The sequence below is a fragment of the Palaemon carinicauda genome, chromosome 43 (assembly GCF_036898095.1).
Source record: "Palaemon carinicauda isolate YSFRI2023 chromosome 43, ASM3689809v2, whole genome shotgun sequence".
Lineage (NCBI taxonomy): Eukaryota > Metazoa > Arthropoda > Malacostraca > Decapoda > Palaemonidae > Palaemon > Palaemon carinicauda.
Window position 1 is genome coordinate 54,101,394 of NC_090767.1, and position 72,089 is coordinate 54,173,482.

General features: G+C 43.4%; 1 long non-coding RNA gene across 1 annotated transcript; it reads left to right on the plus strand.

Moving 5' to 3' along the window:
- The first annotated feature begins 29,569 nt into the window (after positions 1-29,569).
- On the plus strand, positions 29,570-36,352 carry LOC137633429 (uncharacterized). Its single transcript, XR_011042211.1, has 2 exons — positions 29,570-29,631; positions 36,062-36,352. It is a non-coding gene; the product is annotated as an uncharacterized lncRNA (long non-coding RNA).
- The last annotated feature ends 35,737 nt before the right edge of the window (positions 36,353-72,089 follow it).

A 72,089-nucleotide genomic window follows, 5' to 3' on the forward strand; every position in this document is an offset into this window, starting at 1 on the left:
TCTGGTTTAGTATGCGGCCTACCTGGCTTGTTAGGTTAGGTTAGGCCACATATTAAAACAGCTAAAATTGCATAGGCCGTATTTGAAAGGTAGGCCACATACTAAACCGGCACCCTTAAATCAAAGGCTTTTTAGACCTGATGGAAGAAATGGAGGCTAACGTTACTCTGGAACCAGACACCCTTAACTTTATCAGTACAATTACCTTAACAAGAAAATAATTGGTGTTCCAGGTGTAATTTGATTGCTCCTGATGTTGACATTTGTCCGAGACTGCATTTCTCAACTTTAGATGTTTGGAATACAAAAAATTAAATATGAAACACCATATTTCCAAAGTAAAACAAAGAAAAGAGATACGACCTAAATGAAGGATACCACCTAAGGTAGCTGCTTTGTGTCGATTACGGTGGGTCGTGGCTCTGGGTCTGGTTCAACAGCTGGAGTTGGAGCAGAAGATGTTTTATCAAGGAGTAGAACCGTCGCTGGATCTTCCTGCCAAAGTCTTTCTATCAGGGTCTCAGCCATTTGTTTCACGGTGAGGTACACATCATTCAGCGATGGTTTGGGAGTGGCAGCAGAAGGGTTGGTGTCCATGGCTGCTGTATTAGCGCTTTGTGCAGGAGCACTGGTCAGTGGTGCGGCAGCAAGGGAAGGTGTGGAACCAGCAGGTGGGTCTTTAGCTTTCTTCTTCTTAGTTGCTGGTGCTCGTACAGGCACAGGGGATTAGGCCTGTATAGGAGTTCTTGTTACACCAGGAGATGCAGCAGTGGTCTTTGAAGTGTTGCTCTTTGAAGAGGTGGTTTGGGCAGTTGGACGAGGTTTACACTTGATGTTTGAAAGGTCATAGGATCCGTGCTTTACAAAGTGGCTGCGTACTTTTTCTAATGCAAACTCGCAGTCTCTGCAGTTGCATTGACTTGGTGATTGGAGAAAAATTCATCCTGGACAGTTTTGCTCTTGATTCCTACAACAAATAGAGTGAATATGTTGTCTGTGCCTTTCATAATCCCTGCAGAATTGACATCTGCAGTTCTCTAAATACTTCTTGCAGTGTCTGTTCTCATTGTATAAGTGAGTCTATGCCCAGACACCTATATAGAAGACAGACAAGGTAGGCACAGACGTGAGACTGGTGTCCCCTGTGCCGGGTAAGCTGGGAGGGGTAACTTGGTGCCCAATGTGCATTGCTACGGGCCAAAGCAAGAGCCCGTGTCCAGCACAAGGCTGGGCAATCTAACAAGCAAGCAAGTCCAATGTACCGGCAGGCACAGACGGAAGACTGGTATTCCATGTGCTTGGTAAGCTGGTAGGGGTAACTTGGTGTCCCCTGTGCCGGGTAAGCAGGTACTAGCACTGGCAGAGAGAGATCCTCTCAGTCTGGGAACTGAACAGAGATTGCCTTGCCGTATGCAAGGCACAGGCTCTTGCTTTTAAAACTCTTCGAAGCTTGCTTGTTAGATTCTCCAGAGAGAGAGAGAGAGAGAGAGAGAGAGAGAGAGAGAGAGAGAGAGAGAGAGAGAGAGAGAGAGAGAGAGTCTGCAATTAGACCAACTTGTGTGAAATGCTTCTAATTCTCAGTTCTTTATCATCCACAAAATTTTCTTGGTGCGAAGATTCTCCCTGATCACACATAGTTTTAAGTAAAAACAATCCTATTATATAAGTATATTTAATTTGATATAAAAATATATAAAATATACTAGCTATAATATGCATTTAAAATTAAATTCAATAAAAAATGCAAAATATATTGCATTCCTATTTCTTTTTCTAGTATTTAGATATAGAAAATTGATTAGTCCCCAATGCGTTGCGGACAATATATTTGGTTTCTTTTTTGTTGCATGTTACTATTTTTGAGGAGTACAGATTTAAGATCTGCTCCTTATTATATTTATCAAATATTCCGGAAGCCGACCCTCTGTAAAGCAGGTTTTCTTGAAAGAGATTGCTGCCTCAGTGGCATTAAAATTGAAATTAACTTTTTCTATTGTCCTTATCTTTATCTCTTCACTGTTACAATCCACCAGCAATTGGGAAAGGGCATATCATCAGGAAGGTTAAATTGAATTGAATATGGGATTTAGGCATTAAGCCAAGCACTGGGGCATCAAAGGCCATTCAGCGCTATATAACGAAAATCATTCAATCATATCTGTACACTCACACCATTTAGTATCATTTTAACCTTTAATACAAATCGTAACACTTTCATACAATAAAATCTAGATGTGAAATAAATAGGGATTAAAAGGGTAAAATAAATAAATTAATTAATAAAATCAATTATAGCTCGTAATATAACCCAATACTTTGTATAAATTTTCTCAAGTTCAGGGTATTACAGTTTTCCCCCAGTATATCTCCTAACGGTTTGTCCTGGAGTAAATGTGTCCTCCTCTGGAGATTAAAAACAGGACAATCGACTAAAATATGTTTAACATCCATTGTCACTTGACAGGTATTACAAAGAGGGGCCTGTCTCCCTTCCCCACTCTTCATTAAATAATTGTGCGTTGCATGTGTATGGCCAATACGCAGCCTAGTTAAAATAATGGTATCCCTTCTACTTGTAGAATTACAAGATGACCATTTATCCACCAATGGGTGGATTTGTTTCAATTTTGTATTGGTGGTCAGTTCAGACCATCGAGCTTGCCACTTATTTTTACAGTAAAGATGAATCTCACTTTTAAGATCTTTGTAAGGAATACTCAAGGGGGATGGATTACTTAGCCCTGAAGCTTCCTTTGCTGCCTTATCTACTTGTTCATTCCCATCCACCCCAACATGGGCAGGGACCCAACAGAAGTGAACACTGATACTCTTCCTAGACTGCAGAAGTACTAACCAGTCCTGCACCTCTTGTACTAGATGATGGCCTGGCATAATTTGTTTTAATGAGAGTTAAACACTATTGGAATCCGTAAAAATTGTATAAAAACTATTTTGGTTGCCATTTTTAGAAATGTGTTGGACTGCGAGAATTATTGCGTACAGCTCAGCAGTAAATATTGAACAAGAGGATGGGAGTTTCCTTCTAATAACAATATCCTCCACCACAGCTGCACTTCCAACTCCTGCAGCCGATTTGGAGCCATCTGTAAAAACATGTTTCCCATGATGTTGAGCAGCATGATTTAAAAACTCGCTTTTCATTACCCTACTAGGTAAGGTATTTTTCCCTCCTACAGTAAAACATACTTAAACAGGTGGATTACACCGAGGAGGAGACTTGGGATATCCTGCCTCTGCTATCTGTGCTGTTAACAAGCCTACTTCTCTAGCATCATTTTTCAGCTGTACTTCCAAAGGCTTGGGCACTCTAGATCTGTTAGGAGCCCGATCTAAAGGCGCCCTAACATATTTACAGTTAGGATTGTTTCTCACAGCAAGGGACCTAGCTAAAAACCTCAAACTCAACTCCTCTCTGCAAATGGAAAGGGGAGGTATGCCAGAATCAACATAGAGACTGTCAATGGGAGATGTTCTGTAAGCACCTGTGCAGATGCGAAGCCCAGCATTGTGAACAATATCAAGTTTTCCAAGTAAAGTCTTTGTAGCTGACCCATATATTTGGCATGCATAGTCTAACTTGCTCAGACACAAAGATGTATAAATTCTAAGCAAAGTTGTTCTATCAGCACCCCAATCAAAATGCGATATCACTTTCAGAATGTTCAGTGACTTCTTAACCCTGATAGATAGGTCATTTATATGGGGACCAAATGTCATTTTCTTGTCGAAAATGACTCCAAGAAACTTGACACTATCCTCATATGGCAAAATACAATCATTTAAGAAAAGGGTGGGGATCTCTTCCCTTTTACGAGTACGAGTAAAGCGAATGGCTTTGGTCTTCTGAGGAGAAAACATGAATCCGCGAGAACTTGCCCATGCGGAAGCAGCATTTATTGCAATTTGAAGATTTTGGCATGCTTGTAGTGCAGATGATCCACTACAATAAATTGCAAAGTCATCGACAAATAGTGATCCTTGTATGCCAGGAGGTATGTGACTAATGAGACTATTAATAGCAACAGCAAACAAGGTCACACTCAATACGCTGCCTTGGGGGACACCTTCTTCTTGCATGTAGGATGAAGATAGTTCTGACCCTACTCTCACTTTAATGGAGCGGTTTGATAAAAATTCTTCAATAAAAGAGAACATATGTCCTCCTATACCCCACGAGGCCAATTGCTTTAAAATACCACCCCTCCAGGTGGTGTCATATGCCTTTTCGAGGTCAAAAAAGACACCCACCACCTGGTTTTGGTTAGAAAAAGCATTTGAAATTTCCCTTGATAACATCAGCAAAGGGTCTAGAGTACTTCGGTTCTTCCTAAAACCAAACTGTCTGTTAGATAAAAGATTTTTTGATTCTAGATACCACACAAGTCTGTTGTTGATCATTCTCTCAAATAGTTTGCATATGCAACTGGTCAAGGATATGGGCCTATAACTAGATGGCAGTTCTGGGTCTTTACCAGACTTGTGGCCTGGAATTACAATTGAAGTTAGCCAGGAATCAGGAGATGTATGGGAAGCCCATAGACCATTAAAGGTTTCTAATAAAAATTCCTTGGTATCCACTGGAAGATGTGATATCATTTCATACCGGATGCCATCCTCACCTGGGGCAGTTAAAGAAGAGCTGGAGATAGCATTTTGCATCTCCTCCATACTAAAAGGCAGGTTAAAAGCTTCAGTATTTGAAGAAGCAGGAGGAACAACCGATGTTGATGCTCTAATTTGTTGAAATGCTGGGGAATAGTTGTCAGCACTTGATACATGAGCAAAGTGCTTAGCAAGAACCTCTGCTACATCTTTGGGGTCAGATATATATCTATTATTTTCCCTTAATATTGGTAGAGGCTTAGGGACGAATTTACCTTGAAGTTTTCTAATCTTGTCCCATATTTCCTTTGAAGGAGTTTTGGTATTAATATTAGATATATATTTCTTCCAAGATGCTCTTTGCTTTTTTAAAAATTCTTTTTTGTTTGGCACAGGCTCTGAGATATGCTATTCTATCTGCTAAATAGTTTGTCCTCAAGTATCTTCTGAAGCAAGTTCGGGTCACTTTTCTTGCGTTGGCACATTCTTTACTCCACCAAGGAACTACAGAGCGATGAGGTAAATCGCATGTTTTAGGTATAAACTTGCTAGCATTATCATCAATAATATTTTCAAGATGTTGATAGGCATGCACTGGAGATGTAAATTCATCATATTCTTTATCAGTGTGTGAGCAGTTTTCATAAGCTGCCCAGTCTGCCTCATCTATCTTCCATTTTGGTGGACACTGAGAAGGAAGATTATGGACATAATTTAACATTATTGGCCAATGGTCACTGCCATGTAGGTGTTCATTTACTGACCAAAGGTAGTCCAATCGAATGGATGAGGAACAGATTGACAAATCAATGGCTGATGTAGAGTTGTGGACTACATCATACCTAGTTGGAGAACCATCATTCATTAGTATTACATCATTGTTGTCGATTAATTCTTCAACAAGATTACCCCATCTATCGCACACATTTCCACCCCATAAAGTATGCTTTGCATTAAAATCACCCATTAAAATAAAAGGGGCAGGAAGCTGATTGATCAAGTCTTGGAGGTCAGAAAGTCTAAGCCTTCTTGGATTACCAGCATGATCTAAGAGGAAAAGTTCTAAGGATGGTTCAATATATAGCGAGCATAAAGTAATTTTTTTCCCGATATGAGTTCTAACTGCACATGCCTGTAGTGGTGTATTGAGTGGGATAGTTTCAAATTTTACAGATTTGTGAATAATAAAACCTGTACCACCTTGAGCTCTTGCAGCTTGCAAAGGAGGGGATCTACAAAAATGATAATTGAGTCCGGGATTAAATGGTTTGTCACTGATCTTGGTTTCCTGTAGGCAAATTACCTTCGTGTCTGAGTCCCTGGTTAAAGTTTTTATTTGCTCAATGCTAGTACTTAGACCTCTGCAATTCCACTGGATGATAGACATTATCTTTTGTTATTATTTTTCTTTGTCTCATTTGTCTTTTGGGACTTTTCAGATGAAGCCATGTAAGGCCTGGAGATGGAAGGCTTTACTAGGCCACATCTCTTCTTTTCTTTCTTTCTAGGATCTTTATAAGAGTCAACCTTAGGATCATGAGCAGTAGGGCACTTACCTGACTTAGATGAAGGTGAGGATGATGGGGACCTTTTCCTCTTTGGAAGATCTTGTTTTCCAATCTCCATCAAATCAGGTAGAGATTCTGCCTGACACAATACATTTAAGGTGGTGGAAGCCACATTGGCTTCCTTGGAGGATTGTGCTAGAACTTCAACAGTTCGAGCACTTAACCCAGAAGGCTGGGCTACTATCTCTAGGGGAGATGCTCCTATCGGTGACAATACTTTTGGTGTGTTGGACACCATATTGACCTCTTTGGAGGTTTGTGCTCTGGATTTTATAGCCTGAGCACTTGACCCAGATGGCTGGGCTACTACCACTAAGGGAGATGCACCTGACGGGCCAGGTGCTGCCACTGGTCCCCCTGTGGTAGTAAGGGGTAGTGGATTATAATCTTTTGTTGGCATCTTAACCGCGCGAGCAAAATTAAGTTGCCGATTGAGTAAATGCTTTGCATAACCTACACTTATATGTTCAGCATTTGCTTTCAAGATTGCAGCTTCTTCTTTCTTGTATTCTCTACATCTTTTATCATTTGATTTATGATGATCTTTACAGTTTGCACAGGTTGTATCTCTGTTGCATTGGCCATGTTCTAACAAAGAACAGTTAATACAGATCTTCGTATTATTGCAGTACCGGGAAGGGTGACCGTACTTGAAACAATTAAAGCACTGTAAAGGCCTAGGTTTATATTCTCGAACACGTACTCTTTCATTCTCAATAATTATATGATCTGGTATAACAGGGGTTTCAAATGTTAAAACTACCATGCTTGTTTGAGGGATCTTTCTTACTTTCCAAACATTAGCAGGGCACATGTCCAGAATTTCTGGTTCTGAGAATTCATATAGATCTTTATCAAAAACTACTCCTTTACCATAGCTGAAGCTCATATGTGGTTTAATATCCTTAATAGGATCAATTTCTGCAATCTTCATGCCACAAAGCATGTGAGCTTAAGTATCTGATTTTGCATTAATCAAAACAAATTGCTTACCGTATCTACTAATATCCTTACTTTTAATTAAACCAACTTTTGTTTTTTATAAATTTACTAATCTTATAATAGTTATAATTATCTATCTTTCCAGATGCAATTATCTATGTTGGGGGCTTGGGGGTTCTTACTTCTGGAAGTCTATGCTCTATTTCTTTTTCCATCCATTCTTCTGGTTTATATACCTCTAGGTGTCTTGGTGCTTTATCACATAGAGCCCCAGAAATCAAACAATTGTTAATTTTTATGCTCTCTAAATTTTTATTTGCTTCTAAAGCAATCTCAAAACTTGAAAATGATACCCAAGCTTCCCAAAAGCCTTTACTACCATTAAGCTCCATTAAAATTTCTTTGATTGCTCCAAATCTACAGAAGGCTTCATGAATTATGTCATAGCTACAACCAATTGGTATGTTTTTTAAGTGGAGAATTTTTAGATTTTTTGTTGGATCTGGTAATGAGCCAGAACCAGAGAGTAAAGTATTACTGTTATTACAAGCATCATTTTCCACCAGTGCCGATAAATTGTCTTTAACAACACTGGTCAGAGAAGTATTGTTGGAGGAATCCTTTTTATTGCCGAGGTGGTCAACAAAGCTTTCCCTATTTAAACAAGCAGAAGTCGTCAACGGTGTCTGGGGTTCGCCATTTGATCCAGGGGTACGGGGAATATTAAGTTTACTCATTAATTATTTTTTCAGGGGGAGGGAAGGGGTCATAATAACAATGAAAAAAAAACAATGGAAAAAAATATAGTTTAAGGGAGAGAAAAAATTAAGACTGTCTGAAATTCCAAAGAAGACACCGTTAGCCTTTCCTGGAATTAATTTCTCCACCAATGACACCTGTGAAAGCTGCTTACCAAATGTCCACTCCCTACCCTACCACAAAGGGATGGTACCACTATGATTAGAGTGGCTCAAGTGTATGCCAAACCCGCTTGATGGGACTGAGAGCATTCCAAGAATACAATCATCCCCACTCTAATCATAGTGGCAGGCAAACCGGACAGAATGCCGAGAGTCCTATCTCTATAAAATCGCCAACCCATGGAATCCGAAGGCCAAATTTCCTAAGAGATAGTTCCGCGTGCCAGTATGGGAATACTGACACTCCTAGGTGTCCAAACATTTTCGGGCAGTTGGCAAGACCACCACAGCTCCCACAATTGATTTTGAAATAAAAACCGATCATGGATACAATGTCCCCTCTAAAAAACCTGGACAGTGAAATGGGTAAGAGAGTTTTGACAGCAAGGTTGGAGACAGCTGATAATTATGAATGAGGAATAAGCAATAAGAAGTAATAGAAAAAAAATGAGAGAAATTTAGAGTCAAACTGAGGAAAAGAAATTCCCCAGTTCAAGAGCCCTCTTGCCCGTCACAAGCCTTCAGCACGGGAATGATATGCCGTGCTGAAGCCCAATGACTTCCTCAAGGCATTCTCTCGTTAAGAGGGGAGAGAGAGAGAGAGAGAGAGAGAGAGAGAGAGAGAGAGAGAGAGAGAGAGAGAGAGAGAGAGTCAGAGTCTGCAATTAGACGGACTTATGTGAAATGCTTCTAATTCTCGGTTCTTTATCATCCACAACATTTTTTTGGTGCAAAGATTTTCCATGGTTGCAAATCAACCTTTTAAGTAAAAACAGCAATATTATATATGTATATTTAATTCAAAATAAAGATATATAAAAAATACTAGCTACTATATGCATTTAAAATCAAATTCAACGAGAAGTACGAAATTTATTGCATTCTTGTTTCTCCGTCTAGTATTTAAATATATCAAAGTAATTAGGTCTTCTCAATGGGACTATTGTTTGAAATAATCAGTTACACTTCTTTTTGAGGAGTACAGGTTCTTTCCTGCTCCTTATCATCTACATACATCATCATATATCTCAATGATCTTCCCTGCAATGGTTCATGACAGTAGTCACCTCATCTACAAATTAGTTACAAAGATTATAAACTGTTCATCTGATCAAATTGTACTGTTCATACTGCAAAGACAATTTATTTGTATTATTTATACCACAAAGACATTTCTTTAACCAGAACTTATTTACTAACCTAAATTTCTCCCTCAGATGTTTTGTCAATAAATATTGTTAATGAAAAGAGATTATAAAGTATTTAATAACACCGGCCGAAGTCAACGGCAGGAGCTTGCTTTCGGATGAATGCTCCATTATCTTGCAACTTTTCACATTATCTTAAAATCTTTTTGTGATAAATTACACAATGCATACGAAAAACATATTATAAACTTTCTTTGAATACCAGAATCTACTAAAATTATGGAATTAATAAGACTCGCTATCGATGAGAGCTTGCAAGGAGGTAATAGGAACAGCCTACTGTCAAATACTGAGGTGGGGACGGATGGGTATTGCTGTTGTAACTCGGCGGTGAAATAAGGAATTCGTTTACTTGTGATTTTTATGCAGAATATGGAACATCCCCCCCCCCAAAGTGCTATTAATAGAACTTAAACCTTTACGGAATTAATAGCAAACCCTCCTATCTCCCATTCATCAGGATTTACCTCTTCATGCCACATTCTACAAAATAATCTCGTAAGTAATCTAGGAGTCACTTCCTTTTCGGCCAGTATCATCTCAGCATTTATTTCATCATATCCAGGGGCTTCCGGTAGGCCTAGGTAGGGGTACAGGGCCGTTAGGTTAGGTGGGTGTATTAGGTTCGGGAGTGACCTGAAAATCACTGTGGCCTTAAGGGGAGGGGGTCGCAGGGGGGCTGGAGGGCCCCCCCCCCCACCCGTAGGGCTAGATAGGGCTACAGGGCCCCTAGGTTAGGTTAGGTGGGTGTATTAGGTTGGGTAGTGCTCTGAAAATCACAGCGGGAACCCAACACTGCATTCCAACTTTGCCGCACAAAGTAAGAATTCTAACATCGCGCAACCCGATTCGGAATCGGCGCAGATTCCAACATAGCGCGGAACACTGATACGACATCTAATCTAATAACAGATTGATCAAACATTCTTCCAACTAGTCAAGTTACACAAAGCAATAATTACACTGATGAAAGTAATGCAATGTCTGATATAATATCAGGTTGATCGAGCATTCTATGACATTGGACATAGACATGTTAAGCATGAGATGAAATATCATGGTCTTCATGCCATTTGGGCATTTTGACAGTCCTGGATGGCTGGCCCATGGCGAGACCAATTGGTGGGATGGAATTTGCTAGTCGGGGTGGAACGGCTGGCGTTGAAGGTCTGACACGACTTGGTGTTGCTGGTGGGGCCAGTGGAGTTTGGTCTGTCGGCTTTGTGTATATAAGCTGGCGAGTGTGGTTAGCCGGCTTTACAGGTGTGACTGGGGGAAGTTGATCGATTGATGTTGGGTAATGTCGGTCAGCCGGCAGGTCCGGCGGTGTTGGTATGTATCTGTTAGTCTCCTTCGGCTTTGTCGGGGCCGCGCTTGCTAGTGGTTGAAGGGGTATGCCACAGGTTATATTTTGTGGCTCTGTTGGGGTCGTAACCGGTGTGAATTTTCTCAGCAATTTTTGGTTGCGCAGCGATACTCGGCCCAAGCCATCAACCTTTACCACATACTGGTCCTAATGCCTTACCTTGACGACTGTCTCGGTCCTGTCCCATTTGGTGGGATGTGGGCCAGTTTGATTTTGGATGCGAACATGGTCACCAACCCGTAGGGGTGGCAGACGGCGAGTGTGTTGTGACCAAGTGTCCGTCATGCAAACATGGCGCTTATGTAGTGCTTCATCCCTGGATGTCTGGGTTTCGCGCCATGTGGTTTGGGGGTTGTACTTCCCAGGAAGGATAGGGATGAGATTGCGGATCAGGTGACCGAAGACGCACATGGCTGGGGAGATTCTGGTGACTGGGTCTGGAGTGTTCCTGTATTGGAGGACTGCTTCCTGAACGGCATCTATGTCCAGGTCTCCATTTGTCCCCGTGTTGTTAGTAATCAGGCGCTTCATAGTTTTCACTCCGATTTCCGCTATGCAATTGCTGTGTGGAAATACAACTGACGACAGTCGGTGGTGGATACCCCAGTCTCTCAGGAACCTGCGTGTTTCGGTTACCGTGAATTCTGGCCCACCATCGCTGGCAAATTCCTCAGGAATTCCGTACGTGACGAATGCACGGCGCAGGTTTTTGATTAGTCCTTTGGCACCACTGATAGACTTTGATATAAGTGGCCAGTTCGAGTATCGGTGCACAATTACCAGGTAGTGGGCGGTCTTGTGAGTGAAGTAGTCGGCACACATCGACTGGAATGGTTAAACAGGCAAGACGGGTGGGGTAGGGGGGGTGGATGGTTGGGAGGGGGCCATGCAGTGGCAATCCTCACAGTTATCTCTAGTCGCCTGTATGTCTGCGGTAATGCCTGGCCAGTACACTGATGCCTCTGCACGAGCATGTCATCTTTTGACGTTGGGAGCCCATGTTCAATGAGCTCTGTGAGCGCGTAAAGGGCGGGATTATTTGCTGTAGATTCCCGTACACAGTCCCAGGTGACTGTGGGAAGGGAATCTAGGGCTGTGAGGTATGCGGACTCTTCAATCGTGCATGTGTCACAGTCCCTCAAGCGTATGCCGGCAAGGATATCGTGATGGACCAACCGTACGAGTGGTCGCAGACTGATGCATTGTCGTCGGGGAGATACAGTTTTTCTGGGTTGGTGTCGTCTCTTGGATGACGTGAAATGTTGTCGCTGCTTTGTTGCGCATCCCTGGCACGTATACGATGCGGAAGCGGTAGCGCAGTGTCTTCTCCTTTAGGTTGCGCAGGCGGGGATTCGGGATGTCATCCAGGGATCGGTTCCCAACACCTTTAATAGTGGCTTGTGATCAACCACAATGACCAGGTTTGAGCAGCCGAGGACAAAGTAGCGTGATTTGTCAAGGGCATCGACTACCACCATGGCTTACCCCTCTATCGCGGCATACCTTGATTCGGCTGGGTGCGTGAAGCGACTCCCGACTAGGGTCACATTTTAACCGTCGCGGCAGCAGAATGGCTTGTCTGTTTTGCATTGGCAATATTTTTGAAACAGCCAGAACCCGATGCCCTCTTTAGACCAATTGGTGGCAAGGCGTGTCGGCTTGGTTTTGTCGAAGATGCGCACCCCGTAGGTAATTTTGTCTACAATGGCCTATTTAGATGCTTGGAATGCGCTTTCAAGATCGTCGGTCCATGTAAATGCCTTGTCGGGTTACAGTAGCTCGCGGAATGGGAGCATGCGCTCAGCCATACTAAAAGCATAAGACACTTGGTTTACTAGGCCAAACCCCGATTGAGCATTGGTAGTGTTCTTCGGGCATGGGAAGTCTGATATTGCCTGCAGGTATTTTGCGCAAGGGCGCACACTGTCAATTGAGATGGTGAAGCCGGCGAATTCTACCTCGCGACAACCACAAACAAAAATTTGTCGGGATTGAGGGTGATGCCGTTTCTCTCGCAGACGTCGAGCCAGGTGGCTGCCTGGTAGAAGCTTTCCTCATTAATGTCGGCCCACAGTAATGTGTTGTCAACGCATTTCATGTCACGGACGTCGGATACTCTCTTATCATATCGCCTTGAGTAGCCATCGCCAGACACGGCATAGCCTTGTGGGGCGACACAGTATCGATATCGGCCCCAGGGTGTGATAAAGGTGGTCATGTGGCGGACATCCTTGTGCAGTGGTACACTGTGGTATCCATTCCAGGCATCTAACACTGTTTTTAGTTTCCCCGGTGGGACACAACAGGCCTGATGAAAGGGCGATTGGGTGTGGTGTGTTTTGCGAGTGGTATGAGCATTGAGAGCCTGAAGGTCTACCGTCCTTCTAGGCTTGTCCGTCTTCTTGGCGCAGACTACTATTCTGTGGCACCATGTCACCGGCTCTCCTACTGGCACTTGCTTGATAACTCCAATTTTGACGTCTTGGTCCAGACCTGCTTTCACGGTTTCTTGCCAGTGTAACGCTACTGGAATGGGGGTGTGATGGGCGACGGGCTTAGCATCTGAGTCGACCATCAAGCGCATCGGTGGGCCCTCCATCATGGGGAGGGGCTGGTGGACGCACCTGTTGAATGTGCTGGAGGCATAAAGTTCTTTCAGGTATTGTTGAATGGCTTTCCTGTTACCTTCTGTGGCTGGCATGGGGATAGACGTAAGTTTAGGTGGGGCCGCCGTGCGCTGAGGACAAATGCATTGAGATGTCACGCCTTTGTCACATGTATCATTTACCGGTGTACAATTGTCTGTGGTTGCTGCACTGCACGACATCTCGCCCAGTGTGGGGAAGTCCTTGGAGATTATGCCAAGACTGACGCAGGTGCTGCGTGACAAGAACACTCTGACGGTCAAATCCGTGACATACACTGTTTGCCGAGATTTGGTTTACGGATTTGCGGTGTGTGTTCCGCAGAATCGGACGATGGCTGCCCATAAGATACGGATATCTTGTTCATTAGCCGCCTTCATTCCCATCAAACCCGGGAGCAGGTCTGTGGTCGTCAGGCCGATCAGCTCGATAAAGTTAACCCAGACAAGACAACTTTGGCAACCAGTGTCGGCCATGGCAGGGAGTGTTGCAGGTCTTGCACGCTTGACCGGTCTGAATCCCAGGGCGAGGTAATCCCCTGCATGGATGCCGAGTCGGAGGTTTATGAACGGCTGCGGTTGGGAGTTCCGCCTGAGCCATCTGTCGCACGTTGTCATACAGTTGTTGATCTAGTGTTAGCAACTGTTCACCGTCGATGGCTCGGATGTCTGACATGGCACACACTCTACAAATGCCATCGTCTGTTCGTCGCATGCATCTGTGTGAGGGGATTCGGCCGCCGATTTACTCCGGCACATTCGCTCTATGTGGTTATCACGATTACATTTGCGGCACTTTCTACTTTAAGCCGGGCACTAGGTCTTCCTGATTTGCCAGGGCGCATTCTTGCCATGGCCCTTTTCACCACAGTGCCCGCAAACAGCTTGTGTGCCACCATGACTTGCATCCCTCTGACGTGCATCACCCCTGTTTACCGCGTTTTAGCGCTTCATGAGGCGATAGGAGCTGGTGACAGCCTCCGCGCCATGACTGTGGGTGTCCAGCAATCAGGACACAGACTGCTTACCAGACTCTTTCGCTTCACTGAACCTAATCGTTTCCTCCAGCAATATCTCCTGCCACTGGTCGCTAAGTAGATCCAGCTGGATGTCCTGGTCGGCGATACCTCATGCCTGCACGTCTTTGATCATGTTGTCCGCGAAGTTTACGCTTAGTCCACATATGCACCTCCTGACGTATTTGTAGGCGTTTGCTCGGGCTTTCACACGGGCGTGAAATGCCCGTATCGGTTCCTCGCGGCCCTGTCGCATGTTTGAGAGAGCCGCGCGCGACACCACTGTGTTCTCCCCATGCACCGCAAGGGCTTTTATCACACTGAGCACCGCCTCCTCCGATTCGCCTACCAGGCTCCTCCCCGCGGCGCTGGTGATGTCCTTGCGTAGGCTCTCCTCACAATATTCAAGAAGCTGTGCCACAACATCGTCGTCTTCGAGCCCGGTTCCCTTACGGTATTCGCCCCAGTGAGTTAGGAAATAGTCCCACTCCCTGCTCGTGCCGGCCGCTGATATCGTTGGGCGCTTGAGTTTTTCAACCTTGGTGCTTGGCGGGTGGTATTGAGCTGCTGGGCCCTGGGCATGAGTCATCGTGTGTGCGTTCAGGAGCACTGCGGTAATGATGGACTCTGTGGATGTCTCAGTTCGATAGGTGCATCCAGGCACTGGGCAACCAATGCTTTGTGCGGCCATTTTGCTGCTTGTCACTGTGAGTTACTGACAGAGTGAATCACTTTAATCACTGTAAACTATATGAGTAATTTTTGCTGGATTCACGTTCTCCACAGGTTTGCGGGTTTGTTCATATTCTCGTGTAGGGACACACAATCAGGTAAATCTAGTATCAGACTCAACTTTAATACACAGCAAAACTGTTCTAGACAATTTCCAGTTGCATTAGATTAAAGTCCTTTCACTTTTGTTATGGCCACGTTTTGTTTACCCTCACTCAGCTCGTCGCATCACTTACAATAATGTCTTTTAACAATGACTTCCCCTCGGATCGTTTGTACATAAATAGGAACGATTTCCATTTGTATCTGGCATATAAACAATGTACAAACGAGCTACAAGCGAGGGGTGTGCTCTACAAAGCTCCCAGTGTCACACAAAGGTGACGTTCGTAAGTCATGGTTCTCTATATTCTTTTTTAAAAAATCTAATAGTTCTTGCTTTGCCGTGTACTTGCTTCGCTCACGAAAAGATGAAAACACCAAGCTTCGTATGTACCGCCATGCTGAGCTACGCACGCCCCCCTAATTGGTTCTTATTTCTTTGCAATTATTCAACATATTTTTGTAAATCTAAAAATCACAGACACTAAAATTCAATAAAAACAATTTAATGACTTTCTAATCGGGCTGTCAAAAGTGTTTCTATTCCCTGTAAGATAACCAAGAACGACACTTAGGCACTTTAATTATTGTATTATGTCATTGTGCTATTAGAAACTTTTAAGCTACCTTGGTGAAACACAAGGACTGCAGCGAAGCGCTTGAAGTGATAACAAAGGAAGGGGGAAGTATAACCTACCTACATAAGTTTCCATACGTACAGGTACGTGATCTGTTAATGGTCAGTGTAACAGTACGGCATCTGTATAAAGTAAACTTGAAGGGTAAACTCCTTTAGAACAATTATTTGCTATGTGAAAACAGAATGTAATACGGCAATTACAGAATATAAACAGAAATGACGAATAATTAGTAAGATATAATGAAGGAAAATATAAATATTTTAATGGGAATACATTAAAATGCTGTAATAATGGAGGAAACGACTTTAAACTTGATAAAATGAGAAATACACGCGTGGTATTCTGAGCGTCAAGTCTAGTCGTATACTTGAATGTCGTGATTAAAAAGAAATTTATACACTAGGGTATTGCAACAACAGGTACATACATATGGTCTCAGAACGGTCAAATACTTGAATGTCGCTGGTGAAAAAGAGGAGGGCTTATAAGAAAACAAGTAATCCGATTGGTCAAAACATAGGAGGGGGGAGGGGGTTATGAAAAATATATCAGTAGTATACGATATAGATAATTTGTGCAGTTTTTTCATGGCTTTATTATACGTCCTAGAAAATAATCTTTAGAAAAGAATAGGTTTGTTTTACTATTATACTGTTTTCCCAAAACCGGGGTTCCACTTGAGGTCCCCCTTATCAATGGATATATATATATATATATATATATATATATATATATATATATATATATATGGTGAAAATAAGTATCATTTTCTATTGGAAAAAGCATTTTTAGTAGTTAAGCTTTTCCCGTCCGTAACTATAATAAAACCGACATAATTAAGCAGTTACACGGAACTTCTATGTTGAATAATTGGACTCAATTTTATGTGAAAATGTTGTCATTAAAACTTTTGAAGAACAAATTCTTTTTTATCTATTTACGTATATTTTTTCAAGTAAGGAAAATCAAATTAATGTATACTATTGAAATGTCTCGAAGAAATGAACTGGACATGGTCATAACCGAATGGAGGTGCAGAGATTTAAAGTATTGTGGATTTTTGAGAAGAAAGAGCCTGTGTTTGGCCAAACCTCAATATTTAATCAATTTTTAAAATAATAAAGAAAAATCACTCATCAATTATTTAAAAATTTTAATGTTTTGTAGATATTTTACATAGAGATTTTGTCTTTGATAAAGACTCCCCAGTAAACACGATCGAGTATTCCATGGAAATGTGGATGTTCACTCTAACAGATATCTAACTTTGGATGGTATGACCTCTGGACAGTGTAGTCTAGTCGTCTCTACCTTGTAAAATCTTAATATACTACTTTTATGATAAACTCAGATCACCTACTTCAAGTATCTACCTCTACACATCTCCAATAGTTCACCAATTGTGATATTCTTATATCACTTATTTCAATAATCTGCCTTTATACCTCTAAAACCATATTAAGTATATACGTGTATATTTACCTGTGAAATTGTGGTTCGAACAAATGAATCGGACATTGTCATAACCCAGTGGAGGTTCAGAGAAGTTAAGCACTTGTGGATATCTAAGAAGATTCTGTGTTTGGCCAAAAAGTTGTTATTGAATCATATTTTTAAAATAATACCAAAGATAAATCACTCATCATTTATATAAAAATTGCACTATTTTGAAGACTATTTACATAGAAATTGTGTCTCTGATGAAAACTCACCAGTCAACGTGATGAGATAATTAAACGGCAGTGTCTCTATACTCGGAAAACACAGAAAAGAAACGATTTATGAAAGGTATGGGATTTGGACAATCTTGTCCAGAAGGGCCTACCTAATAATTCCTTACTATATAGGTTATTTGCCATGGCCTCTCGAGATCTCTTCCTTTAAGTGTGTCACTATACTCCTTCCTTACAGTTCATCAAATCTGATATTCTTAAATCTCTTTATTCAAGGGTTAAATGCAAAGACAATTTATTTGTATTGTTTATACCACAAAGACATTAATCAAAACTTACTTACTAACCTAAATTTCTCCCGCAGACATGTTTTGTCAATAAATAATGTTAATGAAGAGAGATGATAAAGTATTTAATAACCGGCTTAAGTCAAAAGCAGGAGCTTGTTTTCGGATGAACGCTCCATAATCTTGCAACTTTTCACGTATCTTAAAATCTTATTGTGATAAATTACACAATGCATATGAAAAACATTATAAACTTTCTTTAAATACCAGAATCTACTAAAATTGTGAGATTAGTTCACCAAACATTCAATATGGTTCCACAAGGCACTAGAAGAGTTGGAAGACCCAGGCCTACATGGCTGAGGACTATGAAGTGTGAAGTAGGAGATGAAGAATGATGAAATATTGATTTAAAAGCTCAAGATTAAGACGACTGGCGAAATCTAACCGAGGCCCTTTGCGTCAATTGGCATAGGAGGAGATGATGATGATGATGATGATGATTCTCTCTCTCTCTCTCTCTCTCTCTCTCTCTCTCTCTCTCTCTCTCTCTCTCTCTCTCTCTCTCTCTCTCTCTCTCTCTCTCTCATATATATATATATATATATATATATATATATATATATATATATATATATATATATATATATATATATATCATATACATACATACATATATTATAAAATAAACTTATAAAAAGAATCGATAGAACTTCCTTTCTTACACTACCTTGAATTCTCACTTCTGTCTCTTGATGCAGAAGAAGATTTTTGTATCAGAATAACATAAGTCATTAAATGACCTTCACTTAACCTAGCTTAAATGAGGTCAGGTCAGTAGAAACATTACTTAATATGAACATATTATTATTATTAATTTATTATTACAAGCTAAGCTACAACCCTAGTTAGAAAAGCAGGATGGTATAAGCCCAAGGGCTTCCAAAGGGAAACATAACCCAACGAGAAAAGAAAATAAGGAAATGCATAGTCTACAAGAGAAGTAATGAATACTGTAATTAAATAAAAATTAAAGTAATATTTAAAGGAGAGTAACATTAAAATAGATCTTTCATGAATAAATTATAAACAGACTTCGTGTTATCGTGTCAAAATATTTCAATATTTTCACATGCAAAAAATGGAAATGAAAACTGAAATTTATTTTCAACAAAATATCTACAATGCTTAATTAGGATATCTTCTTTATTTAGGTGACTTCACAAGAACTACATTGATGTTAAAAAAGTAAAGAACCAAGAATATTTAGAAACACCTAAATTAATTGGTAAATGAAAATTTTGAAGATTCCAATTCAATGAATCATAGAGTTTTCATTTATCCATTTTGTTCATGTTCAAAACCGACACCGTTACTGGTGAGAAAAACAGGCATGTTTATTCAGATTCTTTTTAGTGCGAGGGAAGAGCGAAGATACAAGCATAATACATACACAAAATGAACTATGCATGATCGTGTGACACACGGTTGGTACATGGTTCCCCCCTTAAAAAGAGACAAACTGTACATGTTAAATAGGGCGCCCTGATCTAGAGAGGCAAACTGTAGGTGGGTCATCTGGCAGGAGAAAAGCAGGTTTTAGACGATCAATGGAGACCCAGTCTTCTTTGCCACTAATGTTAAGTAGGAATGCTTTCGGACTGTGTCGGATCACAAGGAAAGGGCCCGTGTAAGGGGGCGTTAGCGTTGGCTTGCTAGTGTCGTTGCGCAGAAAGAAGTGCGTTGCAGAGTGCAAGTCAGTCGGTATGTGATGCTTCGCTGGGGGCTTGTAAGTCTGGCGGCATGGAGTAAAATTTCCCACGACGTGACGTATGCGCTGGAGATCGTCGGAGGAGGTTGTAGAAGGAAAAAATTCGGCAGGGACGACCAACGGGTCGCCATACACCACTTCAGCTGCTGAGACGTCGAGGGCGTCTTTAGGAGTGGTCCTTAGTCAACAGGAGGACCCAGGGAAGCTGAGTAAACTAGTTAGAATCCTTACAGCGGGACATCAAAGCTGCTTTGAAGGTGCGATGAAAACGTTCAACCATTCCATTGGCAGCAGGGTTGTAGGCCGTTGTCTGATGTAGGGTGATGCATACACAATCACAAACACACGCACGCAAATACACAATCACACACACACGCACGTACATTCACAATCATACGCGCATATACAATCACACACACACACGCATACACAATCACACACACACACGCATACACAATCACACACACACACGCATACACAATCACACACACACACGCATACACAATCACACATACAAGCGCATACACAATCACACACACATGCAAATACACAATCACATACACAATCACACACACAAGCACATACACAATCACACACACGCATATATACAATCACACACAGGCACGTGCATACACAATCACACACACAAACATACACAATCACACACACACGCGCATACACAGTACAGCACAGTCTCTCACAGGGGGAGAAAAACATTACAAACAAAACAATGCTACCCTTAGCTATGGGTTTCTCCGAATTGTCTGTGTTTCGTAATTTAATTTCTTAAAGTAATCATGAAAACACAGAAAGAGGGGAAAAACAGCACCACCCTTCAAGCTGACAAGCAGTAACGTAGTAGAGCACTCTCACACAACACTCAGTTTCTGGTACAGCACTGATGTCTCTCCCATAGGGAGAAAAAAGCTAAAAATGAAACAATGCTATTCATCTCTATTGGTGTGTTGGACTTGTCGATGTTTCTAAATTCTATTCCTAGAAGTATTAATAAAACACAAAGAGAGGGAAGAAACAGCGACACCATTGAAACTGACAAGCACTGGCGTAGAGCATTCCGACACCATTAGGTTTTTGGTACAGCACTGTCCCTTCCACTGGGAGAAAAAAGCCACAAATGAAACAATGCTATTCATTTCCACTGGTCTCTTGAACTCGTAGATGGTTGCGGATTCTATTCCTTAAAGAGAAAGAAGGAAGAAATACCGGGACCCTTCAAACCGACAAGCAGTGGCATGGAAGAATTGCACATCAGAATCTGATAAATCACTGTCTCTCACAGGGGGTGAAAAAACACCACAAATGAAACAATGCTACTCCTACCGATTGTTCTCTCCGAATTGTCTGTGTTTCAGAATTCTATTCCTTGAAGTTTTAATGATATAAAAAAAGAAGGGGAGAAACAGCGGCCCCCTTCAAACTGACATGCATTGGCGTAGAGCACTCGCACACCAATTTGTTTCTGATACAGCACAGTCTCTCAATGGGGGGAGAAAAATATGACAAATCCATAGATAATATTTTTCGTAACGATACAAACCTTCGCTATATATTTAAGGGTATTACTTTCTGCGTAGCTGAAATGACAAGCCATTAAAATTTAGCGAGGGTAAACTAACCATACCGCTAGTTAGCAGGGGTAGCTTGCTACCGCTCCCACTCACACAACGGTGATTTAGCTCACTTTGCTTGGAGGCAGTACTTCAATGGGGATAGGGCTGGCGGCCAAGTTTGTATGAATAGCCAAGGTTTGTATCGTTACGAAAAATACAAATTATCTACGAATGTCATTTTTTCCGTAATTGGAATACAAACCTACGCTATTTATTTAGGGTTGACTAACCTATTAGGAAGGGTAGACGTCCCTGCCAATCTGGCTTTTTGGGTTTTACCCGGGGGCTCCTTATCTGAGTATGTTAGTACTAAAAAATAAGGGGTCAATGCGCCTCGCTAAAACCTTGCTACGAAAGGTCAGCGGCCTACACAAGCTGTGTGTTGAGATATATAGAAGTGTGACTGTCCAGGTAAAGTTTTCAAAGTCTTTAGTAGGAAAAACTGTTGTAACCAAGACTTTCCCGATACCACCTTGCCAGGGTATGGAGACGCAACACCATTAGTTTAATACTAGGTACACAAGGGAGCTTGGTTTACCTGCAGTGGTTTGAGGTCAGCTTGTGCAGAGAACCCAGAATGCTGCTTTCCCCAAGAGTGGGAAGGATGAAGAAAAAGAATAAGAGCCAGTCAAATCTTTTCATTCACGCAGAATAAAACTGAGTAACAGTGCCCTCAACCTTCTGCTGCTGCTTATCCAATAAGGAACTTGAGGTATTATACCAGCCATTGTGCAGCTACCACAAGACCGATAGAAAATGTATCGAATCTCCTGTGGGTCACATCTTGCAGGTAGTGGGATGTAGTTTGTAGTTTGCACACCCCCAGCCTGAAGAACCTGTGTCACTGAGAAGTTTCTATTGAATGCCAAGGAAGTACCTATGCCCCTGACATCATGAACTCTGGGGGCGATGTCAGGGAGGAGGGTCTGGATTCAGTGCATGATCTATGACCTTGCAAATCCATGCTGAGATTGTGTTCTTGGCGACCCTCCTCTTGGTCCTTCCTGTGCTGACGAAGAGTGCAGGCACACGAGGATGGGCTGCAGCTGTTCTCAAACTCCTCAGTGGGCAGAGTAAGAGAGAGTTAGGGTCATCTGTTATAGAACGAAGACTCGAAATCCGGAAGGAGTCGAATCGAGGATCCGCTACTCCCAGGGTTCTGAGTCTTAGCAATAAACTATGGGACGAAGCTGAACGTTACATCTCCCCCATCCCATTGAATGGGTGATGTCGTATGAGAGACCATGAAGTTCACAGACTCGTTTGGCCAAAGCCAAAGATAGCAGGAACACCGTCTTCCAAGTTAGGTGGCGATCTGTTGCCTGGCGTAATGGTTCATAGGGAGAGACCTCAGAACTCGAACCACATTCCTTGGAGGAGGTCTCACTTCAGACTGAGGACAGATAAGTTCATAACTCCGTATGAGTAAGGAAAGCTCTAGCGATGAAGAAATGTCCATTCAATTCTGACTAAAGGCGAGGCTTAAGGCCGAGTGATAGCCTTTTACCACCGAGACTGACAGACGCGTTTCTTCCCGCAAATATAAGAGGAACTCCACTATTGCTGGAAAAGTGGCATCGAGAGGGGAGATACCTCTTCCACGACACCAACCACAGAAGACCTTCTACTTTGCCTGGTAAACCGGTGCTGGAGACTTTCGCAGGTGTCCAGATATCCTCTCGCAACTTATTGCAAAAATCCTCTCGAGAGGAGATGCTGGATAGTCTCCAGGCATGAAGGAATATGTTGGCATGTGGCTGAGTAGATTGTGTCGTGGAGGGAGTTCTTTTGGAGACTCCGTCAGGAGTGGTAGAAGGTCCAGACCCCATTCCGCGTAATGCCATAGCGGAGCTATGAGGGTTATTGAAAGGTTGACCGATGTTCTGGTTTTGTTGAGTACCCTCCTCATCAGACAGAACGGGGGAAAGGCGTAAACGTCAACGTTGTCCCACAGTTGCTGGAATGCATCTTGCCAGAGAACCTTGGGGTCTTGGACTGAGGAACAGTATAAAGGGAGCCTGATATTCAGGGCTGTTGCGAAGAGGTCACTATTGGAGAACCCCACAAAGTCAGGACTTTTTTGGCTACTAGAAGCGTGCCAATAGTGGTATCGAGTGGGTCTCGGCCCATCTCAGTATCTCTACTGCTAGATGGCATAGGGGCTGTGAAAAAGTACCTCCTTGCTTGTTGATGTAAGCCACTACTGTGGTGGTATCGCTCATTACTACCACTGAGTGGCCCGCCAGGAACTGTTGAAGGGCCAGAAAGACGGCCTTCATCTCTAGGAGATTTATGTGGAGATACAGTTCTGACTCTGACCAGAGGACTGAGGTCATGTGGTGCAGCACGTGAGCCACCCACACTTTTTTCTGAAGCGTCTGAGAACAGCATCAAATCCGGGGGGAGGACGAGAAGATCCTCTCCCTTTCGTAGATTCTCATATGCCACCCACAACTCGAGGTCCATCTGTTCTGCTGATCCCATGGGGATCCAGATGTCCGGGGAATCAAGAGTCTGATTCCACCGGGATTTGAGTCGCCACTGGAGAGATCTCATCCTTAGGCAACCGTTGGGAACTAGACGGGTCAGTGATGAAAGGTGACCGAGGAGACATAACCACGTCTGGGCTGGAAGTTCTTCTCGTCTGAGAAAGTGTCTTGCGACCTTCCTCAGCCTTGCTATTCTGTCGTCTGAAGGAAGACTTTGTGGAGATTGGTGCCTATTATCATGCCTAGGTATACCAGTCTCTGCGTAGGAAGCAGGGAGGACTTCGAGATTTACCATGATCCCCAGATCTTGGCAAAGCCTCAATAGTTTGTCTCCATGTTGAAGAAAGGTTGACACCAAGTCTGCTAGGATTAGCCAGTTGTCCAGATAATGAAGGAGACGGATACCAATCCTGTGTGCCCAAGATGACACTAGGGAAAACACTCTGGTGAAAACCCTAGGTGCTGTGGAAAGACCGAAGCACAGCACCTTGAACTAATATTTCCTGTTGTCTAGGTTGAGTCTCATAACTTCCTTGAAGATGGATGGACTGGGATCTGGAAGTACGCATCATTTAGGCCCAGTTTGCACAATAATTCCCGTGGTCTTACAGCTAGTTTAACCGTGTCTGCAGTCTCCATGCTGAATGGGGTAATTTGACAAACAGGTTCAGAGCTGAGAGGTCGATGACTGTCTTCAGCCTCCAGACGCCTTTTTTACAAGAAAGGGTCGACTGAAGAAGCCTGGGGACCCTTCGAGGACCTCCTGCAGAGCACCCTTCTTCAACAGGGTCTGGACTTCTGCCCAAAAGGTCAGCCCCTTTGCTGATCCCATAGCAAAGGAGTCTATAGACACTGGATTCCTGGTCAGGGGAGGGAGAGATGTTATGAACCGGACGCGATATCCTAGATGAATTACAGATTGTCCAGGGTTCGGCCCCAAGTTGCTTCCACCTGTCTGAGCAACTTTGTAGGCATACCCCTAGAGGTGGACAAGCAGGGGGAGTGCCTATCCTAGCGTTTGCGGCCTCAGCTGCTCCCTTTAGGATATTTTCCTCCCTTGGAGGACTAAGTGCCTTTCCTGTCCTTGCCAGGAAAGAGCTTCTTAGACACTGTGGTCTTCGCTGCTGTCTTATTCGTCGTGGTCTTGGCTGGACGGGACTGCTGAGGACCTGGTGGTTTATAGGGCTTGGAAGTCAAAAGCCCTATGGAGGAGGGAGTCCTGATGGGACTTCCTCCATCTCTCTGCAGCATGTTCCACGTCCTTAGATTCCAATAGATGGGCTCTCTCTAGAGAGGAATATCTGAGCCTAATGATCTCGGCATTAGGGACTTGTAGATGGAACCTCTCAGACACCGCGTCCCAACGTTTCAAGATGGTATTCGTCCACAAGTTCGAAACTTGGTGGGCGAGAAACTCGATCGTGCGAGTGCCTGAGCGCAGAAATGTCTTCCTTGTTGTCTTGGCATGTTCCTTGCAGAAATCCTCTGTCCGTACCAGGATTCCCAAGGTCCCTAACCAGTCATCGAGCCATGAAGTAGCTTGCATGGTGTACTTCGTGGCCTTCTCCTGGTTAAGGCTCTCGGTTGCCGGGAAAAATACCTGTCGATTGGAGTCTCTCTCTAGAGTGATTCTCTTGGTAAGCTCTTTCAATAAGTGGTGGAGATGAAGAGCTGGACGAGGCTCCTCCAGAATCTCGAAATACCTCCTCTGTTGGACACGAGGAGGTGGGAGAAGCTTATTGGTAGAGTCAGAATGATGGAAGGAGGCATATTTGGCGAGCTATAGGGCGATCTTAGCCTTGGCACCCTCCAGCCCTTGAGACCAGGGCAAGGCTGAACTGGTCTTTGAGGGCTTTTGGGTGCCAAAGACACGGTCTAAGATAGTGTCCTTGGCCTCCCATGGGGGTATCTCTGGGACAGTAAACCCATTGAAAACCGTTAAGAGAGTCAGAACCTGCCAGAATGCACGTTCTCACTCTTTCTGCTCTCCTTCCGATGTTGGACTTGCAGCAAAGTCTCCTTCTTCCATCCCCAAGAGCTATTCCCAGGGTAGCTACCTCTCTGGTGTCCACGAAAGGGACCTGAGGGTTCGTAGCTAGGGTTGTATGCGGGTGAGGGCATCCAAACGGGGTTGGGTTGTGTACCTGGGGGAGCAGTGAGGTAGACCAAATCTAGGATCCGACACCCCTGGATTCTGAGTCTTGACAACAAACTCATGGACGAAGCTGAACGTTACCTTCCGCAGGTATCCAGACATCCTACTCGCAACTTGTTGCGAAAATCCTCTCTAAGTGATGAGATAATGGATAGTCTCCAGGCTTGAAGTTGTAGCAAAGCTTTGGTTTTGTGGTAGATGATGTGTGGTTGTTTGAGTAGACCATGTTATGGAGGGAGTTTTCTTGGAGGCTCTATCAGGAGTTGCAGAAGGTCCAGGATCCATTCCGCATGATGCCGTAGCGGAGCTATGAGGGTCATTGAGAGGTTGACCGATGTTCTGGCCTAGTTGAGTACCCTTCTCATCAAACATAACAGGGGAAAGGCGTAAATAATGATGTTGTCCCACTGTTGTTGGAATGAATCTTTCCCGAGAGCCTTGGGGTTCGGCCCGTTGCGAATAGATCCATAGTAAGAGAACCACAGCCACTGAGTGGCCCACAGGAACTGATGGAACTGTTGAAGGGCCAGAAAGAAGGCCTTCATCTACAAGAGATTTATGTGGAGGTACTTTTCAGACTCTGGCCATAGGGCTGAGGTTGTGTGGTGCAGCATATGGGGCCCCAGCCTTCTTTTAATGAGTCTGAAAACAGCATCAAGTGCAGGGGGACGAAGAGAAGATCTACGCCCCTCCACAGGTTCTCGTCTGCCACCCACCAATCGAGGTCCGTCCGTTCCACTGGTCCCATGGGGATCAGAATGTATGAGGAATCAAAAGCCTGATTCCAATTGGACTTAGGTCACCACTGGAGGGATCAAATCCTGAGGCGGCCGTTGGGATCTAGACGGGCCAACGATGATAGGTGTCCAAAGAAACATACCCACTTCTGGGCTGTGAGCTCTTCTCGACTGAGGAAAAGGGTCTTGTGACCTTTCTCAGCCTCATTATCCTGTCGTCTGATGGGACGGCTTTGTGGAGATTGGTGTCTAAAATCACTCCTAGGTATAACAGTCTTAGAATGGGAAGCAGGGTGGACTTCTCGAAGATCACCATGATCCCCAGATCTAAGCAAAGCCTCAGAAGTTTGTCTCGGTGCTGAAGAAGGGTTGCCACCGAGTTTGCTAGGATCGGCCAGTCGTCCAGATAATGAAGGAGACTGATGCCACTCCTGTGAGCCAAGTATGACACTAGGGTGAACACACTGGTGAAGACTTGGGATGCTGTGGAAAGACCGAAGCACAGTACCTTGAACTGGTATTTCCAGTTGTCTAGGCTGAATCTTAGATATTTCCTTGAAGACGGATGGATTTGGATCTGGAATTATGCGTCCTTTAGGTCCAGTGCGCACATGAAGTCCTGTGGTCTTATCACTTGTCTGCCCATGTCTACCATCTCCATGCTAAACCAAGTCTGTTTGACAAAATTGTTAAGAGCCGAAAGGTCAATGATTAGTTTCCAGCCTCCAGACATCTTTTTCGCTAGAAAGAAACGACTGAAGAAGCCTGAAGAGTCATCGAGGACCTCCTGGAGAGCGCCCTTCTGCAACATGGTCTGGACTTCTGCCTGAAGGGCTAGCCCCTTTGCTGATCCCATTGCAAAGGAGGGGAGAGGAGAAGATGAAATGAACGGGATACGATACCCTGAACGAATCATGCAGACTGTCCAGGGATTGGCCCCGAGTTGCTTCCACCTGTCCCAGAAACTTTGCAGGCCTATCCCTCCTGGTGCACAAGCAGAGGGATCGCCTAGCCTAACATTTGTAGCCACGGCCGCTCCTTCTAGGACGTTTTCTTCCCCTGGAGGACTTTCTTGTTCTTGGATGGAAAGGACTTCTTAGACGCATCTTTTTTTTTGCTGCCAATTTGCTCATCGAGGCTTTGGACTGTTTGGGCTGTGGAGGAGCTGGTGGTCTGTAGGGGTGGGATGTTAGGGCCCTATGGAGGAGTGTCCTGGTGTAACTTCCTCCACCTCTCTGCAGCCCTTGAGAACGGAGTTCCTGAGCTTTGCAATCTAGGCATCAGGGAATTTGTAATGGAACGTCTCGGTTACCGATTTCCTGCACTTGAGAATGGTGTTGGCCCACAAGTTCGATACTTGGTGGGCCAGGAACTCAATCGTCCTGGTACCCGAGAGGAGAAAGGTTTCCATCTTTTTCCTGGTACCTTCCGTGGAGAAGTCCTCAGTCCGTACCAAGATTCACAATGATCCTAACCATAGATCCAGCCACGAAGTAGCTTGCATGGCATACTTCGCGACATTTTCTTGGTTGTTTGCGCATAGGAAGCTGAACGTGAGGCCGAGAGGGAGAGAATGCACTTTCACTCTCGCAGTGCCGACGGTGGTGTGTTGGTGGAAGGTAGTTATTTCTTATTCAATTCACATGTGATGTGCTAGGAAACCATATTCTTAAATTTAATAACAAGAGTAGAGTTATACTATTATTCCATTTACAGGCAATCAATTTCATTCGGTTCTTTTACAACTTTTTTCAATTCTCTTCCAAGAACCATAAAAACTTTTCTAAGCACTAAGAATTCAGAAAGACTAAATGCACTTGCAGTGCCTTCAATGGAGAAAAATTTTGTCAGTTGTCATACAGAGATCAAGGTAAAAATAATTGATCTTTTTGTGCGAATAAAAACAATAAAAGATTTAATTTTTAAATGAAAGGTTCAAGTCTGAACAGTAACAATTTTAGTTATAGTAAGTAAAGAAAAATTTTATTTTTTTCTTTTAGGATTTTATCAAGTTTCTCAATAAATATGATATTTTGATTATAAAATAAATTTTTGAATATACTTACCCGGTGAATATATAATAGCTGACGTCTCCGACGGCTCAACAGAATTCAAAAACTCGCGAGCGTTCGCCATGAAGGTAGCGGGTGTGCCCACCAGCGCCAACTATCGGCCAGATACCGCATATACATATGTAATGATTAGAATAGTAATATTACATGTTTAAAACAAATGACGTAATATGTCATGTTGGTTGGAAGAGCTGGCCGTGAGATTTGCTATGGTCAACTCAAATTGTGTACAGGATGTAAGATGCTGAGTTGTCATTCTTTCTTAGTGTCAACACATTAACTCTTCGTGTGAAAGTTTGTGACGTCACCGGATGCAGGTGTCTTCCGATTCCGTCACTTATCCAAATTAAAGCAAGTGTACGATTTTTGGGATATCAGTAATTTGTTCAGTTCTTGTCTAAACTTCACCAGAATTGGTCATGTGGACCAACACAGCTTCCTCCAGTGATGGAGATGTTTAACTCTGTTGTTTATATACAATAAAACTTAAAAAACCACCAAGATGTGTTCAATAAACCATCTAAATACATCTGAAAACAACTCATACTCAAATGTGTGCTTAAGACAGTAGCACACCAATAAATGGTGGCAGCGCTTAAACTCAAAGACAGCGGTTATACTCTAAGAATTAGAGAAATATCTTCAAGACTTCAAAAATAAATAGCTGTAAAACCAGAGATATATCTTCAAGACTTCAACATAAAAGCTGTAATACCTGATAAAGATCTTCAAGAACTCAGAACTATCTACAAATATCTACAATTTTGACTGAGTCCAACGAAAATGCTAACACCAACATATGTTAGTATACAAATAGAATCTTCAATCAACATCCTAGGAAACCCAAGGACTGGCATTCAACTATTGCAAAACATATCCAGGAAGACCTACATTCTACAAGAAACTAGAACGAGACATCGCTAACAAAACATCAAGAGAGAGAGAGAGAGAGACGACTCGACTACATATAAAGCTAAGTACAAAGATTTTGTATTCATTTCAGTTTGTGCAGTGAAGTGTAGTTGTCACAAGTCGTTAGTCAAATATTACTGGGGTGAGTGAATTCCTAAACTTTGTTATAAGAAACTCCGAATTCTCATTTAGAATTTTTCTTTCTTTGTGCTAATTCCTTTTTCTTTCATAAACTCTTGGGGGGAAATGTATTGGGATTAGTAACATTGTTGGGGGAATTTTATTATACATATGCGTTTACGCAGTGGGCGTCTGTACTCATATAGATATTTTGATAGGATTGAAAGGGGTCAAAGAGATAGAAAAAAAAAGAATACAGCAGTCATGGCTCCTCCTGTCAGCCCTACCCCTGGACCTAGTGGTGTAGGCCAGGCTAATCCTCCTCCAATTGTGACGCTTGTAAATGCCAGGTCAGCAATCCTTCCTTTTCAAGGCCGTGTCAACGGGTTCTTGCCACAAAATGTGGAGTCATGGATTTCATCCGTTGATGCCCATTTAAATGCCAAACAAATCGTAGATCCTTTTGTACAATTACAAGAAGCTAAAAGTTTTATAGATTTTTCTAAGGGGGATGCGAGTGCGTATTTAAGAGGTGTTTCATTTCAGGAAGCAGTTACTTGGGATGATTTCAAAGTTAGGTTACGCGCGATCTATGGGGGTGAAGAAGCTTTGGATGTGGTGTTAACGTTACGAAATACACTTAATCAAGCCACTATGAATCGGCTTAATGTTGTTGAGAGAGCAGCTCTCATAGCTGATAGGCTTAACGAATATCAGGACATTTTAGGTAATTCCACTTGGGTTACTAACGATAATATCTCCGTGAAAGATTTTTTACGATTAATGTATTTAACTTGCATGACACTTATGTTGCCTGAAGCTTTAGTGCGGTGCTTTGATAAGAAGTTAATGCCTGCAAGTACGGAATTGGATGTCTATAAACAGATAAAGAAGCACATGTCCAAGTGTCCAGATCTCGATCCCGTGTTAACTCAAGTTTTTGCTAAGAATGAAACAAAACCACAAACAGTGAACGTAATTAATAATCCAGTAGCGGGAGTGACGTGTTACAACTGCAAACGTCAAGGTCACATAAGCGCAGACTGTAGAACGAAATTTTGTTCAGTTCACAACACAGGATCACATTCTTATAGTCAATGTTACGCGCGTAAGACACAACAATATCCTAGAAATACACAGTCAATTCCACAGTCAGTTCCATATGGAAATAAAAAGAAAAATCCTCATTTTAACAATAAGAAGAAACAACAAAATGTCAATGCAGTTCAGAGTCCGAAACAAACAAACACTTCTTCAAATATCGCTGAGCCTGGGCCGTCAAACCAGACCTCGCAAAGTCAGCCTAATTTTCAGAATGTGCAGAACAAAGCAAATACCACATAGTTAACTCTAGAGGGGAAGAGAGTGATGTTGGGTCAAGGTCATTTATGTCAACATCAATAGTATTGAATAATCAATTTAATGTTTTATCAGATAAATGTGAGACAATAGATTTTCCTATGAAACACACGGCCGAATTAAGTAAAACAGTGCATGCTCCCGTAGATTTGCAACGAATTCATACAATAATAAGCCAAAATGAGTTACGGCCAACCTTATATGCTGTAAATTTAGAACACAAATCCTTTACGTTATTTTTTGACTCTGGTAGTCCACGTAATATTATGGATTTGAAGACGCATCATTTGTTGTTTTCGAACTTTCCGATTGAAAAATCAGGAATCAGACTTTCAGGTATAGGAAATAATGAATTAAACGTCATAGGCATAACTCATATTCAGTTCAGAGTCGGTAATCGCACGTTTGCCGATACATTTGTTGTTGTGAAAAACATTAATATGTATCCAGCTGTAATTATAGGATACCCATCTATGGGAAATCAAAACATTATCTTAGCTCCTGCAAAGCACGGCGTGTATATCAAAGGGAAATTCTATAAGTCTTCTAATACTTTAAAGTCTGTTTTGGATAATAAGGAGACGACAAATGTAACCGTAACGTACGTTGAAGAACCAATAACTTGTCTCACTAATAAAGAAATAATACACGCGACCCAGCAGAATTCTCGTTCACCCGTAATATCATCTTGCACGCAATATATCGAACCAAACATACCTTCGAATTTAATAGTGCAAATAAAGAAAACACTACCGGGATCTGAAATATTAATCCTTTCCGATACTTTGAAAACCAACGGATTGTCTGTCACACAAGCTATTTATACAGTAGGCTCACATCAGCAATGTAATATCGAAGTCTGTAATCATTTAAATAACACTTTAGTAATTCACAAAAATCAACATATCTTGGATGTAGAAGTTTATAAACATCGTATTCTTACCGTTGCTGAAATCAATCACTCTCAATCAGTTGCGGATGAATCCCTTTTACGATCTATTAAAAATAAAATCAGTAAGGACATTCAAGACGAAGAAATTCAGCAGAAAATTTTTGAACTTTTAAATAAATATAAAGATGTCTTTTCCACTACGGATGGATCCTTAGGGAAAACAGATGTGATCGAGCATCAAATAAGGTTAAAAGACAAACAGAAAATTATATATGTACCCTCGTACAGACTCCCTATGAAATTCCAGAATGAAATAAATGATGAAGTAGGTAAAATGTTAGAGGAAGGAGTCATTAGAAAATCAAATAGCCCTTATAATTTTCCTTTAATAGTTGTACCGAAAAAAGATCGAACATGGCGTATCTGTGTCGACTTTCGTCGTCTAAACGAGGAAACGATCCCTGATCGATTCCCAGTGCCATGTACTGACGATATTTTGTCTTTGTTAGGTCAGAATAAATATTTTACCAGTTTGGACTTACTTAAAGGCTTTCACCAGATATCATTAGAAGAAGATAGTATCCCATACACAGCCTTCAGCACAGCCAGGGGACATTATGAATTTTTACGGATGCCTTTTGGTTTACGTTGTGCTCCTATAACATTTACAAGAATGATTAACATAGTGTTTGGAGACTTGTTAGGGGATATATTGCATGCCTATATGGATGATCTTGTAATCTTTTCCAACACCTTAGAAGAACATCTACGTAAGTTAGAACTAGTACTACAGAGATTAAGACAACATAACTTAAGGGTAAAGATTAGTAAGTGTGAATTTTTCAAAACAGAATTAGTATATTTGGGTTTCATGGTGTCAAGCCAAGGTCTTAAAGTAGTCCATGATAAGGTGTCGGCTATACGTAATTTTCCCATACCTACTAATGTCAAGGGAATACAGCAATTTCTGGGTTGTAGTGGATATTACAGGCGTTTTATACGCAACTATTCAATAATAGCCGCTCCTTTAACTGATCTTACGAAGAAGGGCGTAGATTTCATATGGTCTGAGCAACATCAACAGGCGTTTAATACTTTGAAAGATGAACTGTGTAGTTCTCCTATCTTAAAATTTCCTGACTTCGGTAAGGAATTCTTCATTGCAACAGACGCCTCAGACTTAGGAGTGGGAGGGGTATTGCTTCAGCAATATGATAAACAGTTTTTCCCGATAGCTTTCTATTCTCGAAAATTGAGAACTTCCGAAAGTAAATATGCAGTAATAGACAAGGAAGGACTAGCTATTGTTAATTCGCTAGTGCATTTTAAGTTCATAATTTACGGTTATCCCGTTAAGGTTCTTACTGACCATAAACCACTAACAGAGTTCTTTAAAGGCTTCAATCACAGCCCTAAACGAACTCGGTGGCATTTAATCATTCAAGATTTTGGCGCAAGAATCGGGTATTTACCTGGGAAAGCAAATATCATTGCGGATGCATTATCACGCAACCCCGTGTCATCTTGTACGGAGTCTTTAGCTGAATTAATAGATATATCAACATCCATGCCTATTGTAAAAACAATATCTGAACAAGAAGATTTAGGCTGGAGTGCTGAATTGTTACAGACTGAGCAAAGAAAAGATCAGAAAATAGAAACAATTATAAATGCTTTGAAAGGCAATCATAAAGAAAAAGAATATATAAAGTATAAGCAGCAGAATTATGTAATCAAAGATAATATTCTGTGTAGGACTGTGACAAGGAAAACCCGCAATACACCACATGTAACTAACGACCAGGTAGTAGTACCAAACTCACTTGTTTCCACTGTCCTGAATTGGTTGCATTCAAATCCATTACATGGACACCCTGGGTTCTCATTAATGTCACAGAAAGCCAAATCATTGTTTTATTGGCATACAATGCTTACAGATATAAAAAGACACATAGCTAATTGTCGCACATGTCAGGAAAACAAAGGGCATACGAAAACACCTGTTAGCTTAGGAACTTATCCTGTTCCCAATCAACCCTTTGAAAGAATACATTTAGATTTGTTAACAGGATTTTACGAGTCAGACAGAGGGAATAAGCACCTCTTAGTAATTATAGATGCTTTAACTCGATATACAGAACTAATAGCGCTTAAAACTAAAACTGCGATTGAATGCGCTAGGAAGTTTTACGAGTGTTACATTTGTAAACATGGAATTCCACACATGATAATCTCAGACTCGGGTGGTGAATTTAATAATCACTTTCTTACCTCATTGTGTGAATTCCTCAAAATAAAGAAGATCAATACCATGATATATCACCCAGAGTCGAATGGGCTAGTGGAAAGAGCAAATAGGAAGATATTAAATATATTAAGGGTAACACTAGGGGGATCAGACCCCAACTGGGATATTGCAATACCGGCGGCACTGAGTACTCTGAATCATTCATATCATATATCAATTAAAATGTCACCGCATGAAGCATTGTATGGTACCCCAGTTAGAACACCTTTCCATGTATTAACGCCTACAACTAATCTATCAAATCCTTTAAAAGAATGTATAAATGCAAGTATAAGTCGATATGATATCCTTCGAAAGAATTTAGAAGAATCACAAATCATAATGAAAAGGAATCATGATAAAATAGCGAAACCAACTAAAACATATACCGTGGGTGATAACATCTATATTCAAATCAATGTCAGAAAAGGGCTCAACTATAAACTAACACCTAAGTTTGAAGGCCCATTTAACATTTTGGAAATATTAACGGCCAATAGGTTTAGAATTCAAAATGTAGCCCAACCCACGGATGAGAGAATAGTACCATTGTCTCACATAAGAAATTAAAAAGAAGTGAGGAAAAATTTTAATTTCAATTTAAAAGTTTTCTTTTTAATACAGGAGTAATTACATATGTTTTTTCTCGTTACAGGTTTCCAAGATGAATTTTTTGTTGTTGGGAGTGATATTGTTCGCTCAGACATTTTTTTCGTATGGGATGAGTTCTAAGACTAAGAATATATATTTTAAATATGGAAATATAGTTGAAAGACAAGAAGACATTTTTATTACATCAACCAACGTAATTGTCGAAGTGCATATGCAAGCAATTTTTCTTCAAGAGAATGATGTCACTAGCTTAAGAACCGCCATTTCAAGGTTTTCTGCATCATTGGATGAGTTGCATAGGAGACATTTTCATTTGACTACTAAGAGTTTGCTTGGATCAACATTTAAAGTTGCAGAGATGCTATCTGATGACTTAAAGAATAAGACTGGAGAGACAGGATCTTTGGCTTATGACCTTTTGATGTGGACTGTAGGACACGAACAAAAAGAAAGACGGAATCCGTTCATTTATGCTGCATTAAGCATCTTTGGGTCTGTTGCAAGTTTAGGTTTAGGACTTTCCAATCGTCTTAAAATTAGTAATCAAAATAAGAAAATTGAGTTCTTGACTCATAAAGATGAATTGATTATGTCAGAACTAAGGGATCAGTTAGCTTCAATCAATAAAATTATGGATTTGTTAAATGAACATTCAGATAATATCGTTCAAATTATGGAAGTACAGGATTTGTTAGCAACATTAACGTATTATGATTCAAAGATAGATCACATACATAACAGAATTGCACATTTCATTGAGAAATCCAAGGATTATGTAGAAGCTATCACGTTAGCAACTAAAGGTGTATTGTCGCCCCATTTGTTGCCTATACGTTACTTAAAATTAGTTCTGGAGAACACTAGGGATAAACTAGGCTATGTTCCTTTGTTAGACGAACATAGGTTAGAATTTTATTACAGCCTAATTACAGTAAACGTAGATAATAACAAGATTAGGATTACAATTCCCTTTGATTCTTCTGATGCCTGGCAATCTTACAGGATATCACCATTTCCGACTTTCATGACGAATCACTCAAATCCAGTAATATCCAGTTTGACAGGACACGTATTGATTTCCCCAGACAAGGAAACATATACGGTCATTAAAGACTTAAATCAATTAACTCACTGTTCAGACGCAATGGATAGAAAAATATGTACAGCTGACTCATTTGAATTCCGTAAAAACTTGATGGATTCATGCGAGTTAGGTATAGTGCTAGACGGTGCTCTCTCCCATACAAGTGAAAATTGTCTGGATAAGCTTTATCCCTTTGACAATAAAGAATTCAATTGCAGACTAAATAATGGCTCGTGGATACGATACGACAAGGACGGCTTCAATATATCATGCCCTGACGGATCCACATCCCACAACCACATCTTCGTCGCAGCAGATGGCTGTATCGGGACTTCCCCGAATTCCATGGTGACTGGCCTACGGACAATCATCAGAGAACGTGCTTACTTCGCGAATTTCACGTGGACCTCTACAACGCCCGCACTTCCTCTCCCCTATAAAGGAAGTGTGGCGAAACACTTAATGAAACTTACCGAAAAGGACCACCTGTCGCCGACTTACAAAGAGATTCTTCACCCCATAATACTGGCTAGTTTGTGTTTCACGGTGATGATATTTATCGCCGTGAACATCCTTGTTTGGCGTAGGTTACGGCACAGCAAGCAGCTACAAAGGAATGAGTTGCATAGCCCTGACAATACCCCCTATTTAATCCAGTTCAAAGCTGTATGAGTGGCCACCTCATTCGCTAAGGGAGTAATTTGTCGGATTGATGTTTGTATGAAAAGCTGATTAGTACGCTAGTAATATGTAATTAAAGAAATTCTCTACATTTGCATTGTTAAAAATACATTTAAAATAACATTTAAAAAAATAAATAAAATAAAAAAGGATATAAATCATTTTTTCTCTCGGCATCTAATAAAAAATATACAAGCCGGAATGTTAAAAAAGAAAAGAGAAAAAAAAAAAAAGAAAAATATATAAGATATATAACAGAATCTATGGGCATCTAATAAAATGTATCAGCCCTATATATAAATATATATATATGTACGAAACCGTGGTACGTGTACGTACCAGGAATTCGTATTTGTGCACTGAATGTTGAGTATCTTGTTTCTGACACAGGTAACAATTATTCTTTATCAAGTTACCGAATCATTTGTAAGTCAGAATTTGTTTTGTTTTTTGGTACCATGTAATCATTTGCTAGCAATGTACCATATGTATGATCTTGGTTTTATCATGCATTTTTCTTTTTGCTTTGGTAATATCTTTTTTTGTATGCATTATTGTTATTAGTTTTGGTGTGCCTGTTTGGACATTCGTCCTCAGTTGGATATAGCTAGTTTTGGACAATGAATGATACGTATGTCCAGTCACACCTAATAACCATGTTTCGGCTTGTTGTTAAATTTTTGTAAAAAAAAATTGAGATAGCTGGCCGAGCATATGTAATGATTAGAATAGTAATATTACATGTTTAAAACAAATGACGTAATATGTCATGTTGGTTGGAAGAGCTGGCCGTGAGATTTGCTATGGTCAACTCAAATTGTGTACAGGATGTAAGATGCTGAGTTGTCATTCTTTCTTAGTGTCAACACATTAACTCTTCGTGTGAAAGTTTGTGACGTCACCGGATGCAGGTGTCTTCCGATTCCGTCACTTATCCAAATTAAAGCAAGTGTACGATTTTTGGGATATCAGTAATTTGTTCAGTTCTTGTCTAAACTTCACCAGAATTGGTCATGTGGACCAACACAGCTTCCTCCAGTGATGGAGATGTTTAACTCTGTTGTTTATATACAATAAAACTTAAAAAACCACCAAGATGTGTTCAATAAACCATCTAAATACATCTGAAAACAACTCATACTCAAATGTGTGCTTAAGACAGTAGCACACCAATACATGTAAACAGCTCCAGTTCTTCTCATTCCGCTGTGTCTCTATCGGGGAGGAAGGGGGGCCTTTAATTTATATATTCACCGGGTAAGTATATTCAAAAATTTATTTTATAATCAAAATATCATTTTTAAATATTAAACTTAGCCGGTGAATATATAATAGCTGATTCACACCCATGGTGGTGGGTAGAGACCAGTATTAATACAGTTTACGGCGTATATGCTTAGAGTTTTTGACAGTTATATCATAACAAAACCCAAATAAATATAAGTACCTGGTAAGGAAGCTGACTCTAACGATTACTTTGCCTTGTTAGTCCGCTTTCCTCACGAAGCCCAGCCATCCTCTTAGGATGCTGAAAGACTCCCAGGAGCTGAAGTATCCAGGGCGACAACCCATACAACAGGACCTCATCAAAACCCTTAATCTGGGCGCTCTCAAGAAATGACATTTGACCAACCGCCAAATCAAAAAGGATGCGAAAGGCTTCTTAGCCTTCTGTACAACCCAATTAAAAACATTTCAAGAGAAGATTAAAAGGATATTGGAATTAAGGGAATGTAGTGGTAGAACCCTTACCCACTACTGCACTCGCTGCAACGAATGGACCCAGTGTGTAGCAGTCCTCATAAAGAGTCTGGACATCTTTTAAGTAAAATGACGCGAATACCGACTTGCTTCTCCAAACGGTCGCGTCCATAATACTTCGCAGAGATCTGTTTTGCTTAAAGGCCACGGAAGTTGCTATAGCTCTTACTTCGTGCGTCTTAACCTTAAGCAAGCAACGATCTTTTTCACTCAATGGAGAATGAGCCTCTCGGATTAAAAATCTAATAAAATATGACAAAGCATTCTTTGACATAGGCAATGAAGGCTTCTTAACTGAGCACCACACGGCCTCAGATCCACCTCGTAAGGATTTAGTCCGAGCTAAATAAAACTTCAGAGCTCTAACTGGACACAGCACTCTTTCAAGCTCGTTGCCTACGATCTCTGACAGGCAAGGTATATCAAATGACTTAGGCCAAGGACGAGAAGGCAGTTCATTTTTGGCCAAGAAAACCAAGCTGAAGTGAACATGTGGCTTTATCTGTAGAAAAGCCGATGTTCCTACTGAAGGCATGGATCTCACTGACCCTTTTAGCCGAAGCCAAGCACACTAAGAAAAGCGTCTTGAGGGTGAGATCCTTCAGGGAGGCTGAATGTAATGGCTCAAACCTGTCGGACATTAGGAACCTTAGGACCACGTCTAAGTTCCATCCAGGAGTTGCCATACGACGCTCCTTAGAGGTCTCGAAGGACTCAAGGAGATCTTGGAGATCTTTATTATTGGACAGATCTAAGCCACTATGTCTGAACACAGACGCCAACATGCTCCTGTAGCCCTTAATAGTGGGCGCTGAGAGGGAGCGAACATTTCTCAGATGTAGGAGAAAGTCTGCAATTTGGGCTACAGAGGTACTGGAAGAGGAAATGGATGATGACTTGCACCAGTCTCTAAAGACTTCCCACTTCGACTGATAGACCTTGATGGTAGATGCTCTCCTAGCTCTCGCAATCGTTCTGGCTGCCTCCTTCGAAAATCCTCGAGCTCTTGAGAGTCTTTCGATAGTCTGAAGGCAGTCAGACGAAGCGCGGGGAGGCTTTGATGAAGACTCCTTACGTGGGGCTGCCGTAAGAGATCCATCCTTAAAGGTAGACTCCTTGGAACGTCTACCAGCCATTGAAGTACCTCTGTGACCCACTCTCTCGCGGGCCAGAGTGGAGCAACCAATGTCAACCTGGTCCCTTCGTGAGAGGTGAACTTCTGCAGCACCTTGTCTAGGATCTTGAAAGGTGGAAAGGCATAAACGTCCAGGTGAGACCAGTCCAGCAGGAAAGCGTCTATGTGAGCTGCCTCTGGATCTGGAACTGGAAAGCAGTAAGTCGAGAGCCTCTTTGTCAGAGAGAGTAGCAAAAAGATCTATGGTGGGTAGACCCCATGTCATCCATAGCTTCTCGCACACAGTCTTATGCAACGTCCACTCCATGGAGATGACTTGTCCTCTTCTGCTGAGGCCGTCCGCCAAGACATTCATTTCTGCACAAATCTCGCCAAAGGAGAGATGTTACTGCCTTAAATGGAGTTCCTTCTGATCCATGGATCAAAGAACCGAGCCTTCCAGACTGTCCAGTGGAGCTCCCTAACCCAAATCCGCTGCATCTGAAAACAACACATGGTTTGGGTTCTTGATCGCAAGAGAAAGACCTTCTCGAAGTCTGATGTTGCTGTCCCACCAAGTCAGACATGTCTAGACTGAGTTGGAGATTGGGAAAGAGATACTCACTAAGCCCTTCTCCTTGTTCCAATATTTTAGGTGAAATAGGAAAGGGCATATGTTGAGTCTCCCCAGAGAGATAAACTACTCCAGCGATGAAAGAGTTCCCACGAGGCTAGTTCAAACTCTTACAGAGCAACTGTTTTTCTCTTGCAAGTGAAGGACTTTTAACAGAGCTTGTTCCATTCTGGCGGGAGACGAAAAGGCCCGAAAAATCAGACACTGTATCTCCATTCCCAAAAAAAGAATAGTCTGGGATGGGATACTGTAAGTTACGACTTCTCTACGTTCACTATGAGACCTAGCTCCTTGGTTAGGTCTAATGACCATTAGAGGCTCTCCAGACAGCGATATAATGACGACGCCCTGATTAGCCAGTCGTCAAAATAAAGGGAGGCTCTGAATCCTCAAAAAATGTAGAAAGCTTGCTACATTTTGCAAGGGACTTGTAAAAACAAGAGGAGCAGGAATGAGGTCGGAGTACAGTGCTCGACAGTGGTACATTACTTTCCCGTCCCCAAACCTCAGATGTAGTTGAAAGTTTGGATGAATCGGGATGTGGAAGTATGCATCCTGAAGGTCGAGAGAGACCATCCAGTCGCCTTCCCTTAATGCTGTCAAGACAGCTTGGTAGTCTTCATCGTGAAGTTTGTCTTGACAATGAACACATCGAGCGCACTTACATCTTAAGTACTCCTGCAGTGAACGTGGTTGCCAGATCATTGGAGCCATCCCTGATAGTCTTGTTCCTGCAGAGAACGTGGCTGTCAGATCATTGGAGCCATCCCTGATAGCCTTGTTCATGCATGACATAATTGTACAGCAAAACTTCAAACGCTCGAAAAACTCCTAACAGGAGACTGTCTAGCTCTGAAGCCGACCATAAAATCTTGGAGCGTCTCATGGCCAGGCAACGGGGAGAGTCTATGAGGCTTGAGAAGTCTCTCTGGGCAGAGGCAGGAACTCCCAAGCCGAGAACTTCTCCCGTGTCATACCAGACGCTCGCTCTATAAGCCAGTTTAAAAGGAGGGAAAGCAAAGGCTGTCTCCCCCAAACTCCTCCTGGTGATCAACCACTCGGCTAGCAAACGTAAAGCTCTCTTAGAAGAGCGAGAGAGCACTAGCTTAGAAAACAACGGCTTCGAAGTAGCTAGGCCTAGTGTAAACTCTGACGTTTAGGCGAATGAGGAGCAGCAGTTACAAAATGGTCCGGACAAAGATCCTTAAAAATCAGCATGATTTATTTAAAGTCCATAGAGGGCTGAGCAGCTTTAGGCTCCTCTCCGTCTGACAAAGTCGCCAAGGGAATATCAGTAGGAGGGGGATCAGCAACTTCCTCATCTGAAGGAACCTCGTCCGACAATTGCCGAGTCTCAAGCAAGGGAGAGACCTGCCGTGGTGGCAATGCTTGACAAGCAGAGTCCACACGCAAAGGAGCAACAGTAGCAGTCAAGGACACTACGTCATGTAACTGCTTAAAGGACTGACCAGCAACAACAACAGGTGCGGGAGGACGCTCGACGTCAAGTCGAGACTGCCTTGACTGCCTAGATAGAGCAGTTAAAACAACTCTTGACTGCGGTGCTTGACGTTCAACGTCAAAACAAGGCAACTGAGCTGGTTGGCGAACGTCCTGAACGTCAACACGAGACTGCGGCAGCGGCTGAACGTCAACACGAGGCTGCGGCAGCGGCTGAAAGTCAACACGGGACTGCAGCGAGTGAGGATCCAAGTCACGTGACTGACGTGACAAACTACCGACATCACGTTTCATAACGTCAAAAGGACGAGTAAATGCTCAGTCTCGTTTAGTGTAACGGCGACTCGAAAGCGAAGGTTCATCGTGAACCTGCTCAACGTCATACTTCTCCATAAGGGAGGCAAGCTTAGTCTGCATGTCCTGCAGGACAACCCATTTAGGATCAACAGGAGTCGGAACGGGCCGAGACGACAGTAACGTATGTGTTGGCAAAACATTGCCTTTACCGCGACCCTCGGACCCCGTGTTACGCTTGCGTTTAATAGGCGAACCGTCTTCCGACGACTGCAAAGGGTCAGAGCTGTCCCCATGGCTACAGCCAGGACGCTGGACCTGTCCTGAAGGGACTGACTTCCGCTTTAAGGGTCTAGAAACTTTGCTCCAAGGTTTCTTTTGCGAGAAGCCTTCGGATGACGAGGAGAAAAACAGCCTCGCTCGTCTTATGGTAGGGGCGATCTTGCTAGACACGCCCGATACCATAGAGGGAACGTTTGTTCGTTGGTTAAAGCCTCTCGTCCCCATAAGTCCTACGAGATTACTTCTCCCTGGTAGCATGGGAGCCTGAAAGAGGTCTCGGACTAGGTGAACGACAAGCACGAACAGACCAACCCTCGGTCGCAACACTAAAAAACACTTTGCGCAATTATCACTTTATCACTACGATTTTCTGTTTTTGCACTTACTTCACTGAAATCGTATTTTTCAATAATTTCACATTAGGCATGAATAAAACTGATTTCTACCTGAAGCACGCAATTCTCCCCTACATCAAAAGGTTATAATTGCGAAATGAGTCGTATAATGTAAGCACATTAGTACAAGGAAAAATCAGTAAACATATATATCGAATAAAACGGAAATATATAAAGTTAAAAGGATCAGTGACTGGGGAGGAGACTAAACACTAGTTCATTAAAAACTACGTTTTCAATCTCTCACCGTACAGTGCCTTGGGACGAGAATAAAAACTAAAAACGTTTTATCCTTTCTCCCCGTAAAGAGACTAGGGACGAGAGTAAAAAAACTGAATCGAGAACAACGTTACTCGCTTGGGACGAGAATAAAGATCGGAACGTTCACTCTTCCTCTCCGTCTCTCTCTCTCTCTCTCTCTTGATTTCACACAGAAGAGAAATGCCCACTCACCCTTCGTCAATAAACAGGTTATTTGACTAAAGGAAAAAACTGAAAGGACTAAGAAATTGAAAATTAACAAGTTCCTTTAAATTAGTATTTAAAACACTTCAGTTTGAAAGAAGAATGAACAAAACGTCAAAATCGATTTACTCTTTCTGCAAAGTGAAACCGTGATTCTTTCTCTTTCTCTATCGTAACGATAGAGCGCAAACTGCGTAGCATAAATAAACCAAACGTTAGTTCATCTTTGAAACAGCACGAAGACTATTCAAAGAAAATCTTTCATAAAATATCTACTAAAAAATATTCATTTCATAACTCTTACAGAGCAAATGATTTAAACTTAACGAAAATAAAAGTTGAATGGGCTCAACGTTGTTTAACTTCAGTTTCCAAGTTAGGACCGCCTACTCTCGGACTAGGGGAGGAATAGGTAAGGCCGCATATAAACAAAACATAAAATTTATCTTGATGTTTAGTATAAATGGAAAGCTAATCGAAGAGGCCTAATAAAGGCGGGTGAGATATAAAATATATAGAGGAAAATCTATAATTAACAACAACAATTTATAACGTGATAAGATAATTGCTAACAATTTATAACGTGATAAGATAATTGCTAAAAGCCTAAAACACACTTCCGTACACTAAGGGAAGGGTCGGCCATCTTTACTCTATGGAAAAAACCAGAGATAAAAGAGCAAGGGCAAAACACGGCGAAAGCAATAAAACCAAAACCAAGTACTTCACCAATTCGGTAGAAAACTCGAGGTCATAATAGCGAGTGGAATCGACTTGTCGATGAAACCGACAGAGAAGAACTGGAGCTGTTTACATGTATATGCGGTATCTGGCCGATAGTCGGCGCTGGTGGGCACACCCGCTACCTTCATGGCGATCGCTCGCGAGTTTTTGAATTCTGTCGAGCCGTCGGAGACGTCAGCTATTATATATTCACCGGCTAAGTTTAATATTTAAAATTATATAATCACTTGTTACTTTTTGAGGAGTACAGAATCAATTCTGCTCCTTAATATGTTCAAAATCACCTATAAAGACTTTGAACTGTGTGTCTGATCAAATTGAAATGTTCACACTTCATAAAAACTTTATTTGTATTGTTTATACCACAAAGACATTTCTTTAACCAAAACATATTTACTAATCTAAATTTCTCTCAGAGATGTTTTGTCAATAAATAATGTTAATGAAAAGAGATTATAAAGTATTTAATAACACCGGCCGAAGTCAATGGCAGGAGCTTGTTTTCGGATGAACACTCCATAATCTTGCAACTTTTCACATATCTTAAAATCTTATTGCGATAAATTACACAATGCATACGAAAAATGGATTTTGAGCGAAGCGAAAAATCTATTTTTGGGTGAGATAGCCATGGCGTCCTGATGGAAGGTTCCTTTTTGGTAGCTTCCTTGGGTGAATAACTACTAAGATATTCCCAGAGAATTTAACCACAGGTTATCACAGAATTCTAACTTCTGGAGCGAGTATCCTAAAGGTTTCCCTTTTAAGACATCGTATATCAATAGGGGACGCATGTATTAACGCGCCACATAGCTATCTACACCCCGAACAGAGTTTAATGCTTCGGTGTGTAAGGGCGGAGAATAGCTGGGAGCCGTTCCATAGCTAATCTCATCCGTGGCTACTTTTGGTACTCGAGACGTAAACAAACGGGCGCCATTGCTTAAATGACGTCACGTCCGTCTTCATCTTGAAGCCAGTTGCTTGCCGATCACCATGATACAGCAGAGCAGGGTGGGACCTAAAAACTGGACGAAGTAGCAGGGAGGGTCCATCAGGAAGCCATGGCTATCTCACCCAAAAATAGATTTTTCGCTTCGCTCAAAATCCGTTTTTTGGGCTCAAGCCATGGCGTCCTGATGGAAGAATACCAGAGAATCAATGTATCGTGGTATATTTTCCCCTAATGGGTAAGCGCCAAGGGCTTTGAACAATGTAGCATAGTAATCTTAATAAAAGAAACGTAGGGAAGAATCTTCCTGCCCCCCTTGGCAGTGAAGTTCCCACGGTCATGCCGAGATCAAAGTGGTTATCGAAGGGCTATTCACCTTGCTAGAAGAACCTGAAGAACTTGGAGACGAGACTGAATGGTTGGCATTCATATCGGAACATTCTTTAGGGCAGACAAGTGGTGGTTAGGCACTGTGTGCTAAGAAGGTTAGTTTCGTCTCTAGGGTATGAAGAGTAAGTATTCGTATTGGAATATTACATTGTAAGAGTGAATATATACTAAGGGTTAGGATCTTAGTATCTCCATGAACCATAGGGAAGGGGATAATAAAACTATGACAGGCATATATTTCATAGTATAAGTAGGAGCGGATTGAGACGCACAAGTAATAAAATAGGAATTTTATTTCACAATTGCATAAAATTTAAAATAAATTACAGCAATAAGTAAAGTTAATTTACAGTGAATTATAATGTACATAGTAATAAAGACTTGCTCTTGAATCTGAAAGGGAATTTCAAATTTATTAGTAGGCACTCGTTCTCGAGGAACGTCAGTCTTTAATTAAAACACATCATGCTCTAGGCATGCGGCGCTTGTGTGACGACTATGACATTTCACCTGGGATAAGAACAGTTATAAGAAAGCACTAAGTGTTTTCGACATCACTATGTATCGCTCGAGGGTCAACATAGGCACCCGAAGAGTTAGAGTCCCAAGTAACTCGCTGTTCTATGCAGAGTTAGGTGCAGGTTTCATAACACTACCTGCGGCTACCACAAAATGTTTGACTTCGTGCACTTGTTTCGCATAATGTTTGAAGAAAACACGCGAGGACTTCCAGCCTGTAAAGCTTTTAAGGCTTTCGAAGTCCATACTCTGAAAGAAATTCAGAGACGATGCAACTTTTCTAGGATCGTGACCGGTGGGTGTACCGTCAGGATCCGCTCTGCGAATGAAGTAGGTGATTTTCGCTCTTAGTTGTTTCAGTGACAGGTCGCTGCCCGATGTTTCTCCTTTGAAGAGTTGGCCTCCACCAAAGTTCGAAGTTCTGCGAAGATAGACCTTGAGGCTCTCTACTGGGCATAGAGAGGCATCTTCCTTCAGGGGGCATATTCTCCAGGGGCCCCATCTTTTGGTGGGTAATTCGTTTTTGGCAAGAAACGTCGGATCCGGGGAGAGGGTAATGTCTCCTGTATCAGTAAACAGGATGTGACCCTCTTCTCTTGATAATGCCACTATTTCGCTGACTCGGGCTCCTGAGGCAAGAGCAAAGAGAAATATAACTTTCTGAGTCAGATCCTTGAGAGGGCATGAATCATTATCCAAGTTGGAGGCGAAATGGGGCACCTTGTCCAATGACCAGGAGATCGGTTTCGGTGGGGGTGCTGGGCGTAGACGAGCGCATGCTTTCGGCAGTTTACTGAAGATGTCGCTGGACAGATCAATTTTGAAGGCATACAATAGTGGTCTAGTCAAGGCCGATTTGCAAGTCAAAATCGTATTGGCTGCTAATCCCTGTCCATGAAGGTGAATGAAGAAGGACATGCAGAAATCAATTGTGATTTCCTTAGGATTTTTTGTCTTGACGAAAGAGACCCATTTTCTCCAAGATGATTCGTATTGCCGTCTTGTGGATTCGGTCTTGTATTCCTCGAGGAAGTCTAGACTTTTCTTCGAGATCCCAAACCTCTTCTTTGCGGCTAGGGAGAGAAAATCATGAGATGAAGGTCCTTGATTTTCGATGATGAAGCGAAGACAGTCGACTTCTGTACTTGTTGGGAGAGAACTGGGCCCGGGAGAGGGATCAGCTTGGGCTGCAGCTCCAGGACCAGGGGGTACCAGTTGCTCCGGGGCCACTTGGGAGCCACTAGGGCCGCTGTCCCTTTGAAGGTTCTCAGCTTGGAGAGGACTTTCAGCAGAAGGTTGGTGGGAGGGAACAGGTAGATCTTGGACCATCTGTTCCAGTCCAGTGACATGGCATCCACTGCTTCTGCCTTGGGGTCCTCGTACGGGGCCACATACCGAGGAAGTTGATTGTTGTCGCTCGTGGCGAAGAGATCGATCTGAAGTTCTGGGACTTGGTGAGAGATGAAGGAGAATGATCTTGCGTCTAGAGACCATTCCGACTCTATCGGGCTTGTCCGAGATAGAGCATCCGCTGTCACGTTGCGGAATCCTTGTAGGTGAACTGCAGACAGGTGCCATTTCTTCTTCTCTGCCAGACGGAAGATTGGAAGAAGCACCTGATTTATCTGGGGCGATCTTGAGCCATGGCGATTGAGACATCGAACTACCACCGAGTTGTCTAGGGTTAGACGAATATGGATCGAGGGAGGCGGGGAGAGTTTCTTCAGAGTTAGAAGGACCGCCATGGCCTCCAAGATGTTGATGTGAAACGTCTTGAACAGGGGAGACCATGTGCCTTGAGCCTGTTTTTGGTGGGAGTGACCTCCCCAACCCTCCAGCGAAGCGTCCGTGTGGATGTTGAGTGATGGAGGTGGGTGTTGAAGAGGAATGGACCTTTTCAGGGCCTTTGCTTCCGACCACGGCTTGAGGAGAAGTCGAAGTCTGTTTGGGAGCCGTCTCTTGAGGTCTCTTCGAGCGATGGATGCAGAACGTCTCCGGACTCCCGCGGCATCCTTTAGCTGTGCACGAAGCACTGGGTTTGTTACTGAGGCGAACTGTAGAGAGCCTAGAACTCGTTCCTGCTGGCGTCTTGAGATCCGCTTGGATTTCAGTAGTCGTTTGACAGACCCTGCTATTCCCTTCCTTTTCTTCTGGGGAATGGAAAGGCGGTGTGACTGAAGGTTCCATTGGATTCCTAACCATTGGAACTTCTGAGCTGGAGAGAGGCGAGATTTCTTCACGTTTATCTTGAATCCCAGGTGTTCTAGGTACTGGGTGACTTTGCTGCAGGATTTTAAACAATCCTCGGGCGATGGAGCCCAGACTAGCCAATCGTCGAGGTAGGCCATCACCTGGACGTCTCGGAGGCGGAGCTGTTGTACTATGGCGTCCGCCAGCTTTGTGAAGATCCGAGGGGCCACATTGAGGCCGAAGGGCATGGCCCTAAAGACGTAGCTTTTCCTTTGGAGTCGAAATCCTAGGTAGGAGGAAGCGTGATGGTTCATTGGAACGTGCCAGTAGGTATCCGCCAGGTCTATGGAGACCGTGTAAGAACCTCGAGGCAGAAGGGTCCTTATCTGTTGAAGAGTCAGCATCTTGAACTTGTCGTTCGCTATGAACTTGTTGAGGGGGGATAAGTCCAAAATGACTCTGAGTTTGTCGGAGTCTTTCTTGGGGACACAAAACAGTCTCCCTTGGAACCTGGTGGACTTTACCTTCCTTATCACCTACTTGTTCAAGAGATCTAGGACATATTCTTCCAGAAGGGGGGTTGATTGTTGGAAGGATTGCTGGAAGGTTGGGGGTGGTTGAGTCCAACTCCAGCCTAGACCCTTCTTGACGATGCTGTGTGCCCAGGGATCGAAGGTCCAACGATCCTGGAATTGGCGGAGTCTTCCTCCCACCGGAAGCACTTCATTGCTTCTGGTGTCCCGAGGGCTTACTGCCTCGGCCACTAGCTCCCTTTCCTCCTCTGCCTCTGGAGGGACGGCGAGACGCGTCTCTGCCTGCACCTCTGCTTGAGCCTCTACCTTTGGGACGAAAGGTAGTCGTCTGTTGCTCGAAAGCAGGGGTGAAAACCGGTGACTGTGACAAGACCGGTTGGGTGACCAGCTGAAAGGTCTGCTGTGGCTGAGCTGCCACTTGGGGAGTAGCGGGTCCCGGAAACTGTCGTCTTGGTTGACGCTGCTGGGGTTTCTGTTTGGAGGATTTCCTCTTAGGTTGAGGTCCGTCGTCCTGAGAGGATTTCCTCTTTTTTGACATGCCCCACTTGTGGAGAAGGTTCCTATTCTCCGTGGCGGCTTTGTCGGTGATCTCCTTCACAAGGTCAGAAGGAAAGAGGTGTTTACCCCAGATGTTGGAGGAAATCAGCCTCCGGGGTTCGTGTTTCACAGTGGCACCTGCGAACACGAATTCACGACAGGCTCTCCGAGCCTTCATGAAGTGGTACATAACCTTCACCAGGGTTGCCATGTGGGATTTGGCGAGTACCATGTAGTGGTCTGGTACTCTGGTGTCACAGGCCATGATATCAAGTTGGACCTGGTGGGACATGGATGCTGCGAGCCTCTCCTTCGTATCTTGTTCCCGACGAAGGAGGTGATCGTTGAGTTTCGGGAGGTCTTCATTAAACTGACGTCCGGCGACGTCAGGATCTAGCTTTCCCACCACGAAAGTATGCTGGATGTCCTTTCAGTGTCGAGCGTCGGGGGGAGTCACTATGGAGAAGGGTCTGCACTCCTCCAGTGCAGGGCAGGCTTTTCCCTCTTCCACAGCCTTGAGGCACGCAGCGAAGGCCTTTTCCATGAATGGAAGGACTGCTTCGTCGGGTGCGACGTAGGCAGGGTGCTTCTTGCTCAGGGCCGGAAGCTTAGAGCAGGTAAAACCCCTACTTTTAAACGTATTGGCTAACATAGCCTGGGCCTTCGCGAGATCGAACACTATCTCCTCCTTTGGTTCGGTCTCTTCTTTAGAGGTAGGTTCAGAACGAAGCCGGACGTAACAGTCCGGGTAGGCCTCGAAGTTTGGGAAGAACTCCACGTCTTCCAGGGGGACCGTGCCGATCTTGTCGCTGACGAAGATCCTGCCGGTTGCGATAACCATATGCTCAGCATACCTCCATGGGTTGGCGTGTGAGCAAGCGGGGAGATCCTTAACCGAGATCTTCTTCAGTTCTTTGGATCCTATCATGGACCTGATGAACTCCTGATTTTCTTTCAGCCTGTCGTCCATGATGGCTTTGATCATCCGGAACATCTCTTGGGCGGATGGCATGGGTTCCGGGGTAGCGGAGGTAGACGGGAGAGACACTTCCGTCGGTGTAGGAGTAGGGGCGGTGATGGAAGGAGGAGCGACCTCTTGCTCCGACTCGTTGTATTCCACCTGGTCCTCATCATCTTCCGCACCTTGAGCCATAAGGGTCTTCTCTGTGCCCTCCGAAATATCCGACATGTGTTCGTCGTCCTCGGAATCCAGGTGGCACTCGTGCATGGACTGGGCCATGACTACGTCTGGTTCCACCGTAATTTGGACAGAGGGGATCAAATCTTTGGGCACCACAGAATCAGGGGAGGCCTTTGGGAACAAAAGGGACCTCATTTCTTCAGTGGCCAGGTACGGTCCGGTGGCATTCTTCTGGAAGCCACGCACCCACTTGCGTAGCTTATCCCGAGAAGTGTCCCTGACCTCTGCTGAGGGAGGGTTATGGAAGGCATCAACTAGGTGAGCCTGGCAGACCGTAAAGTTCAGTGGGTCCCAGAATTTCAAATCCCCTTTCTTGTTAGCACAAGGGGCGTGAGTCCTACAAGCCGTATGCCCGTAGAAGTGCGGGCGTTTCATAGCGCAGAAGTCGAAATCACACTTCATCTGCTCCTCCTGTGGAAGAAAGAGAAAATGAGTATGGGGGGAGTCATAAGAATGGCTCTTAAACTAAGTTAATATTAATCATTAATTTTAACTTGATAAAGGGTGTGATGCACAGAGGATTGAGATAGGAAAGAAAACATACTCCCTGCATCCCGCCCGGCTGGTTACCGTAAGCTTCATCCTTGGACAATCCGAGGTGACCGAAGGCACAGGATAGAATTCCAGTAGAAGTCCATAGGGCAGATGGAATTCCATGGGAATTGTCAAGGATAAGGTTGGGACTGAGGCCACTCAGTCCCAAATTAGGGGGCTAAAGGATCCCAAAGGGTAACGGCTTCCGGCAACCAGCCGCGCTAAGATACACGCAGCATGCTGGAAATCTGTAAAATGCAAGAAGACAGCATGATTACCAGTAGAACAGTACTAAGATACTGATCCATTTACGTAAACAAGCCATCTGGTTGCAGTGTAGGGCTATCAGTATTAGATGATAGCTAGTAGAAGGGGGTGCAAGTCGTCTTGACGCCCCCGGAAGGTTCCGGCAGACCGCCGGCACGCCGGAGGCCACTCCAGCAGAGTTTCTGGCATTAGGACAGACAATATAAAAGTCAAGAGTAATACCATGGTGGCGGCCACCGGCACAGCGGCGGCACGCCGGCAGAGGGAGCGACGGCTCCGGCAGCCGGAGGTTGCCGGATTGGTGACAGGAACAAGGATGGTTATAGCAGAACCGGACTGCCGGCAGTGGATGCCGGCACTCCGGGGGCCGGCCAGCGGGCGGACGACCAAGCTAAGAGGAAGGGGGAGAGCCATCGGCTGGAAGCCGGCGGCAGGCGGCAGTCCCCCGGCACACGGAGGACTGGCGGCCAAGGGGATATGGAGTGAGTCACCAAGGTAGGAGGTGGGTATCACCGACAGTGGAGGCGGCAAGGGACCGGCACCCGGATAGTGAAAGAGACAGAGGGGGGGGGATGTAGGGGGTCCGGCCATGGACTCCCAGACATCCCCCCTAGTGGGTGTACCCATGATAGAGGCTGACTCTATCACCCAGAAGCAGGGGCCGCAGAGGACCGGGAGCTAGGGTAGCCCAAGGGAGGGCTAGGGGACACCCAAAGGGGGGGGGGGGTGAGACCCCTGCATACAGAACACATCCAGTGGCTAACCCCATAGGACACTATGAAGGGTATCTGTACCAGAGCGGACTGTACACAGAAGCTCAAGGTAGCCCTATCACTCCACCCTAAGGAGGAGTTGTAGGACAGGGGACAGATGGGTATAGACTAACCTAAGTATAGGCTAGGCCATACAAGAGATAGGTGGGGAGGGGAGAAGAGAAGGGCCTTCCATGGAAGGGGCTCTGTACTAGAGCGGCCACTAAGGAAGGGAGGACACTCCCTAACCTAAGGTAAGGCAGCCTGACTGAAAACGGTGCATGGGTACAGTTTTAGCAAGGGACAGAATTAACCCCTCCAAAACCTAACCTAGAGCAGGGATGTACGTCCTGAACTAGGAAGGATTGAAGACATATCGCTATCGCAGGAAAGTCGTAGACTTAGTCCTAGCATTAGAGGAAGGGCTAGCCGTTCCTCACTCTCAGGCGCAACCCTAAGGGGGGTTCATTCCCTTAGGGAGGAGAGAGAGGCGATAAAATACTCTGATAAGAGCTTGATCCCCTTACGTGGTAGGGGGAGCAAGGCTACACAGAGGGAATGCCCAAGGGCAGGGATGAAGGAAGCATATAGGGGTCCTACATGTAGGTTAGGTTAGGAAGGCACACTAACCAACCTATCCCCTATATGGTCCCTGAAGACGAAAACACTTGCATCACAGTCAATAGTATTGTAAAATAATGGCACTATCTTCATAAGTAAGCCTAGGATCACTGATAAAAATCATGCATGAACACTGATATAGGCGCTCTGGCCTGGGGGCTTTAGCAGCCAACGGGTATGGGGTCAATCGATGACCGGTAAAAAAGCGTCAAAACACGATATAAAAGTTCCTAGCTATGAAGACTAAATAAACTAATAGTATCGATTAGTTAATAAGGCCGGAAGCGTTGTTGAGGCTAACTAAATAAGGCATGCAGAACAACAACGACGCCATAAAATGGCGGGTCCGGTTGAGGCACAGCTCTGCCACAAAACATCAAATATCTCGAAAAGTAATATTTACTTTACGGTCAGAGCTTAACTAAACAATACTGGAACCTTGTACTCAACTTTCCAGAAGAAGGCGAGGCCGAAGGTAGCGACATGATAAAGATGCAAGACGATAAAGTGAGCACAGGGAAAATCCGTCTAAGTAAGGCGAGCTACTGTACAAAGGATGAAGACGGACGTGACGTCATTTAGCAATGGCGCCCGTTTGTTTACGTCTCGAGTACCAAAAGTAGCCACGGACGAGATTAGCTGTGGAACGGCTCCCAGCTATTCTCTGCCTTTACACACCGAAGCCTTAACTCTGTTCGGGGTGTAGATAGCTATGTGGCGCGTTAATACATGCATCCCCTGTTGATATACGATGTCTTAAAAGGGAAACCTTTAGGATACTCGCTCCAGAAGTTAGAATTCTGTGATAACCTGTGGTTAAATTCTCTGGGAATATCTTAGTAGTTATTTACCCAAGGAAGCTACCAAAAAGGAACCTTCCATCAGGACGCCATGGCTTGAGCCCAAAAATAAAGAAATAATAAATAAATATATTGGTCATTTATATGTATTGGAGAAAAATAAAGAAATAAATATATTGGTTATTTAAATTTATTGGAGAAAAATAAAGAAATAGAGGTTTGCATATAATGTATGAACAAACATACGATCAACTACATACAAATTTAGTCTATACATGTCTACTAGTGAAATGGCGTTTCAAACAAATGAACCGGACAGGGTCATAACCGAATGGGGGTGCAAAGATGGTAAGTATTGTGGATTTTTAGGAAGAAAGAGCCTGTTTTTTGCTAAACCTTGAATTGAATCAAGTTTCGAAAATAATATTAAAAAAAGTACCTCATCAATTATTTCAAAATTACAATATTTTGAAGACTATTTACATAGAAGTTTTGTCAGTGATGAAAACTCACCAGTAAACGTGATGTGATATTCCATGTAGACATTGAAGATGAACTTAAGGCTGAAATTGAAAGCAGGAATAGTGTTAAGGTAAATAAGGTCATCAAGTTGCCTAACACCAAGTCGACCTTTAAGGTGCAGCTTGAGACCATTCCAATGGTGAGGGACTGCCTTACTAAGGGTTTGCTAATTTCTAGCCAATCTTTTCCCCCCAAATACCTGGCCCAGGACGTATTTGTCTCCTTGTCTCAATGCATGAGATTCTACAAATACGACCACACGAAAAAGGACTGCCCTCAACCATCCACGTATACGATATGCTCACTTTGTGCCTCAGTGGACCACTTTTGGACCAATTGCAACAATCAGCAAAGCCATAAGTGTATCACCTGCAATGGTGACCATCCTACCATGGCAGCAAGATGCCCCACCCGGAAATCCATGGTTAAGGACCAAGCAAAGGTTCTTAGAAGCCAACAATCGACTGTAACACCAAATAAGACCTTTGCACAAGCCTCAGCCCCCTCCAATCTTAACTCCTCCTCTCAACCTTTATTCAGTAGTATTACCCTCCAACAGCAGACGGTCATGAACACTGCACTTATCATGGCTAACCTCAGTGAAGCAGTGGAACCAGGGACATTCCAGTCTATGGTTGATTCTTTTTATAAGGCCAATGGACTCCCATTGGTCAAAATTCCCATCGAGGCTATCAATTTAGCCAATAAGGTCTCAACTATGCTTAAGTCTGACAATGTGCATGCCAATACCCCTCAGCAATCTGTGGCAGTTAACGAGGAAATGGAAACGGATGAAGCCAATAGGAAACGAGCACTAAGTGACGCAGACTCGGATATATCAGAGCCTGCTAATCCTGCAAAAAGACAACCACAGCCCTCTACCTCAACTTCTGAACCTCTGGACACTGAATTGATAGGAGCTACTGCTCTCCCTCCCCTTCCTCCAATGAAACTAGCACCTCCTAAAGTTGGTCTAAAATTGTATACTTCAATCAATTTGCCAAACCCCCCTAAATCCACATCCCATGACCAAATTAAGAAAATGATTTTTGAAACCAACACTATAAAATACTTGTACACAGAAAAGTTAGCAAACTCCACAGTGGTTCAATTCATTAATAGTGGCTCTATTGAACTGGACAAATACCTCTCCAAGATTGCCCGGGTCACTCCGGATAGGTTCAGTAGAATAAAATCAGGCTTCTTCGATTTATCCAAAGGACGATTACCATAATGGATTCCCTCACAGTGATTCAGCATAATGTATTAAAGTGGACGTTCCTCAGGTGTAAGGAACTTGTTAATATCTACTCCTCCCTCTCTCCTCACCTCATACTTCTTAACTCAACAGGAATTCCTGACTCTACCCGTATCAAGATCTGGAATTATAATGTGTTCCAGTGTAACACCTCTGGTGAACAGGGGGCTGGTACAGCAATAGCGGTTCGGCGGGATGTTGCTGTCAAGTTAATTGATGGTTTCAATCATGATCTTATCGCTGTCGAAATACAGACAGTACGGGGACCAATTATAGTCGCCACAACCTATCTGCCCCCAAGAAACCCAATATTTCCACAGCAAGATATATTATCATTAATGAGACGTAATATCCCTGTCTATCTGCTGGCTGATCTCAATGCAGCTCATCCAGCCCTTGGTTACAACAGAGCCAACCCTATTGGCACATTAATCAATGGCCTGTTGAATAGAAACCTTATAAGGTTCTTAGGACCAGATTTTGATACGTATTTTAACAGAAGAGCCTCTAGTAAGCCAGATATTCTGCTTTCAAATAGATTTCATATGTTTAATTATTCTCTTACGCAAGGCCCCTTATCCACTTCGGATCATCTTCCCATTATTTTTAAACTTACTGTGAGACCCATTATGGTGGTTGCTAATCCAACTTTAGATTTGAACAACGCGAACTGGGAACGTTTTAAGGACACTCTCGATGACTCTCTCTCTACTTTTGACGAACCCGATAACCTCTTGAAGGATAAATCTTACACAGATGATAAAATAGCTTTCTGGTATAGGATGATTAAGGAAGCCTCAGAGCTCCATATCCCATTTAAAACTTTCAGAATATTACCTTATACTAAAGAAACGGATTCCCTAAAGTTACTTCAGATCCTATTTAAGCAAGCCCTGGAATTAGTTAACAACCGAGGCCCCACGCACCAACTTTTAGAGTATATTCATGATATACAAGAACGTATTAAAATAGAATCAATTGACCTCATTAATTCTACTTGGGAGGCTCTGTTAGACAAATGTGAAGGCTTTTATAAAGATCCTGCAAAATTTTGGAACATGATCAGGAAATTGTTGGGCTCAACTTCTCAGCCAATAGCGTACATCACCCATAATAACGAGAAGGTCTATTCATCTCAAGATCAGGAGGTGATCTTCAGAGGCTTCTGGTCCAATATCTTTAGAATAGACCCAGTAGAAAATCTAAGGTTTGACCAACGACATGAGAGGCATGTCACTGAGTCAATCCGTGAACATGCTGATCATATAATACCTTATGATTCTGTAGATCTTGAGAGACTTGATGAAGATGACCCTTTCCTCAAACCTATTCAACTCCAAGATATTATTAAAATAATCAAAAGTTTTAAAAACAAAGCTCCAGGCCAGTCTAAAGTAAATAAACTTATGCTTAGTAATTTGCCAAATTCAATGCTCTCTTTTCTTTGCAACATCTTTAATGAAACTTTCAGTATGGGCTATTGGCCAGATTTTTTTTAAAAAAGCAGTACTTCCCTTTGTGGGGAAAAAGGGCAGAGACCTCACCTCAGTCTCTAACTATAGACCCATTTCGTTATTAGAGACACCGGGTAAGATACTTGAGAAAATTATTAAAGAGCGATTGGAGGATTTCCTTGAGGAAAATTTACTTAACAATAGCAATCAATACGGATTTACAAGGGGTAAAGGGACCCAACTTGCATTAGCTCGTCTTTACGAATACATTGCGGTCAAGTCAAATCTTGGGGGTCGTTGTAACCTAATATCTAGGGATGTCAGCCGAGCTTTCGACAAGGTATGGCATGAGGGCCTAAAATACAAATTAATAGAAGCACAACTCCTAAATCTAGCTACTAGGCTATTGTGTAACTTTCTTGATAATCGAGTAGCCATGATCAAGATTAAAGAATATATTGGACCAGAATTTCCACTACTATCTGGTGTACCTCAGGGCAGTGTTCTCTCTCCTTCACTTTACAATTTTTATATCAGAGACACCCCTCCTCCTGCTCCTGGTTGTCTGCAAATCATGTTCGCAGATGACCACACCCAAGTAATATCTATTCCTAATAAGAACAAACGAATGTTGCAAATTAAAACAGTCAGGGAAATACAAAAAGTAAATAATTACGAAAAGAAATGGAAAATAACAACAAACTTGAACAAATTCCAGCTCCTCCCCATTTCAGCTCGCAGTCCTGCAGAAATCATTGTTGACAATGTTAGAATTCCATTCAAACAAAAGGCCACAATACTTGGGTGTAACTTTAAGAAATCAGGTATACTTTCACACATCATAGAGAGAATAGCTGTTTCTAGGAAAACTTTTGCTAAATTACTACGGTTTAAACACTTATCAACTAAAACCCAACTCCGTTTATATAAATCTTTAGTAAGGCCGCAGTTAGAGTACCCCACCGTAATATTTGGAGCAATCAGCAAAACTTCCCTTAATAAAATGCAGGCAATTCAAAATAAGGCTTTGAGGAGAGCCTACAAAGAGAGCCCTCCCTATTACAATACAATTAGGGATTTACATGCTCATTCCAAATTGGAGCCTCTTAATGTCCGGTTTCACAGGCTTGGCCAGAAAACCTGGGACAAACTTGCTTCAGACGATGACGACCTTTGCACCCGAACTAGAACTCTCACTACTGAACATACTCGTGACCATTATTGGTGGAAGAGACTGGAGCCTGGGATCAATTGCGATCCTCCTAGGCCCAGATTCATTTCATCTGATTGATTTCATTAGAGATTCATTTTGCAATTAAATTATAATTTCATTTAAGCATTACTTCATCATCATCATATAAAAAAAAAAAACCTTCATTAACCATCAAACCCTACTTAAACAACATAATGGTGACAGTCACTCAATTAACGTAATGGTGACAGTCGAATGGTGTCCTTTTGCTTGGCGTGAACAAAAAAACCTTTCCTATTCCTTCCTGTCTCTTCCCGTCTTGAAATAACTCTACTACTATCTAATGTCGCATGAGGGTCTGCCCCTCTCTTTTATTCTTTTCCTGTACTTCATTTTCCCCCCCCTTTTTCCCTTCTCCTTCCCCATCCCAGGTACCTGCCCTCGGGCTATAAACTGGATTGTATCCAGGGGTACTTATCCTTTCCCCATATTCCCCACTTCCCTGTCCTCATCGTACTCGTACTCGCTATTTAACTGTTCGGGATGTTCAATGTTATTTTGTTTTTGAGGAGTACAGAATAAGTTCTGCTCCTTATTATATTCAATAACATATACTAAAGGAAGTAGACCCTCTTTAAAAGCAGATTATATTGAAAGCAGTTTACTCTAAAGTTATTGCTGCCTCAGCGCCGTTAAATTTGTAATTAACTTATTCTATTGTCCTTATCTTTTTCCCTTCATTGCTACAATCCGCCACTAACTGGGTGTTAGATCTTAAACTAGGCAGGATCAAGAAATGACAGTCAGCGTTGTTTCTTATCTTCATTGCAACTGACGCTGCTGCATCATGCACAGCGGAAGGAAATACAGATAGCCCGTGACGTACACAATGACGTCACTTATGTGGGCGGAGCTTAGGCGCTGCAAGCAGCCTCATCTTACACTGATCTTACATCTCCCTCCCAAAATATTACGAGGGTAATATTTTCAAAACTTATAAATGACAATATCAAAAACAGATATGATAAACAAAATTCTATACTCTCTTAATGTAAAACATCAGACATTTAAGGTAAATCATAATCGTAATAATTAATGGTAACGTTCAGATGGGATAGATAGAGAGAGAGAGAGAGAGAGAGAGAGAGAGAGAGAGAGAGAGAGAGAGAGAGAGAGAAATAACAACATCGACAGCATTAACGTAACCTCAATGAAACAATAATTACATCAGCATTGTAAGATGTGCACTAAAATTGAGTCGTGAATGCAACACCAACTTAACTTAAAATTTCCTACAAAATATAATTTTGTAAATGAAATCAATGCACGTCTAAGTGCAGTAAAATAAAACAGAATTTTTCATTTTATAAATGCAAGATCAAAGCAGAGATAATTAAACATAATCGTTCATCCAGGCAGGGGCCTCTCTCTTCCTTGGAGGCCGTACCTCTGGCGCTGATGGGGGAAACTTAGGCTCATGACCCACTTCGTCGTCGGTAGGAGTGGCTCCTCTTGTCTCATTGACGGGCAGTTCAGTGACCTTGAGGTGTCTTCTGTTCCTTATGGACGGACGCCCACTACCATCTAGTCTCACGACGTACTGTCTATGAGGTCGTTGCTCGACTATGATTCCCAGCCTGTCCCAGGCCTTGGTCATCTGGTTCTGAATCCTAACGTGAGTGCCTGGCTGTAAGGGCGTTAGCCTCCTGTCACTGCCGCTTTCGATTATCTTCTCATTTTTCTCTGCTACTTGAAGTTCTCTTTTTCTAATGGATTTTCTCCAATGTTGGTCTATCATATAGTTGAGTTTCGCAGTCGGTACACCATCCCGTAACTGTCTCCCAGTTGCCAGTTGCGCCGGAGATTTATTTATACCTCTTAAAGGCGTGTTCAGGTATTGTAGCATGGCCAATGATACCTTGTCGTTATCGAGGCTTCCAGTCCCACTGATACTTGTTCTAACTATCCTTTTCGCGGACTTAACCGCGGCCTCGGCTCTCCCATTTGACTGCGGATAGTGGGCCGATGATAAGCGTATGTCAACTCTCCATCTCCTGTAGAAGGTCATCATCTCTTCACTCACCAGGTTGGTGCCGCCGTCGGTAGACAATTGTTCGGGTGCTCCCCATCGAGTGAAGTAAGGCCTAAGTTTTGTCATGACCTTTGCAGACGAGGTGCCATTGGGGAAGTGGGCTATTTCTAGCCAGCCTGTAAGCCTGTCACAATATGCCATATACATGCGTCCTTCGAGCTGAAACAGGTCCATGACAGTCTGTTGGAACGGATACTCTGGGGCAGGGGTCATTTTCATGACTTCGGCAGGAAGTGATGGTGCGTGGGCGTCGCACGATGTACATCGTGAACGATGATGCTGGAGGTCACCCTCGATGCCTGGCCAATAGACCGAATGTCTCGCTCTCCTCAACATTGTATCTAGGCCTTGATGTCCAGCATGGAGGTTGGCGGTTATCTGGTGACGGAGCCCTTCGGGAATGACAAGGCGGATGCAGTTGTCGTTGAAACAGTATGTGACCAGGTTACCAGATATAGAGAGACGTTCTCTGATGCTGTAGAAGGGCCTCAAACATGCAATTTCTTGAGATTTCTTCGGGTTCCAATCCCCTGCATTCACTCGAGCGACTAGCAGCTGATATGCTGGGTCGTCAAGGGCTGCCTCTTCAACAGTTTTCTCGTCTATAGTGCACTGCTCCTGTAGGTTTTCTGCGATTGCTGACACCATGGCAATCGATAATTCTTCGTTGAAGCTCGCATCCTGTCCATCTGGCATCGTCCTCAGGGTAGGAAAACGAGAGAGAAAGTCAGCAGCATGATTTCTCTTGCCTGGTAGATATTTAACGTTGAAATTATACAATAATGTTTTCTCCTTTAATCTAAACAGTCTGGGGTTGGTAATGTCGCCGAGACTCCTATTGCCTAGTAACTTGACTAAGGGGCGGTGGTCCGTGACAATGGTTAAGTTCGGGCAGCCCAATAAGAACAACCTTGCCTTTTTTAAGCACCAAGCCACTGCAAGGGCTTCCCCCTCCACAGCTGCATACCCAGACTCGGCGGGCGTGAGGAACCGACTGCCGCAAAGTGCTATTCTCCAACCATCTCTACAACAGAAGGGGGTTTCGACGGAGGTGCAACTGCAATATTGTTGGAGGATGACGAAGCCCACCCCCTCCTTACTCCAGTCAGTGACTGCAACAGTCGGCCGCAGCTTATCGTAGTAGGTGAGGCCGTCCTTGGCCAACTTGCAGACGATGTCTTGCACTTGACGAAACTTTTCCTGAAGGTACTCATCCCAATAAACCTGTTTGCCCGAGGGCTTCTTCAGCAGGTCTCTAAAGTGGGTCATGATGGGCGCCGTTGTCAGGAAGGGGGCCAGCTGATTGACAAAACCATACCATGACCTGATGTCGGATATTGTGGGCTTTTGGGGCATAGAAAAACGTTTTATGGCAGATAAATAATCTTCTGAAGGCTTGTAGGAGTCCCAACCGACGTCGAATCCGACAAATTCCACTTCTTTCTTGCAAAACTTGAATTTTTCTGGTTTCAAAGTGATGCCCTTGTATGCACAGACAGTAAGGAAGTCGTACACATGCCAAAAGGCGCTTTCTACGCTCGAATCGTACAGAAGTGTGTCGTCCACACACTTAAACTTCCTGGGTACTTCTTCAATGGCATCATCGAAACGGCGTGTATATGCGTCGGAGGCAGAACAATGTCCCATTGGTGTCCTTCGGTATTGGTACCTACCCCAAGGTGTAATGAACGTGGTTAGGGGTATGCTCTCCTTGTCCAGTTCTACCTGGTGAAATCCCCAATAGGCGTCGGCCACAGTCTTGAATGAGCAAAGGGGAATGCTGGATACCATATCGAAGGGCGTAGGGGTATGGTGCGTCTCCCTTCTACAACTTGCATTAAGTTTTTGGTAGTCGACCGTACGTCTGGGTTGCCCCGTTTTCTTTGCCACGACCACCATACGTGAACACCATTCCGTGGGCTCTCCAGGGGGAGCTCTTTGTAGGACCCCTCTCTTGACGTCCTCCTCCAACTGGGCTTTCACCTCCTTTTCCCAGTGCTTAGGTACCGACGCAGGTGTGTGGCATGCGTAAGGAACTGCGTCAGGTAATAAGTGAATACGGTGGGGTTCCCCATCCATTACCGGGAGGGGTTCTCTCTCGGTGTTGAAAGTCGTACTTGAAAAATGGGCTAATAACCAGTTTTCTAATCTGGCAATATTCTCCTCACTAGGGGGAAACGGAATAGCCGACGGTCTCACGGGTTGATCAGTTGCTTCCGTTAATGTAAGGGTTGTACTAGCTGCTGCGGGGGCAGAGTCCGTGAAGGGAGCGTGGTTAGGAAACGTTTCTGGCACAAGACCAAGTTTCTTGCAAGCATCCAGGGATAAATAAAAATCAATGGAGGACTTTACGAAGTATACTTCCTGAGTTGTATGCCTCCCCTTGTATTCTATGGTGCAAGAGGTTGAACCTAAACACTTCAGATGCAGGTTGGCGAAGTCTCGCAATCCTCCCTTTAACCTCAGCTTGGCTGGTTTTATGTTCAACATCGCAAGAATAGCGGGTCCTGCAACACAAACCTGGGCACCAGTGTCCGGCACCGCTCGGACGCAGGACCACTCTCCCAAGTTGGCCAAGCATATATCAACACGAATAGTGGGTTGTGGGGAGGGCCCATTCCGCAATCTTGCCTCTGCCGCCACGACTACTGCAATCACTGCACCTGCTATGTCCGACTCCTCGGCCAGACCACTAACGTTATTCCTGATACTCCGCCCTCTGCAACACTTCTTCAGGTGACCGGTTTTACCGCACCCGTAACATGTCGTTCTTCTTGCGGGACATGAAGAATACCCAGGGCTATGACGAGTACCACAATTACCACAAAGACGCAATTGTACTTTTACAGAGGTACTCCTGTCACACTTAGCAAGGGCAGCTGCCACCTCCACCTCGTGTTCCTCCTCGAACCCACCGAGAGCAGCCGCTCTAGGGGAGCTGCTAAGCCATGCCCTATTACGAAGGGCGTCGTCACGGGCGCCCTCGAATGCACTGCACATGACTCTAAGGGAATCGATATCACGGATATTATTGCACGATTGAAACACTTGCCTTTTGAGCACTTTATCACTTAGGCCTACCATGAGCTTGCGCAAAAGCATATATTCGGATAAATCATGATTACAATTAGGGCATGTGAATGCACAATCAGTAGCCTTTTGCGTACACTTGATAAAATAATCATTAAAGGACTCACTAGGCTCTTGGGCCAAATCAAAAAACTCGAGCCACTGCACCGCTTGGTTAGAAGCTTTCACTACCATTTGCTTAACCGCATTAAATGCCCCTTCAGTAGACAGGGCACTCCACTGGGCGTCAGTATACCTAGAATCGAGGGCACGTTGCAATATCGGAACACAATGAAGCCTTATATGGTGAACTGCCTCGATAGGCTTCAACTTACACAGTTGCAACCAACACTCCATTGACCGTTTCCAAGACCTGAAGGCTGCAGGGGACACCTCAGCCTCGCACTTTTCCGGAGCTGCAGATGAAGGGATCCTTGGTTGGGGGACGTTGGTACCCCGGAGTGACAACGCTGTTATCTCGGCCTGAAGATTCTGGATGGCTTGTTGCTGGGTTTGCAGCACTTGGTGAGCCTGCAACACGGAAGCCGGCGACATCCTGACGCCGGTTCCAAAGGTTCCTGTTCTTGCAATCCTGCCCCTAGGGGATGCAAAAGAGGGTCGTCTCGATGGTGGTGCCATGCTGTGCCACGGTTATTACAGTAGGTCCTCTTAATATCCTACTCACTGCGCCATGTTAGATCTTAAACTAGGCAGGATCAAGAAATGACAGTCAGCGTTGTTTCTTATCTTCATTGCAACTGACGCTGCTGCATCATGCACAGCGGAAGGAAATACAGATAGCCCGTGACGTACACAATGACGTCACTTATGTGGGCGGAGCTTAGGCGCTGCAAGCAGCCTCATCTTACACTGATCTTACACTGGGAAAGGGACATATCAATAGGAAGGTGATGAAGACCATTAGACCATATTCACAATTCATCTTCAATATATGACAATACGCTTTAAAAGTACTGATAATACGTACAAAATATGAAACGCCATCGAAATGTTTGTGTGCACAAATTAATGGTCACTTATGTACAATAAAAAAGGGTAAACTACATGGAGTTAAGTATAACACATCCTTTGACTCAACTGGTTTCGAGCAGTGAGAAGGCTTACTGCTCATTATTAAGAGTGAACTGTAACGCAGGTGTTGTTTGAGGGCTTATATACCGAGTCCTGCTTCGACATTCCATCCTTATTGGTCAAGATTGATTGATTGATTGAAAGTTTTCTGGCATCCTGACATCTAAAGTCACTGACGCCGATAGCATTTATTATATATGAAAAATAAAAGATAATTCAACTAAAACCTTAAAAGATAAGATATTATAAAAGTTAAATTGTTTTCAGAAGATCTGCTTCTGAAATAAATCTAAAAATGCTGCTCGCGTAGTAGGACACATCATGTCCAAGAATCCTGGCAAGGGCGAACCCGTCATCCTCACCTCTAACCTCAAAACAGAGGTGGGAATTGAGCAATGTCTAAAGTAAAGTCAGCGGAATTTTCTAGTCCAATAATTCTTACCTGGACAAGCCACCATACTTAGTTCTCACACACAAACTACTGCCCAAGCCATTAACTCCCATACATACTCAAGAATTTAGTGATGTCAGGTCGTTTCTCTGATAATCTTGTGCAAAGCATGATGGCACACCCTGGGTCAGAAGCCAGTCAGTTGGTTAAGAACTTCCACCCACCTAAGGGCGAGTCTTCCCTATAAAGAGCGAAAGGGTTTGTATCGAGCATTGGAACAAATAAATCTGGAAGTAATTTGTAATTTTCCTAATGATACAAACCTTAAGCTTTTTATACAGATTTGTCGTGCCATCACCTAGCCCCCGGCAATTCTTGCCTGCAATAAAAAGTGACGGCATATCAAAGGCGAGTGTGAGCGGGGTGGCCAGTCTACAACCCACCCAACTAACTAGCGGTGGGTGGTTATACCTTGCTAGAGTCTTGAGGCTAGTTACCAGCTTCGCCGAAGCATATTCCCTACAAAGAGCTCAAGGTTTGTATCATTAGGGAGAATACAAATTACTTCCAAATTTCTTATATCTGCTTTTCCGAAACTTGAGATTCTCCTTCCTGCGTCTTTGTTCCTAAATCTTTCACAGGATGAGATAAGGAAGGATGGTGACCAAGTATTCTACCAGATTTTCTTGACAATGAGATTCTTCTACCTTCCATAGCAGAGGTTGATTCTCTTGCAGCATCTTTATCCCCAGTCATTAAGCTAAGACTGCTGCTCGCTGCATGCTGTCTGAAAACTCGCCACACACCGGCTGAGAAGCATTTTGTTATGCCATGGCCTTCACCTTCAGCTTTTCGTTTCTGATCAGGGGTTGAACAGTGTGTTTTCTAATATTCATCTCTTGCATCACCAGTACTGTTGCTGAAGGACTCCCGTGAGCGCTACCCTAGCCCTATTTTCTTACTCTTGTCGTTATGCTTGTCATCAGCCTGGAGGGCTATGCTTCCACCTTATGCCAAGAAATCCCTTTACACTATCAACTAAAAAAAAAACAGTATCAACGTCAAACACAGAGGACAGAGAAAACAGAAAAATGGCAATTGAAAGGATCAGCGTCATGATGTCCCTACTAAGACCATGTGCCAGTAGTGCAATAGTTGACGATGGGTGGTGTGTCTGCCATCTCACAAGATAAGGGAACGCGATGAAGTCTGCCATTCTACTTTTCAGGGGATTGCCTAGGATGATGATGTGTTGCCTGTTTGGGAACGGATCCCACCACCCTGATCTTGAACCCAATAGCCTTTGGATACGTCTGTCCCTCCAGACTTGAAATTTGTAGCCCTTAAATAGGGTTCCTACAGGCAACAACCTGTGCCCCTTCCTCCATTTTCGATGGTAGTTCTCCAATCTCATAGCTCAGGACCTATTACCGCTAGGTCTAATAATCCTCCTACTTACCAAGTTCGGTCAGAAGCAAACAAATATGAGAGTCCTTCTGATCCATAGTGATCGTGTCAGGTGGGAAGATCGACTTCTCCCTATTGATTTAGACAACACCTATGCTTTGTCAGATGAGTAACTATTCCTGACCCAGTTTCCAATGATGATTTGACCAGTTGTGGATCGAGTACAGACACTGTTGAACTGCAGCATCCCCACTTTTCACTAGATGATATTGACATAATTCAATACAAAGATATTTTCTTTAATTCTTTATTTATACTTGTATAATATATAATCCTCAAGCTTAATGTCAGTAGCGATCCTTTAGTTTTTAAGAAAATTATGACTAATTCAGAGATAATTTATAGTTTTCCAAACGGTACAACCATTTAGCTATTTATTAGGAGTATTACTTTCAGCGAAGTTGAAAGGACGAGCCATTAAAATTTAGCGAGGGTTAACTACCCATCCAGCTAGTTAGCGGAGGGTAGAGGAGGTAGCTAGCTGACACACTCTCTCACTCACTTGCACACCTGTGACTGAGCTTACTTTGTTTGGAGGTAGGACTTCTAGGGGGAGAAGGTCAGCAGGTAAGTTTGTATTGCTAGCTAAAGGTTTGAATCGTTAGGAAAAATACAAATTATCTTAAATTTGTCATTTGTTCCGGTGATTCACCCATTAGGAGGGTGGATGTCCCTGCCAATCTGGCTTTTTGGCTTTACCCAGTGTCTCCTTTTTTTGAGGTCAGTACCAAAAATAAGGAGAGACTAACACCTCTATAAAACTTGCTACAGAAGGTCTGGGGCACACGCAAACTGTGTGTTGAGATATAAGCAGTGTGACTGTCAAGGCAAAAGTTATTCTGAGTCTTTTGTAGAAAATAACAGAGTTACCAGACTCCCCCAATACCATCTCGCCAGGTTATGGGGACACAGCATTATTGACACAATACTAGGTACACAAGGGCGTATGGTTTACCTGCAGTGGTCGAGGTCAGCTTGAGCAGAGAACCCAGGCTGCTGCTTTTCCCTAGAGAGGGGAAGATGAAGAAAAGAAAGAGAGCCAGTAATTCCTTTTCCTTCCCGTAGACTAAAACTGGGTAGCAGTGCCGTTAACCCTCTGCTACTTATCCAATAAGGAGCTTGAGGTATTAAACCAGATGTTGTGCAGCCACCACAGGGCCGATTGAGAATGTATCAAGTCTCCTGTAGGTCACGTCTTGTATGTAATGGGCTCTGAAAGTCTTCTGGCACTTTCAAACCCCAACTTGTAGAACCTGCGCCATGGTGTATTTCCTTTTGAAGGACAGGGATGATGCTATGCCCCTGACATCGTTGACTCTGGGACGACAAGATGAGGATCTGGATTCAGGACATGATCTATGACCCTATGAATCCATGCAGAAATGGTTTTTTAGGTGAACCTCCTCTTGTTCCTCCCTCAAACTTCTTACTGGGCAGATGATCTGGGTCGCCTCTTTCAGAGCGGAAACTCGTTATCCAGAAGAAGTCAAATCTAGGATCTGACACTCCTGGATTCTGAGTCTTGACAACAAACTCAGGGACGAAGCTGAATGTTACCTTCCGCAGGTATCCAGACATCCTACTCGCAACTTGTTGCAAAAATCCTCTCTAAGTGAGGAGATAATGGATAGTCTCCAGGCATGAAGTCGTAGCAAAGCTATGGTTTTGTGGTAGATGACGTGTGGTTGTTTGAGTAGACCATGTTATGGAGGGAGTTTTCTTGGAGGCTCTATCAGGAGTTGCAGAAGGTCCAGGATCCATTCCGCATGATGCCGTAGCGGAGCTATGAGGGTCATTGAGAGGTTGACCGATGTTCTGGTCTAGTTGAGTACCCTTCTCATCAAACATAACGGGGGAAAGGCGTAAATAATGATGTTGTCCCACTGTTGTTGGAATGAATCTTTCCCGAAAGCCTTGGGGTTCGGGCCGTTGTGAATAGATCCATAGTAAGAGAACCACAGCCACTGAGTGGCCTGCAGGAACTGTTGAAGGGCCAGAAAGAAGGCCTTCATCTACAAGAGATTTAAGTGGAGGTACTTTTCAGACTCTGACCATAGGGCTGAGGTTGTGTGGTGCAGCATACGGGGCCCCCAGCCTTCCTTTAATGAGTCTAAAAACAGCATCAAGTGCAGGGGGACGAAGAGAAGATCTATGCCCCTCCATAGGTTCTCGTCTGCCACCCACCAATCGAGGTCCGTCTGTTCCACTGGTCCCATGGGGATCAGAATGTATGGGGGATCAGAATGTATGAGGGATCAAAAGCCTGATTCCAATTGGATTTAGGTCACCACTGGAGGGATCAAATCCTGAGGCGGCCGTTGGGATCTAGACGGGCCAACGATGATAGGTGTCCGAAGAGACATACCCACTTCTGGGCTGTGAGCTCTTCTCGACTGAGGAAAAGGGTCTTGTGACCTTTCTCAGCCTCATTATCCTGTCGTCTGATAGGAAGGCTCTGTGGAGATTGGTGTCTAAAGTTACTCCTAGGTATAACAGTCTTAGAGTGGGAAGCAGGGAGGACTTCTCGAAGATCAAGATGATCCCCAGATCTTAGCAAAGCCTCAGAAGTTAGTCTCGGTGCTGAAGAAGGGTTGCCACCGAGTTTGCTAGGATCGGCCAGTCATCCAGATAACGAAGGAGACTGATGCCACTCCTGTGAGCCAAGTGTGACACTAGGGTGAACACTCTGGTGAAGACTTGGGATGCTGTGGAAAGACCGAAGCACAGTACTGTACCTTGAACTGGTATTTCCAGTTGTCTGGGCTGAATCTTAGATATTTCCTTGAAGACGGATCGATTTGGATCTGGAATTCTGCGTTCTTTAGGTCCAGTGCGCCCTTCTGCCTGAAGGGCTAGCCCCCTTGCTGATCCCACTGCAAAGGAATCTATCATGGCAGAGGAGAAGATGAAATGAACGGGATGCGATACCCTGAACAAATCATGCAGACTGTCCAGGGATTGGCCCAGAGTTGCTTTCACCTGTCCCAGCAACTTTGCAGGCCTATCCCTCCTGGTGCACAAGCAGAGGGATCGCCTAGCCTAACATTTGTAGCCACGGCCGCTCCTTCTAGGACGTTTTCTTCCCCTGGAGGACTTTCTTGTCCTTGGATGGAAAGGACTTCTTAGACGCATCTTTTTTTCGCTGCCAATTTGCTCATCGAGGCTTTGGACTGTTTGGGCTGCGGAGAAGCTGGTGGTCTGTAGGGGTGGGATGTTAGGGCCCTATGGAGGAGTGTGTCCTGGTGGAACTTCCTCCACCTCTCTGCAGCCTGCTCGACATCCCTTGGCTCAAACAACAAGGAACCCTTGAGAACGGAGTTCCTGAGCTTTGCAATCTAGGCATCAGGGAATTTGTAATGGAACGTCTTATATACCGATTTCCTGCACTTGAGGATGGTGTTGGCCCACAAGTTCGATACTTGGTGAGCCAGGAACTCAATCGTCCTGGTACCCGAGGGGAGAAAGGTTTCCATCTTTTTCCTGGTACCTTCCATGGAGAAGTCCTCAGTCCGTACCAAGATTCACAATGATCCTAACCATAGATCCAGCCACGAAGTAGGCTGCATGGCATACTTCGCGACATTTTCTTTGTTGTTTGCGCATAGGAAGCTGAACGTGAGGCCGAGAGGGAGAGAATGCACTTTCGCTCTCGCAGTGCCGACGGTGGTGTGTTGGTGGAAGGTAGTTATTTCCTTTTTACTTCACATGTGATGTGCTAGGAAACCATATTCTTGAATTTAATAATAAGAGTAGAGTTATATTATTATGCCATTTCCAGGTAATCAATTTCATTCTGTTCTTTTACAACTTTTTTCAATTCTCTTCCAAAAACCATTAAAACTTTTCTAAGCACTATGAAGTCAGAAAGACTAAATGCATTTGCATCGCCTTCAATGGAGAAAAAATTTCATTAGTTGTCATCCAGAAATCAAGGAGAAAATTATTTGATCTTTTAGTGCGAATAAAAACAATAAAAGATTCAATTTTTAAATGAAAGGTTCAAGTCTGAACAGTAACAATTTAGGTTACAGTAAGTAAAGAAAAATTTGATTTTGTTCCTTCAGGATTTTATCAAGTTTCTCAATAAATTTTCTTAAACCTCTGTCTTCTTTAACACAATACTAAAACAGAGGCTAAAGATATTCTGGAGAAGCAACTACCATTAATCTTAGCCATGAGCCACCACTGAACTTAACAGTGAAGGTGACCGCATATTGCGGTCTCCTTCTCCTGTTCCTGTTCTAGAGGTCCAGAGAGAGAGAAAAGACGTCCCGGGATGGTGCAAAAATCGTTCAAACTGCTGCTCAACCCTTAAGTAAGCGTGCTCGAGTAGTGTCTCCAGATAACTACCCCGTTCCTATTGATCGTTCTTAATTTCATTCATCAGATCCAACGGGAACATATGCCTTAGAAACATCAGCTTTACAACCCGGAGAGGAGTCATCTTTCCTTAGAGTCTTGTTTGTTTATCGGGAACTAAATACAGTAACTTTGGTGGTGCACCTAGAGCTTCCTTTCCAGGGAGATAGATAACAATTGATGCTTTTTTCCAGGAGCCTCATAATTCCAGGCACCAGATGGAACAGCTGTGGTCATAACAGGCTGTGGATACTTTCCAGAGGATATAACAGTAAAGGTTAGCCCCTAAAGACTCCCTTTAATCTGAAATGTTGTCCAAATTGATACCTCACACCCTCCTGGAAGAACAAAAATTTTATGTCACATAAGGGCTCATCCCAATCCATTGCCCCTTGATTGGACAAGACTACTTTGATCCTGGGGATATCCAGTGAGAAGTTGACTCGGCAGCCAAAAGTCTCCTCTGCAGACGAGTGTGAGAACTTAGAAACTGCTGCTATGTCGGCCTTGCAGACATATTATGGTTGGACCATTAGTTGGGCACAGTCTCCTACTTTACAGTTTTGGAAAACCTCTGAGAGAAATGGAAACAGTACATAGAACTCTACTATTCACGGGCTAAATCCCTTGAATTTTTTACCCATCAGTGTTCCCTCCTGTGGAGCAATTGCATCTTCAAGGGTCGAGATGCAGTAATAAACAAGTTACTTCGTCATATGGCATCTCGGGATTCATTGACTTGGCATAACACATTGTTGACGTAATGCCCGACCTTATTCCCTCCTGAAGAAGGCACAGCAGTGGTTGAGTAGTGGGAGAAAGTGAGCCAAGACACCTTTCGATGAGCAGCTTCAAATTAAAAAGCTATTATGGTCTCCACTAAACCTAAGTTATCCCAGGCCATCCTAATTAAAGAAGACAGGGCAACTCGTCTCATTCCTTTCGTCGCCATGGATAATCCAACTGGAGTGGTCTTGGTCGGTGAGGTTCACGTTAGGCGAGTCATTCCCCTCATGACACCACTTGAGGGGAGTGTCTGTCATTAGACAAGGTGGCAACTCAACGGGGCAGATCCCAGAATGGTAAAGGTCTTTTGCTCCAGGCATTCCGTGTCGTTCACCACCTGTCACCCTCCTCTCAATCAGATTCCAAAAATCCGGTTACTTTACTTGAGAGGGTCCGTCAAAGACCTCTTACAAGACAAAGTTCAGACTATGCTGGGAAAGAATGCCATAGGAAGTCTATGACAGGTCTCCAGGCTTCTACTACAACTTGTTCATGGTCAAAGAGTTGACAGGGGTTGGAGACAAGTCATCAACTTGTCTCATTTGAACCGTTTGGTTCATCAAACACTATACAAAATGGAGTCTCCCAGCACAGTCTTACAAGCAATCAGAAAAAAGACTTCACACTGGTGTAGTCCTGGGCTCATGTCATGGGCATCAGACTTTTGCATTACCTTGACTATTAGTTGTTACTAGCAGAGTCTGAAGCTCAGACTCTACACCAAAGAGACCTCCTTTTGGAGTTTTCTAAAGAATGTGGAGCCTGGATAAATCTCAAAGTCAGTCCTCGATTCTCAAAGTTGTCTGCAGTACAGTACTTGGACATGAGTATCAATACAGTCCAAGCAAGATCACACTATAAGAGTTGGAGGCTGCTGTCTTTCCTATTTGTACCCGACTGTCGCAAAAATGCAAAATCCATCAATTAATGATTGTTGATTTGACTTCTCCATTTCTTTGTTTAAGGAGAAACTTGATAATCCTGATAATCTGTTACTCTGTCCTGTAAGGGCTCTCCGCTTATACTGTACTTGAAGCATATATGATAGTGCTTTCCTACAGTACTCCACCTTTTGTAAGTATGTAAAAGACGAAAAAGAAAGACACTAAGAACAACATCTCCTGCCTTTGCGAAATTCTCAAAGCTGATAAGTACCAAGAGAAATCCACCTCTGAAATTGATCCCCAAGCAGACGAATTGCTGCTATTTAGCGACCCAAGTTCTTAAAGCTTGTTTGTTTCTATGAAAAAACAAGTCATTCAAAATGGGTTAACTCTTGCACGCAAAATGGTACAGTCGATGAAAATTCGTTGCAACTAATATGGCATGCCCTGCTTGCCCATGTGTCAAGTCAACAGGCTGTGGCTTGAAGTGGGTGACTCACTCTAACTCCAGACATGCTGATGTCCATTTTTTACCTTTCAAGTTTTCATCACT